A 60,948-nucleotide genomic window follows, 5' to 3' on the forward strand; every position below is an offset into this window, starting at 1 on the left:
GCTCTGGCAGCTGTCCCTGCCCTGGCACAGCTGTGCCACTGCCCTGGGCACAGCTGGAGCCAAATGTCACCAAACCCTGCACTGGTGTCCCCAGGCCCTTCCCCTTCCCGAGCCCTGCCACCATTCCTGCAGCTCCTGCTGCTCAGAGCCTTCATCCACACCCACAGGGACGTTTGGGAGCAGAGAGGGGAGAGGGGAGAGCCCAGCCAGGGGACAGCAGAGCCTGGGCTGCTCCTGTGCCCTGCTGGTGACACACTGGTGGCCACAGCCTGGGCATGCTGGACACTGTGCTGGGATCCAGCTGGGGATGGAGCAGAGGGGTCATTCCAGAGCCTGGACACTGTGCTGGGATCAGACTGACCAGAGGGGTCATTCCAGGGCCTGGACACTGTGCTGGGATCAGACTGACCAGAGGGGTCATTCCAGAGCCTGGACCCTGTGCTGGGATCAGACTGACCAGAGGGGTCATTCCCTGGACCCTGTGCTGGGATCAGACTGACCAGAGGGGTCATTCCCTGGACACTGTGCTGGGATCAGACTGACCAGAGGGGTCATTCCACAGCCCTGGACCCTGTGCTGGGATCTGACTGACCAGAGGGGTCATTCCACAGCCCTGGACACTGTGCTGGGATCAGACTGACCAGAGGGGTCATTCCAGGGCCTGGACCCTGTGCTGGGATCAGACTGACCAGAGGGGTCATTCCCTGGACACTGTGCTGGGATCAGACTGACCAGAGAGGGTCCCACAGCCAGGGCCCAGGTGGGCTCTGAGGCCACCAGGAAAAGGAAAGGATCAATGGCAGTCCTGTCAGAGTCACTCAGGTTGGAAAAGCCTCTGAGATCAGTGAGTGCAGCCACCCCCAGCACTGCCAGGGCCACCTCCGGCCATGTCCCCAGTGCCAGGGCTGGGGACTCCCCACTGCCCTGGGCAGCTGTGCCAGGGCTGGATCAACCTTTCAGTGAAGGAATTGTCCCCAGTATCCAACCTGAGCCTCCTTTCCTCCAGGCTGAGCCCCTTTCCCAGCTCCCTCTGGAGCTCTCCAGCCCCTTCCCAGCCCTGCTGCCCAAGGAACAATGGGGATGAATCCCCTGAGCCCAAAAATTCACCAAAATTTGACTCTGCTGCTCAGAGCTGAGAGCGGCATCCCTGAGTCACACAGGTGAGCGAGGCTGGAGCCACCCCCAGGTTCACCTGCAGGGAACCTCCCCCAGGGACTTCTGACCTCTGGGATGGCACTGGCAGCAATCAGGGAAACCCAGTGACCCAACACCAATGGAAAACCTGCTGGCTTCTAATTGGAATATTCCCAATGTTGGGGACAGGATGTGCCTTGGCTTGTCTGGCCCTTGGTGCTGAACCAAACAGCAGCACTGTGGTGTTTCACCCCCCAGACACTTTTGCCTGCCTGGGTGTGTGGTGTTTCACCCCACAGACACTTTTGCCTGCCTGGGTGTGTGGTGTTTCACCCACAGACACTTTTGCCTGGCTGGGTGTGTGGTGTTTCCCCCCACAGACACTTTTGGCTGCTGGGTGTGTGGTGTTTCACCCCCCAGACACTTTTGCCTGCCTGGGTGTGTGGTGTTTCACCCACAGACACTTTTGGCTGCCTGGGTGTGTGGTGTTTCACCCACAGACACTTTTGCCTGCCTGGGTGTGTGGTGTTTCACCCCACAGACACTTTTGGCTGCTGGGTGTGTGGTGTTTCACCCACAGACACTTTTGGCTGCCTGGGTGCTGCAGTTGGCACTGCAGACAAGTCCAGGCCTGCAGGAGCTCTGGTGGTGCTGGGATGGAGCTTCCCCCCATAACAGGGGCTGCTCCTGGGGTTTCCCTCTGTTGGAGAAGCTTTAAGGCCATGGTGAAGGAAAGGAGTCGGTTCTGATGGAGGGTTTGGATCCAGAGCTTTATTCTGGCCCTCAGGCCTCTGAATGCAGCACCAGCTCCAACAGAACTCCCTGAGCCCGTGGCTGCTGCTCCTTTAACCCCGGGGAGAGGGGCAGGGAAGGGGCAGGGAGGCACCAAGCAGGGACAGGAGGGGAGGGACAAAGGGACAAAGGACACCTGGATGGCCCAGGGCCCCCCAGGGGTAGAGGGCATCCTTTGGATCTGCCAATCACTCGAGGCCCTTCTGGAATGCCAGGAGTGCCAGACAGTGCTGGGAGGGGAAAGGAGAGGGGACTGACACAGCTGGGAGGGAATCCTCAGGGGAGGGACCCGGGGTTCTGAGCTAAACCCTGGAATCACACTGCAACAGGCTTTGGTACTGATAATATTTATTCCTTACTTCATCCTGGCAAACTTCTCTCCTGGAGTATTTCTGGGGGAGAGAGGAACCCGTGGCTGCGAGCAGAGTGGTGAGCATCTGGACAGCGTTTCATTAGCATGGTGATCAGATCTGAGCCCTGATAAACCCGAGCAGAGAACAGCTCCAAATGAAATCCCTGCAGCAGTTCGGGAGTGCGAGCGTTTGAGGAGAGCAAGCAGCTCCAGGCAGCACAGGCCTGGCTCTGATGAATTTAATCAGCAGTGGGAACTTTGTGTGAGACAGAAGGAACTGCCCAGAGCCAGTTGCTGGAGCATATTGTGCTGGAACATATTTTATTTATTACCGAGTGCTGTATCAGAAAGAATTTTCATCAGATCCTCCCTTTGCTCCTTGTTTTTATTTTGTTTCTCTCATCTGTTCATCTCTCCTCAATGTTTGATGCATTTTTCATCCTCTGCCTTCACTGGGCTTTGCCTCTCTCACTCTTTCCCAAAGTTTTCCTGTGTGGCTGTGGTGCCCAGAATTTGGGGTTCTCATGGGGGCTTTTTTAGGGAAAACTCCTCATCAGGGAATTCCTCCCAGAGCAGACCAGTGGGACCAGTGGGACTCTGAGGGTGCACCTGCCTTGAGCTGCATTTCCATGAGAGACCAGCTCCACCCAGCCCAGAGCTCCATGGACGCTCCAGGCATTGGTTCCATGAGGCAGAAGAAGCAGTGAAGGAGACACGAGGGGAGCTCAGCTGCAGCAGAACTCGAGCCAGGTCCAGCCATTCCTCCTCAGGACCCCAGCAGGGCAGAGGAAACATTTGGGCTTTAGGATGGGTCTTTCTAGAGTCAGTTCTGTGGCTGTGTTGGGAAACCCCCAGAAATTGTGGATATTTCCCTTCACTCCAGGCACTTCTAGGGAGCACAGGCACCTGCTGAGCCCTGTTTGTGTTTTATCCCAAGGCTGTGGAGGCCTCCTGAGCCCTGGATTTTGGAAAAGCATCTGCTCAGGTTGGGCTGCCCATGGAGAGCTGAGCACCCTGGAGAGGTTTTTCCTTCCACCATGGATGGCCAGAGATTTGGAGATGTTAAAATATCACAACAATTCAACACCAAAAAAAAAAAAAAATCTTCATGATGAAGCAGCCAAAGTCTTTATCCAAGTCACTCCAGAGCCTGTGAGAGAGTCTGTGCACAGGAAAAGTCCAGCCTGGATCTCCTGGGGAGGGTCTGGGTCTGCCCTTCCCATGCTGAGCCTGGCAGGAGCTGCACAAGCAGCACCTTTGGGTGGCCTCAGCTCTGCCCGCCCCAGGCTCCTTCCCGGGGCTCCCCAGCCTGAGGCAGCTCCAGAGCAGGTCTGTGAAGGAGCAGGGGCTGAATTAAATGGGGCTTGAGTGGGTTGGGCTTGCACTCAATTAGCACTGTTAATGAGTGTGACCAGCTCATGGCCTCCCTCCATCCCCGGGGTTTCCCTGCACAGGAGCCTCAGGTGCTGGACCAGGCACCCCTGGAGGGTTCCATGGAGCCTCTGGAGCAGGAGGTGCTCAGGCTGTGGCTGTTCCTGATCCAGCTGCAGCATTCCCAGAGCTGGGAGGGAAGCAGAGGACGCTGCAGCATTCCCAGGACTGAGAGGGAAGGAGAGGAGGGTGCAGCATTCCCAGGACTGAGAGGGAAGCAGAGGAGGGTGCAGCATTCCCAGGACTGAGAGGGAAGGAGAGGAGGGTGCAGCATTCCCAGGACTGAGAGGGAAGCAGAGGAGGGTGCAGCATTCCCCGAGCTGGTAGGAAGCAGAGGAGCCCAGCCCCAGAGCCCAGCCCCAGAGGTCACACCAGGCTGGGTCCAGCCCCTGGGGCTGACTCAGGCTCAGGGAACAAACCCCGGAGCACTGGGGATCCTGACCTGAACCCTCCTGCACAGGGCAGCTGCCTGAGGAGAGGAAGGAAGAGCAGAGGAGATTTGTTCTTGTTTTGAAAGCGTTTGTTCCGAGGGCACAGCAGCCTGCTGAGCAGCTCCTGCCCTGCTGGAGGATATAAATAGGGGCTGCTCCTCAGCTCCTGACAGGACCCAGCGCTGCCGCCTCTTCCTCCTCAGGCCCGGCCACCGCAGAGATGAGGTGACTCTGCCTGGCTTTCATCCTGTTTCTGTTTCATTTCTCTGTTCAGACATTGACTCTGCATCCACGGGGGTCCGGCTTTAGTTGCTTAAATCTTGTTTTTGGTACAGGGATGGTCCTGCATCCCCTCAAGAGTCCTTCTGATTGGATTTCTTCATCCAAGTCCTTCCCCACCCCAGATTTCCATCCCAATCCCTGCTTTCCCCCAGCCAGGGGGGAGTGAAGGTCATTTGGGTGGAATTTTAAAATCTTGGTGTGATGTGGGGAGAAATGACTGGCAGGGAATCAGCTCTGAAAGCTCAAAGTGCTTTATGGGAGCAAAGCTTGCTCTCATTAGGAAAATCCAGATTTGTTGTGGCACTGCGAGGCTGAGCTGGGATGCACACAATATTTCCTTGGGATATCTGGCAGCTGGATCAGTGTTTAATATATCCATTAAATGCTACATCGAGATGTAAGAGCAGCCAATAAAACTTGTTTATTTACCTCTGAAACCTCTGGCAGAGCAGAGCCCATCACTCCCTGGATATATTTCCCCGTTCCCATCTCCCAGCTATTGGGAATGACAGCAATAAAAGGAAGAGCCATAGATTTTCTCTCCTAGACTGCATTTACCGTGGACAAAACAAATCCTATCAAAATGCATTTATTTATTTATCTCTCCCTGGAACGCACCCAGAGTGCAACTCCTCATGTGTTTCTACAATTGCCTGGAATATCCAGGAGGGACCAATCACCCCCATCCTCACAAGTCCTTCCCTGGGATCCATCTCCAGGAAAAATGGAGCATTTTGGCTTTATTGACGTTTATGGCCGTGTTTATTGTCCCCGTGCTGGGACAGCCAAGGGTTTCCTTGGCTGGCACCTGCACAGTCCCCCACTTCCAGCACCTCCCAACTATCATTTCCCCAAAATTGCCTCCAATTCCAAACCTGTAACATTTCAAACGGGGGGGGTGGTGAATAAAACCAAGCCCTAAATCAGGCTGGTGGGTTCAGACAAGTGCACAGCCAGCAGGAAAATCTGGAATAAAAATATTTCTCTGCTTTCCCTCTTGGTGAAGGTGTTAAGAAAATTAATCCACAAACACCAGAGGTTCATGTCCAAAAAGGAGACAGAGGAGTCCTTTTACTTTATTCCAATAAAGAGAGAGGCCATGGGGCATCCCCTGGGGTCTCTCCAATTTTTGGAGGGTGCAGCCTCCTTTTTATCCCAATTTCCAGCTGCATTTCCCTTCTCTCTTTCCCCATTTCTGAGGGACTTGAGAGGTTCCGACTTCCCAGAACACCTGATGCCAAAATTTCCCTCTAATGTAGAACCCTCCCTTTTCATTTTTAATTCTTATGGAATTTAGGGGTTTTCCCCATTGTTTCTTTCATCTTTCAATGTCCAATTTCATTTCTCAGCAAACCTAAAGTTTATTTGTAAAGGCAAATATCTTTTTCCATTCACCAATCAGTGGAATCCTTCCCATTGTTTCTTTTGTCTCCCAATGCTGGTTTTATCCACCAGCAGACCCACAGCTTGTTTGGAAAGACAAATCTGACATTCCTCTCAAAGGTGACACTCTGCCAGCGCCTTGTTTCAGAGTTTTAACACCTTCTGATATTTTCCCAGTGCTGTCTCAGGCTCTGGACACAGGGAATGGGCTGTGGGTGAGGAGGAGCAGAGGGCAGCTCGACCTTGGTGTAAAATCCCCAAATCCCCACAATATGTGGGGAGCTGGATCCTGCTGGGGGCTGGCAGAGGGAATGCGGACAGGGGCTCCTGGTGATTGCCTCCATCTCTCCCAAGAATTAAAGTGCAGTAATTACAGATCCTGTGAACAGAGAGAGACATGGTTCTCCCAGGAAAATCCCAGGAAGCTGTGTGGAAGCTGTGGGAAACTTAGGTGAAAGAATTCAAACAATTATTATCTCTCTTTCTGTAACCATTGTTTGCAGCTATGGTTCTCCAGAGTGTGCTATTCATAGTCACCAACAGTGTGAGAGGTTTCTACTTTGAGACCAATCAAGTCTCACCTTAGTGAGTCACATTATAAAAAACCTGCTGCTTTCATTAAACAAAACCCTGCTACTTTCATTAAATGCCTTTGCCTTCTGATCCTCCTCAAGACTGGAGCCTTCTCTCCATCCCTGACTCAACAGCATCACCGAAGGAACACTGGGACAAGGGGATGTTTTGTCAGTTTTTTCCATGGCAGAGGGACAGGGCTGTGATCTTCCCTGGCTGATGCTGCTGATCCAGAGCCCAGCTGGGCTGAGCTGGGCCCATTCTGATCTGAACCACTGACAAAACAGATTTTATGAAGACCTGAAATGCTTCCTCCTTTATTTTCCCTGCTCCTGTTTGTTTGTGTGGCTTTACAGGGTCACTGCTCACCCAGGGAAGGAGGGGGACAGGGCAAGGTGCTGATCACCCTCCCGGTGTCTCTCCAGCTAATTAGACAGGTGTTAATTACCAGCTCAGGGCTTGGAGCTGCTAAATGTGCTTATGAAAATGAGGGCAGGGTAAACGCAGACTGGCTCTGCACAGGGGTTCTGTCAGGGGGAGGGAGGGGGATTTGGGTGGATGCAGGAGGGGTCCTGCATGTGTTTCCATTTCCATGTGTTCCCTGGGGTGCTCAGCACGGAGTTCCCAGTGTGGGAACATTTTCCATCTCACAGCTCCTGACATTGCAGGATCCATACCTGGGCAGCATTTAGCAAAGCTTTGGGATGGTTCCTGCTCTGGAATTTCCTGATGGGAATGGTGGTGGAGACAAAGGCATGGAGGGAGTGAGGCTGAGGGGACACCGAGACGAGCAAACTCCAAAGGTTTGTCCATAACCAGGCCAGGCCAGAGCCAGGGATGAGCCAATAAATCCCATGGTCAGGAGAACTGGGACATTCCTGTCCCCCTGTTCCTCTAAGTTCTTCAAAGCCTTCTGATGTTTACACTCTTGTAATGGAGTTTCTTGTCGCAGACATCTTTCATGAAAAATCCTTTCTTAGGATTTTTCCTTGTGACAACCTGCAGTTCAGCAACCAAAGTAAACAATGGTTATCTGCTGCTGTGGAATGCAACAGGTGATTGGTCTCCTGTGGGTGTTTGGATTTCTTGACCACTCATGGCAGAGCTGGCTCTTGCTCTGTCTGAGACACAGATCTTTGTTATTCATTCTTTTCTATTCTTAGCTTAGCTAGCTTCTCAAGAAACTTTTTCTTTTCTATTGCTTTTTAGTATAGTCTTAATGTAACATATATCATAAAATAATAAATCAAGCCTTCTGATCATGGAGTCAACATTCTCGTCTCTTCTTCATCCTGAAAACCCTTGTGACCATGGTCACAGTTTCTCATGCACTTTTATGTAAATAATTACTGTTTTTATTATGTAAATAACTATTGTTTTAAAATAATTATTGTTTTTTCTTTATGTAAATAATTATTGTTTTATTGTTTTTCTTCTCCTCTCTGGAGGAGAAGACATTTGATGGACTGTTGGTTTGTCCAGTGTCATTGGAGTGGCGGCACTTTCATCCTCTAATCCACTGTCACTTTTGAAAGCATATAAATATTGGAGTCAGGAAATAAACTTCCCTTCTTCTTACCTTGGAATTCCAGTGTCCCTGTTGTTTTATTTCGTGTCCTATTGTGACACATTCACTGCAGGAGCATCCATTGTTCAGGAATGGGGAATGCATTCCACCAGCCCCAGGTATTCCAGTGGTTATCCCAGGATTCTTAATCCTGCTGGAGCTGCACATCTGGACAGGGTTTGTCTCTGTGGGAGCCCTCAGATCCCACTGAGCCCCTGGAAAATCCAGCTGCTGATTGTGCTGCAGAAATAACAATTCTGGGATGGTGCCGTTTGAAGGAGAAGGATGTTCCTGACTCCTGGGCCTGACAGTGGATTTATCACCTCTCCACATCCCCTGTGAGGCCACATCCACATGGGAAAATCCTTGGGAACAATTAACCCACCCAAACCGTGCCTCCCTTCCCTGCTTCCCAGCTCACCCGGGGGTTCCTTTTCCATGTAAAACATTCCCGGTGCTGACAAGGCTTCTGTCACTGATGAGGTGGAAAATGGCCCCTACCAGCAGCAGGGAATCATCAGAGGGATGAAAAATGAGCCGTGGAGAGCAGGGCCCGGCCAGGACTGTGCTAATTGCTGTGCTAATTACAGCCACAGCACGTGGAGGTGAATTCCTGGTGGGAAGGGGGATGCTCTGAGCGTTCCTCACTGCAGGGAGGGAGGGATCAGCTCTGGCTGCTCTCCTGGAGCAGCTGGGTGAGTGAACAGGCAGGAGGAATCACCTGCCACGCTTCAACCATCACCTTCCACCCTCCCAGGAGCTCAAAGAGCTGAGAGGGGCAAACTGGAGGAAAATCCCCCTTTTGAACCACCCTGTGTCCATCCTGCTGCTGTTCCAAGGCTCGAATTCCACATGGCTCCAAGCCCTGAGGAGATGGGGGATGAGGGCAGCTCTGCTCTCTCTGTTCCTGCCCAGGTTATAAATCACTATACATATAATTAACTATATAAATATAGTTATTTGTAACTATATATAGTATATTAGTATCTATATATAGTATATATATAATTATATCAATAACTATAAATAACTATTTATGAGTCTGCGGTTTCCAAGCAGAAAGGAGAGAAAGAGGCAAAGAGAGACAACAACACATAAAAATGTGAAAAGTCCCTTTCTACCCTGGCAAAATGAACACTTGGCCTTGGTGTGGTGCAAGGGGGTTTGGCTTTGATAGTGACCAAAATTTAACTTTTCTAAAGGTTCAAAGAAACCTCAACCCTGAACTGATTCCTCTCAGTTTAAACCCAGAGTGCTCTGCTGGCTCTTGATGCTTTTCTCATCAGCACCAAACCTGGAATCGTCAAACCTGGAATTGTCAAACCTGGAACTGTCAAACCTGGAACTGTCAAACCTGGAATTGTCACACCTGGATTGTCAGACCTGGAATTGTCAAACCTGGAACTGTCAAACCTGGAATTGCCACACCTGGAATTGTCAAACCTGGATTGTCAGACCTGGAATTGTCAAACCCGGAATTGCCACACCTGGAATTGTCAAACCCGGAATTCTGGGGGTGCTTTGGGTGAGGGGAGGATTCCTCAGGGCTGACCAAGGAGCCAAACCCTTGATTGATCATTGTCACTTTTTCCAAGTGGGGTTGGCATTCATTGCACCTCCAGGGAGACTCCCAGGTTCTGCCTGTCTCCCTCCACCTCAAGGAAAAATGGAACCATTAATTCCCTTCAGAGTTAATGGTTAACCAGAATTCCCTTCAGAGGTTTTTCATGAGGATGGGAACAAGAGACAGGAATGGTTTTCCATGGGAATATGGAAAACCTCACTGAGGGCTGAAGGGTTGGGTGCATATCCAATAACAAATACCCCAAAACCCTGAATTTGACCTCATGAATGACTTTCTAGGGAGTGATAAGAGCAAAGCAGGAGGAGAGAGAGGGAAATGGTACCGAGGAGAGCTGGGGCAGATTTCCCTTCAGCTCCAGGGAACCAGACCTTCCCTCAGAGGTGTTTCCTCTGGGATGTTCACCTGGAAACGCCTCCCAGCTCGGGACATCCTGCAGGAGCAGAACCATCCCTTCCTCCTCTTCCCCCGGGATGCAGGAATGTGGCTCTGATGGAATGAGAATCTCAACTCCCACCAAAAAAAAACCCAATAAAAACCCAACCTCTCCTCAGTACACGCTCGAGCAGCTCCGGGAGCACGGCACAAACTCCTCATGAATATTCTGGCAAGCGGCAGAAGGGCGAGATTGCTGCCTCATCAGCCGGGTAATTAACGGGGGCACAGCGCTAATTGGGGGCAAATCCCGAGCACGGAGCAGAGAGGAGAGGGAGAGGTCCCTCCTGTCCCAAACTCTCCTGCCTGAGGTGTTCTCTGCTGGGCTGGAGCCAGGGACAGGGTGTGAGGGGTGGATGAGCCTCCCTCACCCAGCTATGCCCACAGAGCTCCAGGTCCCATCCCCAGGTGTGGAATGAAGACAAAACCCAGCAGGAATTCCCTGCAGACACCTGGGGTCAACCCCAGCCAGGAATCTGCAGGAATATTTGCAGTGAAAGGAAGCAGAGGTGGCCAAGCCCCTCAGGGATGGAGAGAGAAGGGCAGGACAGGGCTCCCCTCCGATGCCCCTGGGGCAGGACAGGGGTTCCAGGAAGGTTTTGGGGTCACAGTGTGGAACAGGCTCAGTGTGGGGTGGCCCTGAAGCTCTGCAGGGTTTGGAACTGAGCCATGGAACAAAGGGGTCAGAGGGCAGCGCTTTGGGCCAGTTTCCACTTTTTGTTCTTTTTCTCTTTTTCTTTTCTGCGAACATTTCAGCCCAGTTCTAAGATCTAATCAGGTGATAAAGGTAAAAACCTCGAGGAGAGTTGATCTCAGACTCCTCCAGGCTGCTCCAAGCTCTGTCCACCCTGGCCTTGAACACTCCCAGGGGTGGGATGGAATGGAATCCCATGGAATCCCATGGAATCCCCTGTGCCAGGGCCTCCCCACCCTCACAGGGAGCAGTTTGTCCCCAGTATCCCCTCCAAATTCACTTTTGGTCAGTTTAAAACCATCCCCCTCACCCTGTCACTCCATCCATTGTAAAAAGCTCAATTTTTAGCAGTTTCCAATAAAAATATGGCAGATCTGGGGGTTGTTGGTCAAACATCTGCTGGGTGCCCGTTTTTTGCCCCAGATCAGAGCTGCACAGAGCTCAGAGCTCCTTCCAAGCCTGGGGTGTAAATAAATATTTATGCTTTACATGGCAGGGCTGTGCCCTCACCCTGCCCCTCCCACAAAATCCCCCAAACCTCCCCAGAACCCCCCAGAACCCTGCAAAATCACTGTTCTACAGGCAGAGTCACAAATCCCCCCATTTATACCTTTATACATTTCCCCCCCTTTCCCCTCTTTTCCCCCATTTCTTGTGTTTTCCTTAATTTTTCCTCTTCTCTCCCTGTTTTTCCCTTCCCTCCCATTTTTCTCTCTTCTCTCTTCCCTGTTTTTCTGCTTCAGTTCAGTCTAGCAGGGAACTCTCAGGGGATGCCAGCAGGAAATTCTGAGTGATTTTGGAGACAGGAGCACCTAAAAAAGGGAATGGAGTTGTTCCCCCAGCCCTGCTCCTCCCTCTGGGCTGTCCCTGTGGGGCCCAGGCCTCGTGTCCTGTGCCACCACGGCTGCCAGGTGACAAATCTGACTCAAGCTCTTGTTGCTCCTCCAAGACAGATTTTTTTTTTTTTTTTTACTCAGGTTTTTTGTTTTATTTTGGTATTTTGGGGTTTTTTGGGTTTTGTTTTTTTTCTGGTGGAGCTGCAGCAAATCCCAGGAAACGTGGAGCAGATGTGAACATCTGGGGGCTCCCGCTGAAGGAATCCCAAACTGCTGCATCTGCATTGAAATGTCAGCCCCGTGGTGCAGAGAGGCCTGGCACCATTTGTGTTTAACAATTTTGCAAATGTGTTAGGTTGGCAATCACCATGTTCTGGGTTTAAATTCCAATTTCACCTTTTTCATTTTTTTTCCTCTTTTCCTGCCGTCTGCTGGATGCAATATTCATGTACTGTTAAATCAAACACTCCATTAACAGCAGCAGAGATAAATATTGAATTAATGGAATTATTCAGGTTGATGGGAGATTCATGGGATGATGCTGGAGAGCGTTGGGTGTGAGCTCTGCCAGCAGCTGAATCCCTGCCCTGCCTGGGCTCTGCCTGCAGGAGCCACAAAACCAGACCCAAATGCTGAGATCGAACTGGGGGAGTGTTCCAGGTTGCAAAAAAGGCAAGATGTTTTCCATTACCATCTGTATGGCAGTTGTCTTTTGTCAAGTGGGCAGTTTGCCTTTTCTCTCTCTGAGTGACCACACCCACTCCTCCCTGCAGGGACACACCTGCTGATAACAGCTATGGAATGTCCCTGCATGGCTGACAAGAACTACAGCATCCCATTGGCAGATGGGAGCCCAGAGGGAGGAGCCAAGCATTCCTACCCGGATAGAATCTGGAGATTCTGGAACACCAGCACGGCTTCTGCACTGGATTGCCCAGAGGAACAGCAGCTGCCTCTTGCCCTGGATCTGCAGAGGCAGAGACTGCACCTTTCTCCAGGATCCCTGCTCCAGCAGAACCAGCCCTGGCACTGCAGGAGGGCTGAGCCACAATTCCAATGGTTCTGCTGCCACCAGCCTGACCCACAGGGTGTCAGGCTGGGTTCTGACTCTGGCACTGTTGCTTTAGTTCACTGCATTGTTTATTTTATCCTTTCATTTTCTTCCCTATTAAAGAACTGCTGTTCCTGCTTCCTTATTTTTTCCCTGAGAGCCCCTTAGTTTAAAATTTATAGCAATTCAGAGGGAGGGGGTTTGCATTCTCCATTTGAGGGGAGGCTCCTGCCTTCCTCAGCAGACACCTGGCTTTCCAAACCAAGACAAGGAGATTTCAGCATTCACTGGGAATGCCTTGAGGGCGTGGATGTGAGCAGATGAAGACAGGACAAGCCCTGAGCATTGAATATTTGAGGCTGTCCCGTCCTTCTGAGGAGGAGCAGAATCTACTGGTTCCTGCTGTGGAACAAATTCCCATTTTCGAACCCCAAAATCCATCATCAGCTCCTCCAGCCCTTGGCCCTGCCTGCGGCTGGGCAGGGACCCTGGGCAGGCAGGGATCACTCCAAAGGAGTGGGAAGGGAAACAATCCTGGAATGGTTGGGGTTGGGACGGAATTCAGACTCCAGTTCCATGGCAGGGCCACCTCCCACTGTGCCAGGTGCTGCCAGCCCCAATGCCCAGCCTGGCCTTGGGCACTGCCAGGGCTCCAGGGGCAGCCACAGCTGCTCTGGCAATTCCAGCCCAGCCCCTGCCCACCCTGCCAGGGAACAATTCCCAGTTCCCAAGATCCCATCCAGCCCTGCCCTCTGCCACTGGCAGCCATTCCCTGCCTCCTGTCCCTCCATCCTTGGCCCCAGTCCCTCTGCAGCTCTCCTGGAGCCCCTTCAGGCCCTGCAGGGGCTCTGAGCTCTCCCTGGAGCCTTCTCCTCTCCAGGGGAGCACCCCCAGCTCTCCCAGCCTTACCCAGGACATGTTTATGAACCACCTCTGTGTCCCTAATTTTATGTTTTGACAACACTCTCCAGTCACTTTCCATATTTTTATGCCTCACTTCATGAATATTCTGAGCTGGAAACTCATCCTGAAATTGTTTCCTTTTTGTCTTCTCTTCGAGGAAACATTTGTGTGCAAAGTCTCCCTAATTTATGTAAATACGGAGGCGGCAGAGTTTTCATTTCACTGTTACAAATTAAAAGTTCCCCAACATTTCCAATTAGCTGGAGAGAAAAGCACCTCTAACAGCATCCCAAAGCCAGCGAGGCTGGAGCAAAGGGAGCGTTCCCATTGTGACACCAACGGAGGAGGCTCCAGGGGAAGGGAATGAGGATTCCTGCCAAGGGGTGGCTGAAAACTTGGGGACAAGGGCAAGGAAATTTCTGTCAGGGTTAAACCCAGCTCAGCATTGCCCCTCATAGAACCCTGGAATGTCCTGAGTAGGAAGGGACCCACAGGGATGATCAATCCCAAATCCAAATCGTGCTCAGACCCCCCGCAAGCCCAGCCTGGGCATCCCTGGAGCTCTGGCAGCCTCGGGGCCGTGCCCATTCCCTGGGCAGCCTGGGCAGTGCCCAGCACCCTCTGGGGGAAGAGCCTTGCCCTGAGCTCCAGCCTGAGCTGCCCTGGCTCCTACCCTGGCCGTCTCCAGGAATGTCCTTTTCCACTCCCTGGCTGCAGACAGCAGCAGTGCACATGTTCAGACACCCAGGGCAGCAGAACTCTTCTGACAGGGATGATTTTATTGCCTTCACACCCCAGAGCTCGGCCCTCTCCTCCCCAGGGCCAGATAAGAGCTCAGTACTACTGTTTAAGAAAAAAATCCCATTTTGGCACCGTGGCTGGCAGAAATATTGAGAGCTTCATTCCTTCCCTCCTCCCTCCCTCTCTCCCTCCTCTTTTAATCTTTGATAAAGAAAAAAGTGTTCTCCCAGAAAGGGATGCTAATTAACAATTAATTCTTTTATCTTCCAGCGCCGAGACTGGGAGACCTGAAGAAGATGTAGAATAAAATTAGTGGTAATTAGCTTTTTAGAGCATTAAATAAACAGCGACATGAACGATGGAGAATTAATGTTATGCATTTATTTTTAACAATATTTATCCAGGCGGTTTTTGAACAAGGCCCCGTGGCATTGGCTCCCTGTAACACAGGCAGCACCGAGGAATAATCACATTTTGGCTGCCTTCAGACAGCACCATGCAAATCAAAGAATAATGAAGAGGAGCCTCTTAATAGGGGCCTGGTGGCTGTGTGCTGGAATATCATATCAGGGTTTGCATTCCTCTGGAGAACTCAGGAATTGCCACTCTGCATCATTCCCAGCCACAGGCACTGCCCGGGAACCACAGCCCTGGGATGGGGGGAGCTGCCAGCACAGGAGGCTGCAGGGCTGGGGACACCATGGGGACACCATGGGGACACCCTGGGGACATCATGGGGACATCATGGGGACACCATGGGGACATCATGGGGACACCGTGGGGACACCATGGGGACACCCTGGGGACACCATGGGGACACCCTGGGGACACCCTGGGGACACCATGGGGACATCCTGGGGACATCATGGGGACACCATGGGGACATCCTGGGGACATCCTGGGGACATCCTGGGGACACCATGGGGACATCCTGGGGACACCCTGGGGACATCCTGGGGACATCCTGGGGACACCATGGGGACACCCTGGGGACATCATGGGGACACCCTGGGGACATCCTGGGACCATCCTGGGGACATCATGGGGACATCATGGGGACACCTTGGGGACACCATGGGGACACCCTGGGGACATCCTGGGGACATCATGGGGACACCCTGGGGACACCCTGGGGACACCATGGGGACATCCTGGGGACATCCTGGGGACATCCTGGGGACATCATGGGGACACCATGGGGACACCCTGGGGACACCCTGGGGACATCATGGGGACATCTTGGGGACATAATTGGGACATCATGGGGACATCATTGGGACATCATGGGGACATCTTGGGGACATCATTGGGACATCATGGGGACACCCTGGGGATACCCTGGGGCTATCCTGGGACCATCCTGGGGACATCCTGGAGATACCCTGGGAACACCCAGGGGACATCCTGGGGATATCCTGGGGACATCATGGGGACACCCTGGGGACACCCTGGGGACACTCTGGGGACACCCTGGGGCCATCCTGGGGACCCAGCCCCACAAAGTCCATCCCCAGTGGGGCAGAGATCATGGGATAGCAGAATATTCCAGGCTGGAAGGGACCCACAGGGACCATGGAATCCAGCTCCTGGCCTTGCAGGACAGGGACAACCTTGGGGACTGTGGCTGGGGGTGACACACACAGGTCATAGGATACCAGAATATTCCAGGCTGGAAAAGGAGCCACAGGGATCATCCTGTCCAGTTCCTGGCCCTGCACAGTGAGGTGGATCATCACAGAATATCAGAATATCCCAAGCTGGATTTACAGGGATCATGGAATTCAGCTCCTGGCCTTGCACACAGGACAGGGACAACCTTGGGGACTGTGGCTGGGGGTGACACACACAGGTCACAGGATATCAGAATATTCCAGGCTGGAAGGGACCACAGGCACCATGGAATCGAGCTCCTGGCCCTGCACAGTGGAGTAGAGGTCACAAGATACCAGAATATTCCAGGCTGGAAAAGGACTCACAGGGACCATGAAATCCAGCTCCTGGCCCTGCACAGTGGGGTGGAGTACCCCAGAATATCCCAAACTGGGTTTACAGGGACCATGGACTCTAATCCCTGGCCCTGCACAGAGGACCTTGGGGACTGTGGCTGAGGGTGACACACACAGGTCACAGGATATCAGAATATTCCAGGCTGGAAAAGGACCCGCAGGGATCATCCAGTCCAGCCCCTGGCCCTGCCCAGTGAGGCAGAGATCACAGCATCACAGAATGTCCTGGGACAGAAAGGGACCCTCAGGGATCCTGAGATGGAAAAGGATCCACAGGGATCATGGAATCCAACCCCTGGCCCTGCGCAGGCACCCCAAAGTCCCACCCTATCCCTGAGAGCATTTTCCAGGCATAATTCCATGTTTCTGTCTCAAATCCCTGCTGGAACACCTGAATGTTGTGCCCTGATTCCCTGCGGGGTCCTGGCTGTCCCCTGGAGGTGACGGGTGCAGAGATCACAGATTTCAGCCCCAGCACATCCATCTCTGACTGACTGCATTCCTTCTTTTCCCTGCTGCTCTGGGCTTTTGGGGCCCCTCTGGAAAGGATTTCCCAGAGTTTCTGTGCCCAGCATGTGTCCACTGCCACCCCAGCCATTCCAGGGACACTGACACCCCTGGAATGTCCCCCATCCACACACTGGGGACACTCAGGCAGGAAGGGCTGTCCCAAAATCTCTGGCTCCAGTTCAGCTGAACACACCTGGGCTCCTCCCTGTCCCACAGCCAGGCTGGAGGGGTGGGAGGTGTCACACCCTGTCTGGGGACAGTTTTACTGCTCAGGGCTGTGCTAAGTAAAAAGGAGCCTCAGCTGATGAACCTCGGACACTATTCTTAATTAAGACTCTCTGCAAAGGTGGAATCAGAGGGTATGTATTGTAAATGCATGGCAGACTCTGTGGCAGGGAAGAATGATCAATCCGACTCCGTGTTCTCAGAAGGCTAGAAGGCTCATTTATTACTTTATTATACTGTATTATATTAAAGAATACTATACTAAACTGTACTAAAGAATACAGAAAGGATGCTTACAGAATGCTAAAAAGATAACAGTGAAAACTCCTGACTCTGGAGAGAGTCCTGACACAGCTGGGCCCTGATTGGCCATTGAGTCAAAACAATTCACATGAATCCAATGGAACAATCCCCTGTGGGTAAACAATCTCCAAACACATTCCACATGAGCACAGCACAGGAGAAGCCAATGAGATAAGAATTGTTTGCCTTTTCTCTGAGGCCTGTCTCGCTGCCTTTCAGCCTCCCAGGAGGAAAACCCTGGGCAGAGGAATCATGTTCAGAAAATGTGAATGCCACAGGGCCAGAGGGGACAGGGCAGGGTCCCCCAGCCCTGCAGGGGCTCCTGCTCCACATCCAGCTCCCACCATCCTGCCTTAATTAAGGGAAACCTCATCACTGACAGGCTTCAATCAGGCACCTAACGAGGAGCTGAGGGGTGCTAATGCCATCAGCTCATTGTCACCAGCTGAGGTGACAGCAGGAGGGTGGGAACGGCCCCGATTCCCTCCCAGGGTACCACAGGGAGTGGGAAACCTTCACTGGGATTTGGGAGAAGAGCCCTGCTCTGGGTCAGGGCGAACACAAGGGCGGGCAGGGCTGTGGCCTGGGAGGGACACGGGGACAGGGACAGCCCTGGAGACTGTGGGTGACACACACAGGGCAGGGGCAGGCCTGGGGACTGCAGCTGGGGGTGACACACACAGGGACGGGGACATTGTGGCCATGAGTGACACACACAGGACAGGGACATCCCCATGGGACTGTGGCTGGGGGTGACACACACAGGGACGGGGACATTGTGGCTGTGGGAGACCCACGTGAGGCAGGGACATCCCCGTGGGACTGTGGCTGGGGGTGACCTTGATGGGACAGGTCTGAGGGACTGCAGGTGACCCTGGAGGACAGGGACAGCCCAGAATTTCCTCCTGCCAGGTCACTGCAGAGAAAGCCCTGGGAGACAGCGGCACCTCCACTTGCTTTGCATGGATTTTCCAGTTTTAGATAAAACTTTACCCCAGCCATGGACTGAGCCCACAGCAGAGCCGGGAGGGGCTCGGTCACTGCAGAAACTCAGCAAATATTTCAACATTTGGGTCCTTGGTTCCTGTTTTGGGTGGCAGGGAGGGGTGTTTGGCTGGCTCAGTAGTTATTTGTTTCATAGAGTTGATTTTTTCTCACTAAGAGAGCAGAAATTTGGGAATTCTGGGAAGAGGCATGGATAATGTGATAGGCTATTAACCCTGCAGGAGTTAATTGGCTGGGGATAAATGATGGACAGAGCAGGAGGCAGGGGAGGGCCGTGTTCCCCTCACAATATTAACCCCAACATGATTAAAGCCATTTTTATCCAATTCATGGCCCAGCTCTCTCCAAGGACAAGAGAAGTGAGGGGAATTGGCTGTGTCCTCTCTCAATCTTGAGTATTTCCATCAGACTTGTAATTCCTTCCTGTCCTGATGAAGAAAGGCCAAAGCTTTCCCACTCCCACCTGAACCCAGCCATGGGTGGCCAGAGCAGCTGGAATCCACTGGGGAATTGGGGCTTTGTGAAAAGTTACTAAAATAATTTCTCTTAGGCAACCTGTTGTTATCAAAGCACAAGTAATAGGTCACAAAATCTCATGTTACATTTAAAAAAAAAATTCTATAAAATTTTATAGAATATAAATTTAAAAATAAAGGGGTAAATAGAGGAGGGAAAAAAAAGAAAAGGCCGTTAAAACCAATCAAGCTGAGTTAAGGAGCACGGGTGAATAAAGCAGCGCCGGTGCTGTCTTACACCCGGAGCCGGCATTGAAATGCAAAATAACCCTCAGACAAACGAGCCCTCCCAGCTGCCCTGCTCGCTCAGAGAGGTCTGAGCCCTGCCCTGACATAAAAGCTGTGATTCAGTTTGCAAACAAGCTGGAAAATCGGACAGGAAAGACCAAAGGGATGGCGGGGGAAGCCAAAAGCCACCAAAGAAAGCAATGTGTCCCCTGGGGGTGAACCGTCCCTAAACGGGGCCGGGAGGGAGGCTGGGGTTCGAGAATCTGGAAAATGAGAGGATGCTCAGGATTCCCAGAGGAATCTGTGGCTGCTGGAGCGGTGGAGGGGGTGAGGGACCCCCAGGGATGCAGCAGGGCCAGCGGTCCTTTCTCCTGGTGTGATTTATGAGAGAAATCCGGGACAAATTGCTGCAAATTCGGCTGAGGGAGCTGGGCAGGGTCTGGAGCCCCAGGAGGGGCTGAGGGAGCTGGGCAGGGGCTCAGCCTGGAGCAAAGGAGGCTCAGGGGGCCCTTGTGGCTCTGCACAGCTCCTGCCAGGAGGGCACAGCCGGGAACAGGGACAGGAGCAGAGGGAACGGCCTCAGGCTGGGCCAGGGCAGGCTCAGGGTGGATTTTGGGGAAATTCCTTCACTGAAAGGTCGGTTAAGCCTTGGAAGAGGCTGTCCTGGGCAGTGGTGGAGTCATCATCCATGGGAGGGCTCTTTTCCAACCTTAATTAATTAATTAATCCCGTGGCCGTGGAATCCGGCAGCCCCGGTGTGTCAGTGCCATCCTCCAGGAGCTGCTCCTGCAAGGAAAACTCCTCCAGTCCGTGTTCTGTGAAGGGAATTTCCCTTTCCTCAGGGACAGAGAGAAGTGGCTTCCCCCCTGAGGATGTCCGGGCTGAAGTCAATCCATCCCTGCCCTGCAATATTCCAGAGTGCTGGTCCTGGAATATGTACCGGGAGTTGGGAGCAGGGCTCCAGCTCCATCTGGCTGAGCCATCACCATTTCCACAGGAGAGTGAGGGAATGTGAGTCATTCCAGAGGGAATTGGGAGTTCTACCCTGACTTGGTTTGAGCAGCCAGGTGTCTGCTGAGGAAGGCAGGAGCCTCCCTGAAATGGAAAATGCAAACCCCCTCCCTCTGAATTATTGTAATTTTGAAATTAAGGGGCTCTCAGAAAAAGATATGGGAACAGGAATAGCAGTTCTGTAACAGGGAAAATTAAAAATCCAAATGCAAGAGTACAAACCACCCCTGGCAGAGTGAGAGCAGGCCCTGGCACGCTGTGGGTCAGGGGGTGGCACAGCCCCATCCCATGGGGGCTCAGCCCTCCTGCAGTGCCAGCTGTGGCTCTGCTGGAGCAGGGATCCTGCACAAGGGGGGAGTTTTCCTCTGCAGCTCCAGGGCTGCTGGAGATGGGCCTGGGCTCCCTCTGGCCATGCAGGGCAGCAGAAGCTGCTCCTCTGGCAATGCCCTGGGCAAAGGCTGCTGTGCTGTGCCAGGCTCACATTGGATCCAGGTAGGAATGCTTGGCTCCTGCCCTGGGCGCAGCATCTCCCCATGGGATGCTGGAATTGGATCAGCCCTGCAGGGACACTCAGTGGCCATGGACAGCAGAGATCTCCTGCAGGGAGGATTGGCTGGGGGAGAGATCAAGAAAACTGCCCCAAGAACAGCAGAGAACTGCCCAGCTCTGACACACGGGGACAGGACACACAGCCCCAGCCACATTTCCAACCTCAGACACTCACCTGTGATGGGAATGGCCCCGGGGCACCAGCCCTGCTGGCCTCAGCTTCTCCCTCCACTGCCCCAATCCTTCACCCCATTTCTGTCCCACAGCTCTGGCTGCTCCCAGCTGCTCATTTCCCTCACAGTGACACCAATTGCTCTGACAGGAGCTGTTCCCTCTCCAGGCAAACCTTGTCCCCGTGGAATTGTCAGAGCATCACTCTGAGTTTCCCCGCAGTGCCTCCATCTCATCCATCCTCCTCCAGGAGAACTCCGGCCTCTGCCAGGGCTCCCTGGGCTGTCACACCTGGGATCATTCTCTGCCACATTCCCATCCCAGCAGCTCCTCAGAGGGGTCAGGGTCAGTGTAGGACCTTTTTTACAACACCTCATGCAAGAGTTTGAAGTCTCTCACCTCTCACTTGCAGTCTCCACCTTTCCCTCTCTTCCCTCTCCTTTCCCCCTGGTCTTCACAAACCGCCAGGGGTGAGGACCAGCACCAGATTCTCTGTCAAGGACCCAAGTGCAGCCAAATTTCTTTGGTTTTGTGTTTTCTTTCAGCTCCCACCAGCCAGGAATGAGCTTTGAGCCTGGAGATCCAAGCTCCAAGCACAGCCCCAGGAGCTGCTCCAGCGAATCCAAACCCTCCTGCCTGGGCTCATTTGTTCCACTTCCCTCTGAAGGCAGCAATCAGAGCGCTCCATCTTCCTCCAAATTGAAACTCAAGGGGAGATTGAAAAGGAGATGCTTGTACCACATAACCACTGACATTCCCCAGGAACTTTAATGCCTGAAACATCCTCGGATTTGTTTTGGCTCAATTCAATCTCACCTCAGCACAGGGCAATCTCTGCACCTGCAGAAGCTGCTCTGAGGCAGCCTGGCAGAGGGGCAGGCTTGATTCCACTTCTCCCTAATGGGATTGATTAAAAGCTTTGCTGCATTATCCCTGACACGGGGGCACTTTTATCCAGGGATGTGCTGGGTTTTATCCCCCTGGGGCTGCAGGTTCATCGCTGGTGCTGCTGCTGCTGGGAATCCCAGGTCCTGGCTGGCACCACAGAGCTCCACAAATCCTTTTACCCTCGAGTCCAGCTGCAAATGGCTCAGTCCTCAGCAGCAGAGTGGATGTGGTGCCTCAGTCTGAGGAGTCCTTGCAGGATGCTGGAGGGAATCTGTGCCATGCAGCCCTGGGGGGGGGGGGTTGGGGTGAGTCTGGCCTTTGCTGCAGATTTTTACCTGTAGAAGTGCTCAAACCCGCTTTCCCTGACCCTTTTTGCCTTCTTACCCTTCAGAATCAGCTCCTCCAGATGATTTGAGTGGTCCCTGGTGCTGGTCTGGGGCTCTCCTGCATCTCCGCCCTCCGAGGAGCAGCAGGACCTGAACTCCTGCTCCTAGTCCCCTCCCTGGATCCTGGGTGCTCCTGTGTCTGCTCCTGCTGCCCCCTGCAGTGCAGAAATTGCCATTCTGATCCCTGGATCGTCTCCAGCTGCCTCCTTTCTGAGGGGAAGGTTTTCCTCCCTGGCAGGCCTGGGAGAAGCTGCTGCTCTGCAGCTGAGCCCACTGGCTTGTCAAAGCAATCTCAAAAAAAAAGGAAAAAAGAGAGAAAAAATACAAAAGGGTGGGAATGATGAGGGATGGCAGCCTGGCAGTGAGCAGCAGCAGTGGAATGAGCTCAGGGCCTGGGGTCACCGCGGGGTTGTGGGGGCACACTGTCCCCAGTGCCACCTCCAGGGTCACTGGGCAGGCAGCACAGTGCAGGCTCAGGGATCCCCTGGGTCAAACCCAGCCCCAGCTCGGTGCTGATGGGTTTGGGTGGTGCCAAAGCAGCCGGGTCACCTCCTCTGTGGCTGTGACAGGGACCTTCTGACAAGGCTGTGACAAGGCTGAGACTGGTCCTTACTGGTGCCAGCTACACCGCACGAGGAGCTCCTGGTGCTCTGAGTTCCCGGGATCAGGCTGATCCCTGCCCCAGCTCTGAGAGCAGCATCGCTGCCCTCATTCCTGCACAGACATCCTCATTTTATCCATTCCCTGGCAGGGAGCTGCAGCTGCTTTCCCAGCGCTGCCAGGGAGCATTAGGAGATCTTTGATTGCTGACCTTGCCCCTGCCTGGCTGATTTGCTCTTCCCTTGTACTTCCTGACAGCTGCCTCTTTTCCAGCCTGCTCCGCCCGGGGCTGCGCGCTGCCCTCGGGCAGCTCCGCTTCGCTGGGAGCGCGGACGGCTCCGGAATCGCTGATGCTCCGAGAGCTCAGCGCTCCTCTATCCCTGTCCTGCTCACGGATCGTGGATCATCCCTGCGGGCAGCCGGGCAGAGCTCTCCAGGAGCCGCCAGAGCCCTGGCATTGCCAAAGTGAGTCCCTGGTCCCTGGGGCTGCTCCTCCAGCAGATTCCGGAGCCAGGGGAGCGGCGCCCGGCGCTTCCCGGCCCCTCCGGGCTGCAGGATGGCTGCGGAAGGGAGGGGGAATTTCATCAATAAAAGCGGCGATTTTGCCTCCCCCGCTCTCCTCCCTCACGCCTGGCGTTTGAAAGGCAGGATTGAGAGCTCGCAGCTCGGGGGCTGCTGCAGATGTGGAGCGGGGCCGCTCCCCGGGAGTGCTTCCAGCAGCAGAATTCCGATGGGAGGAAATGGGCCGGCGACACCCCGCAGACAATGCTCCATTGGAAGTCTCCTCTGCAGATGTGCTTCCTCCTCATCAGCACTCGCGATCCGCATTGAGGCTCCTTCCCTCCTGCCCCGCGCTCTAAAGGGGCTGAGATTTCATCTTGGGTTCCTTCCCAGAAGGATGAAAGAAAGGAGTGAAAGGGAAGAAAGGGAAAGCAGCCGCTCTGGGTGGGACCGGCTCCCGCTGAATGGGAATTCTGGGTCACACCGGTTCCACTGAAGGTTCGCCAGGCAGCCTCTGGAGCTCAGATGGAGCTGGGGTGGGTCTGGGCTGGATTTTGTGCTCCCAATAAAAGGACAGAGCGTTTTTTCCCTTCAGAACTTCCTGTGAGTTGGTTTTCATTGCTTTCCCAAGCTGAGAGTAGCTTTGAGAATCCCAGAATCGCTGAGGTTGGAAAAAACCTCTGGGATCATCGAGTCCAAGCTGTGCCTGATCCCCTCCTTGTCCCCAGCCCAGAGCTCTGAGTGCCACCTCCAGGAATTCCTGGGACACCTCCAGGGATGGGCACTGCAAACCTCCCTGGGCAGCCCCTGCCAAGGCCTGACTAAAAGGAAATCTCCTCCAATCCTCCTTTATCCTGGAGCAAAGGAGGCTCAGGGGGCCCTTGTGGCTCTGCACAGCTCCTGCCAGGAGGGCACAGCCGGGAACAGGGACAGGAGCAGAGGGAACGGCCTCAGGCTGGGCCAGGGCAGGCTCAGGGTGGGCACTGCAGGAATTTCCCCATGGAAAGGGGGCTCAGGCCTTGGCAGGGGCTGCCCAGGGAGGTTTGCAGTGCCCAGCCCTGGGGGTGTCCCAGGAATGCCTGGAGGTGGCACTCAGAGCTCTGGGCTGGGGACAAGGTGGGGATCAGCTGGGACTCGATGTCCTTGCAGCTCTTTTCCCACCTCAGCTCTGGCATCCTGAGCACCAGAATCCCAAAGGCTTTTCCCACAAGGGAATCTCCATCCAATGCAAGCCCCAGCAGCAGAGGTGGCCCTACCCCAGCCCCTTCTGGCAGGGAACATTTCCTGTTCCCCACAGCTCCAAACCCCACACACCAAGAACAGAAAAGGAGCCATGAAAGTCCTTAAAATCCCATTTTTGCATATTGGGGGAAAATTTCCCCATGGAAAGGGGGCTCAGGCCTTGGCAGGGGCTGCCCAGGGAGGTTTGCAGTGCCCAGCCCTGGAGGTGCCCAAGGAATTCCCGGATGTGGCACTCAGAGCTCTGGGCTGGGGACAAGGTGGGGATGGGGCACAGCCTGGACTCGATGGTCTCAGAGATCTTCTCCAGCCTCAGTGATCCCAGGATTCCATGTTCCCATGAAAGGGATGGTGCCCTGGGGCACCTCCAGCATTTTGGGACCTGCAGCAGAGCAGGGCTGGAGGCAGAGCTGGTGCAGTGGGGATGGAGCTGCACTGGAGCAGTGCTGGAATGTGGGAAATGCTGATGGGTGGGATGAGGGGAACAGAAGGAAATCAGCAATTCCCAGCTCCTGCCACAGAGACCTTCAGGGAGTAGAAATTCCCATTGCTGGTGGTGGTCCCTGTAGGGGTGTGGATGGTCTGGAGCTGTGGAAGGCAGAGCCCCAGAGCCCATCCCAGAGCTTCCCAAGGAAATGAGGCAGGAAAACCTCACCTGCCTCTGGCTGGGCCAGTTCCAGGTGAGGGGAATACTTTGTTAACCTACAGCACCTTTTTAAGGGTGAGGAACAGGGAGCTTTGGAAAACCAAACACAAGGAACTCCCTTGGCTCTTCCAACACCTTGAATGGTGCTGGTTGTTTGTTTTCACCCAAATCTGTGCATTTTGATTTTTTGTTTGAAGCAAAAAGCATTTTTTAAATGTCTCTGTGCCCTTCTTCCCCATTGTCTGCAAACCCAGCTTCTTTTTCCCAAATAACATTATTTTCAGTCCCCAAATCCCAACCAAAACATGCTACATTAATTTGAATTCTGAGTTATTTTCTGATGGTTCTTTCTGGAAACTGGTTTTTTGGTTTTTTTTTTTTTCTCTTTTGTACTGGAGTTCAAATATTTTCAGAGCAAAACAGTGGCTAAACATTTTTAATAGGGAGCTCTTTTATCCAAATCCTTCATTGAGGAAACAGCTCCGGTGTGGTTTTATTTCCCTGCATCTAATTTAATGTATTAAACCTTCTGAGCACTGGCTTTCATTTAAATGACCTTTTTTCTTTATTTGATTCAGGGAGGGTGAGTGGGGGGGGAAAAAATCCGATTCTTTTCTGATGAAACAACTGCAGGAAAAGGTTTCTGTCTTGAGCAGAATGAAAATGAGGATCTGAATGCTCTCTCCCACACTGGGACTGGTGAAGGAGCTTTAAAAAACACAAAACCAAAATAAAACAAAACAAAAAGAAGAGACGACCTCAAACAGTTGTTTCTGTTAGAAATGGTTTGGTTTGTTCTTCCCTGAAACAATCCCCAGCTTCTGAGTGCCCAGACTGCTGGGGAAATCGTGGAATGAGAGAGCAGTTATGGCTGGAAAAGCCTCCAAGAGCATCAAGGCCAAACTTTGACTGAATGCCTCTGAACCAAATCTCCAAGTGCCACATCCACTCATTTTTTGGGCACTTCCAGGGATGTGGCTCCAGCACGGCCCTGGGCAGTCCCTTCCTGTGATGAACTCCTCTTTCCATGAGGAAATTCCTGCTGATGTCCAGCCCAAAGCTCCCTGGCACAACCTGAGCCTGTTCCCCTCGTCCCACCCTCACCTTTGCAGCACACCAGGGCTGGCTCTGACTTTTGGGAGCTCCAGGGATCCAGGAAGGCCTTGGGATGCTCCATGAAGATATCCAAGTGGTCCTGAAGGGATGCAGCTACTCCAGCTCCAGGGGCTGGATGGGGGCATCCTTTGGGTGCCATCATCCCTTGGACACCACCTACCCTTGGATATTGGGTTCCCTTGGACACCTTGATCTCTTGGACACCACATTCCCTTGGATATTGGGTTCCCTTGGGTGCCACCATCCCATGGACACCACAATTGCTTGGATTTTGTGTTTCCTTGCATGTCATGATCCCTTGGACAGCAGAATCCCTTGGATTTTGTGTTTCCTTGCATGTCATGATCCCTTGGACACAACATTTCCTTGGATATTGTGTTTCCTTGGATACCACGCTTCTAGCTGGGCAGAGGCTGGGCTTTAAACAGCCTCCAGGCTCTGGCTGCACAGCCCCAGCCCTTCCCAAGGGATTTTTCCTGATTCCTCCAGAGCAGCTCCCTGCAGGAGCCCTGGGTCTCTCCTGTCACAGCAGCCACCAGGATGGACCAGCTGGGATCCCTTGATGTGGGCAGAGAATGGAAGGCAGGAAAATTGGATTTGCTTTCCCTGCCTTTTTTCTCCTCCTGGGTGCAGATTTTCAGCCAGGACCAAGCAGATGATCCCTGGGATCTGAGCTCCAGCCTCACCCTGGTGATCCCAGAGTTCCAGCAGGCACGGGGGTGACCCAGAGCTGACTCTGCTCTCATCCCACCCTGCCCAGGAGCTCTCCTTGGATCCTGTTTTCCTCCTTCTCCTGCTGCTCTGGACACAACAAAAACCAAAGCAAAACAAAAAAGAGCACACAGCTTCATTTTGCAATCTCCAGAGATGTCGGAGCAGAGGCAGCCATGGAATGAAGATCTCGCATTCCCCAGAAATAAATCAGATGTTGATTGGCAAGTGAAATCCTGCCCAGCCTGCCTGGAATCCCAGATGAGCCCACCTGCAGCACGGCTGGGGCCATTCCTGCTCTCCAAATGCATTTCTCAATCCTCTGAGCCTGCAGGACCAATCCCACTTCCCAATCCTCCTTTGAAGCACTGAGCTCCCCCTGGCACCTTGCGCTCGAGTCTGGGATTTCTGGGCAGATCAGAAGGGCCTGGGGGTTACCAGAGCCATTGGCAGCAGATATCTGCAGATATTTAATCTCTATTTTTTCCCCTCTGATGGCTGTGGGCCGTTTTCCTGTGATGTGGGAAACCATGTCATGTAGTTCCCAGACATTTTATGGGGTCAGACTTGTCACACAGCCCAAGCACCTCTGTGAGCTCCAAAGAGAGGGAGAAAGAAGCAAAATGTGCCCTGAGGACATCGAATGTGACAAAATCAGGCGCTGGAGAGGGAATAAAGCCTGAGCCCAAGGATCAGCAGCCCTAAAGACCAGGCATCCCAAAGACCAGCAACCCCAAGGAGGGCAGGAGCAGGAGGAGTATCTCCCATGGGATCATCCTCAGTTTCCCAGGAAAACTGAGCTCCCAGCCTGGAGAAATGAGAGCAGCAGCCCCAGCAGAGAAATGGGGAGTGCAAAGCCCGAGGATTGATCAGCTCCAGCCACAGTCTTCACTGTCCTCTCCTCAAGGAAATAAAGCAGTTTTAATGAGCTGGGACTTAATATCCCAGTATCAATATCCTGCTGCTGGACCCCTGAGCCCTGGAATTGTCACATCCAGGCAAAGCTGGACCCCTGAGCCCTGGAATTGTCCCATCCAGCCCTCACCTGTGCCCAGTTCATGCAGTTGGGTCCCTTTCCCTCCCAGCCTGTCCCTCTGCCCATCCTCATTCCCTGCCCCCAGGGCAGTCCCCTAACCCTGGGAATTCACATCCCTTCCTTCCCTGGCCTGCCCTGGTCACCTCAGGGTTCACGAATGCTCCAGGCACAGGAAGGGCTGTGGGAGCTGTGGTTTGGGATCATTGAGTCCCACCTGAGACCCAACACCCCCTTGTCACCAGCCCATGGCACCGAGTGCCACATCCAGGCTTTCCTCAAACACCTCCAGGCACGGGGACTCCACACCTCCCATCCCAGTGCCCAGTGTTCCCATCCCAGTGCCCAGTGTTCCCAGTGTGCCCATCCCAGTGCCCAGTGTTCCCAGTGTTCCCATCCCAATGCCCAATATTCCCATTCCCATGTTTCCCATGTTCCCATTCCAGTGCCCAGTGTTCCCATCCCAGTGCCCGGTGTTCCCAGTGTGCCCAGTGCTCCAATTCCAATGCACAGTGTTCCCATTCCAGTGCCCAGGGTTCCCAATGTTCCCATCCCAATGCCCAATATTCCCATTCCCATGTTTCCCATGTTCCCATTCCAGTTCCCAGTGTTCCCATCCCAATGCTCCCCAATCCAATGCTCAACATTCCCATTCCCATGCCAAATGTTCCCAATGTTCCCAATGTTCCCATCCCAATGCCCAGTGTTCCCATTCCAGTGCCCAGTGTTCCCAGTGTTCCAAGTGTTCCCATTCCTATATCCAGTGTTCCCAGTGTTCCCAGTACTCCCATTCCAGTGTTCCCAGTGGTCCCAGTGTTCCCATCCCAGTCCAGCCCATTTGGGCTCATTTCGGGAGGATCCAGCCCCATTTCCCAGCTCCCCGGGCAGGGCTGAGGAGGCGGCTCAGGGCAGGGCATTCCCGGGGCCCGGCAGTGCCCGGGATGGCCGGGGAGCATCCCTGGATCCCGGCAGCGCCTCCAGCCTCCCGCAGCCTCCGCCGAGCTGCCTATTTCATTATTTATTTATTTCCTTATTTATTTATTTATTTCCGTATTTATTTATTTATCTGTCCGTTCCACTTTTGTTTGCGGCGGGCTAAACGAATCAAAGCTCCGCGCTGCGGTGCCGATGAGGAGCGGCTAATTGCTGCTTTCATTAATTACCGTCAGTGTCACGGACAGGAGCCGGGCGCGGGCTTTGGGGGATGCCAGCCGTGATTCGTATTCGCGTGGGGACATCTAGTGACAGCGGCGACAAGTGCGAGCATCCCGGGAGTGGCAAGCCTGGATCGCAGCCGCTCCGGCCTCCCGCGTTCCAGCTCTGGAATCCCTGCTGCTCCCGCTCCCTGTCACCCCAGGGCAGCCTCGGGCCGTGTCCCCAGATGGGTTTGGTCTCGAGCAGGGCACCCCCAAGGCTGTGTCACCCCGCGGGAGCCCTGCCAGGCTCCAGCCAGCGGGATGTGATGGGAGCAGGGATAAGCCTGGCCCAGCTTTGGGCTCCTCTGGTACCCAGGGGCAGCCACAGGGACAGGGGACAGCCCTGCGCCCCCACTGACCACAGCGGGGGTGACACCGGGCAACAGGAGGATTCCAGTGCTCCCAGTTCAACTCCTGCAGGTCCCAGTGCCCCTCAGCTCTGGATAAATCCCAACCCCATGGCAGAGTCAGCCTGGCTCCTGCTCCTGTGGCCTCCCTCAGGGCTGAGCCTCGTCCTGTGCATGGCCTGGGCTGTGGTGTCACCTGGAGCTGGTGTCACCTGGAGCTGGGTGTCACCTGGAGCTGTGTCCCCTACAGCCAGGTGTCCCCTACAGCCAGGTATCCCCTACAGCCAGGTGTCACCTGCAGCCAGGTGTCCTGTGGGCACCTCTGACCCTGCAGCTGCTGCTCGGGGGCTCCCCCTGTCCCTGCTGTCCCAAATGTCCCCTGCTCACACAGACTCACCTGCACAGGACAAACCCAGCTCTTGTTTCATTTTTTGCTGCTCCAGGCCTGGCTCTTTTCCCCCCTGGATCTGTCACTGTCCCTGTCACTGCCCAGCTCCCTGTGCTCTGGGCATCTGCTGTTATCCCAGAATGGTTTGGGTGAGAAGGGACTTAAACCCCACCCAGTGCCACCCCAGCCATGGCAGGGCCACCTCCCACTGTGCCAGGTGCTGCCAGCCCCAATGTCCAGCCTGGCCTTGGGCACTGCCAGGGCTCCAGGGGCAGCCACAGCTGCTCTGGGAATCTGTGCCAGGGCCCAGAGAAATAGAGCAAAGTGTGCCAGGGTAAAAAATTCTTATCCCTAATAAGAAATGAGTCTTTGGCTCTTTGCAGAGCAGGCTGGTGTATGGACAACTGGAGGGTTTGGTGAAATGAATGTGCCCCATGACCCCACAGAGCAAGAGGTGGGAACAGAGCTGCCCTCCAAGCCCCAGTGCCCATCTGGAGCAGCACCTGGGGCTGTGACAAACCCATGTCCCTGTCACTGTCCCTGCCCTCTGGGAGCTCTCTCTTCACTCTCCCATTTCCAGCAGGAAAGGCTCTGTGGGCTGAGGATTTTCCATCTCTGCCCTAAGGGCTGCCCTAAGAGCTCCAAAAGCACTTCCACCGTTACCATTTTATCTCCCTGCCCCAATTTACATCCACCTTAAATTTTTTCACTTGCACCTGCTGCAATCAAGATCTCCCCCATACAGGTCTGAAATTAATCCTTTATTTCCCAAAGCAGACCTTGCTATCAGTAATTAACTTTTTTTCCAATTAGCTGCTGAGGCACAGTGGCTAATTTATGGGCACGGTGATAAAATCCCAAATCCAGGTGATTGCACTGGAGGTGCAGGAAAGGACAGGGAGTGATTTTCCCATGGGAATGATTAATTTTGTGCTGTTCTGGAAGGTCCAACAACAGAATCCCTGAGACTCCAGGGAGCCCAGGGGGAACCTCTGAGATCCCCCAGAGCTCTGAGCCAGGAGCTCCCTGTGCCACCTGAGCCCTGCCAGGCTGTGCTGAGGTGCCAAATTCCCTGTTCCCAGCTTGTGAAGAATGTGGAGTTCTGAGTTTCCAGCCCTGACAGCAGCTGGCTCTGGAAGGCAGGAGCAGCTTTTGCCCTGCTTTACACTCTCCAGAGTGGGAACTGCTTCACCAGAGTAAGGTCACACCAGGGGGCACAGGGAGGGGGGCACAGGGAGGGGGACATCCCTGCTGTCACCTCAGGGACATTCCTGCCACCTTAGGGACATCCCTGCTGTCACCTCAGGGGCATTCCTGCCACCTTAGGGACATCCTAGCTGTGACCCTAGGGCCACCCTGTGACCTCAGGGCCATCCCTGCCACCTCAGGGCCACCCTGTGACCTCAGGGCCATCCCAGCTGTGACCCCAGGACCATCCCTGCCACCCCAGGCCGTGCCAAGAGCTGCTGCTGGGGTCATGTTCAGGTCTCAGCAGGCAGGATGGGGAACCAGAGGGTGCTCAGGAGCTGCCTCAGGACAGCCCTTGGTCCCCAGGGCAGGAATTCCTCGTTCCTGCCCATCCCTACAGCCCTTTGAGGATGCTCCCAGCACTTTCCCACACACTTGGAATTCTTGGGATTCACTTCCTCCAGCCAGGATGGGGGAAAGCAACCTGATCCTGCCCAGGAAGCCCTGAGGGCAGGGAACTGCTCCTGTTTATTGGGATCCCAGCCTGATCCCTGCAGGATGGTGGGAGCTGCCAAACACGACAACCACTGCAAACCCCACTGAACAGCTCCTGCCCTGAGCAGTGACTAAAACACCCATAAATCCCAGAGACTGCTTGCAGTACAGAGCCACTTCCAATCTCTGGCCAGAGCTCTGATCCTTGGGAGGTTCCTCACTGCAGGAATTCCAGGGACTGTTCTCAGACCCGGTGAAGCTTCTTGCTGAGTGAGAAATAATAATTTGCACATGGCTTGGGTTGGAAATGCAAGATGTGTCTGGGGCTGTGTGTCCTGTCCCCATGTGTCAGAGCTGGGCAGTTCTCTGCTGTTCTTGGGGCAGTTTTCTTGATCTCTCCCCCAGCCAATCCTCCCTGCAGGAGATCTCTGCTGTCCATGGCCACTGAGTGTCCCTGCAGGGCTGATCCAATTCCAGCATCCCATGGGGAGATGCTGCGCCCAGGGCAGGAGCCAAGCATTCCTACCTGGATCCAATGTGAGCCTGGCACAGCACAGCAGCCTTTGCCCAGGGCATTGCCAGAGGAGCAGCTTCTGCTGCCCTGCATGGCCAGAGGGAGCCCAGGCCCATCTCCAGCAGCCCTGGAGCTGCAGAGGAAAACTCCCCCCTTGTGCAGGATCCCTGCTCCAGCAGAGCCACAGCTGGCACTGCAGGAGGGCTGAGCCCCCATGGGATGGGGCTGTGCCACCCCCTGACCCACAGCGTGCCAGGGCCTGCTCTCACTCTGCCAGGGGTGGTTTGTACTCTTGCATTTGGATTTTTAATTTTCCCTGTTACAGAACTGTTATTCCTGCTCCCATATCTTTTCCTGAGAGCTTTTTAATTTCAAGATTACAATAATTCAGAGGGAGGGGGTTTGCATTTTCCATTTCAGGGGAGGCTCCTGCCCTCCTCAGCAGACACCTGGCTGTTCAAACCAGGACAGCACAACATAAATCCAGCAGCACCTTCAGCTGCATGATCACTGAATTACCTCGCAGGAGTGGGGAGAGGAGCTTCACTGCTGTTCCCAAAGAACAGGAATTCACTGCTGTTCCCAAAGAACAGGAAATTCCTCCAGCCTCAGACAGATTCCAGGCCCTGGAGAAAAACCTGGGTGCTCCCAGCACTTCCTGATGCTCTGAATTCTTGGGGTTCACTTCCTCCACCCAGGAAAGGGGAAAACCAACCTGATCCTCCCCAGGAACCCTTGGGAACAGGGAGCTGCTCCATTTATTGGGATCCCCGCCTGATTCCAGGGCCTGGGGGAAAGCCACAACAGTGCCTGGTGCTCCCTGCCCGTTCATTAGCAGCAATTACAGGGTGTGAGTGTTACAAATTGCTGCTGAAAGATGCCAGCGAGCTCCCAGCCCTGGGTTTAATTGAAAGCACTTTTTAATTTGATTACTAATGGCCCTGTGTTATGATATCAGTGCCCTGCAGGAGGAAATGGCTTCTCCAGAGGGAAAAGAGCTTCCCTGTGCCTTGGGGACCTTCAGGCTTCCTGTGGCTTCAGCACCAATGGGAGGCAAGGGAAAAGCAGCCAAAGACTTTTCTTCCGTGCCCGAAGGACAATAATTTATAAATTATTTTTCCTGAAGACCGAAAGGAACTTGGGACTTTTGGTGGGACAACATTTTATAAATCATTTGGCCATGAGATCTAAAGGAGCTTGGGATTTTGGGGACAATATTTTATAAATCATTTGGCCATGAGATCTAAAGGAGCTTGGGATTCTGGGAACAACATTTCATGAATCATTTGGCCTGAAAATCTAAAGGAACTTGGACATGGTGGAAAAGTGAAAAGAAGGAGTGGGACATGTGTAAGATCATGAAGTTATGGAATGGTTTGGATTGGAAAGGGCTTTTAAAGGACATCTGGTCAGTGAGCAGGGACATCCTCAAGGAGTTCAGTTTGCTTCCAACGCCACCCAAACTGGCCTGGAATATTTCCAGGAATGTGGCATCAGCCACATTTTTCTCTGGAAAATCTCCTTTAGGAATGAGGCAGGAAAGGGAAGGGAAAGGAGTTCCCTGTGTGCAGTGGGATCATCTCACTCTCCTGCACCCAGACCTCTCCCAGCCCATCCCATTGGGCTCTTGTAGGTACACATTATAATATTGGCTTTTCACAAATATTGAAGTGGATTTTATCTGTGTGGTGTTAAAATAACTTTGTTCTAAAGACAGAGATTTTGTTTCTGTTGTTCGTTAAGCTCAGTGCAGTGGCTGATATCAGTGTGCTGTGTTAAAATGCCTGCTGGGATGGGATCACACCCAGTGCACACAGGATGAGCACACCTGGACAGATCTGCCAACCATCAGCACTCACCGGCTGAAGGCAGGGAGGGCCAGGGCCCAGAACTGCAGGGGATGAGAATGGACTGAAACCACAGCCAAGGAATTCACAGGCTCTAAAAAGGCAGATCCGAGGAGGAGCCAGGCTAAACAATTCTTGGAACATGTAAATTAATTTGGGGAAAAGTTTACCATGAATAATTGTTTATGAATATGGAACAGGCTGATGCAATAGAAATGGTAAATAAAGGGTTTCCAAAATAGCAGGGGGGCTCCTGGCTGAGTGCCAAGATGCACCCAACTGTAATCTTTGCTTTATTGTCTTTGTCTCCTATTGCACTTTATTAAACTTTTAAACTTTCTTTTACTTATTTTAGTTTTAACTTAAAAACTTTTAAAACTTCTAAATGTTAAACTTTGTAAATTTTCACAGGACAGTGAAGGTGTTTTCCACAGGGACATCAGGTTGTGTTTGGCTGTGCAGGATCCTTTGTTTCCCAGATCAGCCACACTGAGCTGAGGATTCTCCTCTGCCAGCTCCATCCCGCTGCCCTGGGCAATCCATTAATGACGCTAATTAGGACATCAGAACCCGGTGACTAATTGACTTCTAGGCTGGCTTTTGTTGTTTTAAGGGGATGGGAGAAGGGAGGAAGAAGGATTGTTAATTAGTTTAGTTCTGCTTTATCTGAACCACAATATCCTCACAGAAACTGTTCTGGGCCTGACAATGGATCTTGGCCCTGGAGCACTGGGAGGAAAATTCGTTTGGTTTTTGTTATTTATGGCCAGTTCTGAGGTTGGGCTCCTTGAGGGGGATTTTCCTGGGGGAGGGGTGATCCAGAGTTTAGCTGGGATTGGGGTTTTAATGAGTAATAACCAGGGAAATCTGGAGATTGCTCCCTGATTGATGGAGGGGATGGATGGGCAGAGAAACTCTGGGGAAAATGCAGAGCAAAACATGGATAGAAGGGTCTTCTCTCTGTAAAAAACCACAGGGAAGAAGATCTGCTGTGTCTGCACTCTTGAAACAAGGAACTGCAGGATTTAGGGAGGATCCAATGCCCCAGGTCCTGCCTGGAGGTGCCTTGAAGGAACAAAGCTCAGGATCAGGCCGAGAATTGGGATTGCAACCCCTGCCCCCAGGAATGGCCCTGCCTGGCTCAGCCTCCCCAGAAAGGGCTGGAAATTGTTTTCTTTCCCCAAAAAATGAGTTTCATGGAAGTGTTTGGGTTCAAAGTGGGCTGAGTGCTGGAGGCAAAGATCCAGCCAGGAATTTTTCCCATTTCCCAAAAAATCAGGGAAAAGGCTTCAGCTGCAGGATGGGAACAGTGAAACCCTCTAATGTGGGCACTTCCATGGTGCCAAGGCAAGAACTAAAATCAAATCCATCTTCCAGATCCTGAGGACGTTAAATTTTTACTTTTAGGGCATTTAAAGAATAAATAAATAAGCACATAAGGAAATTACTCACAGGAGCTCATTTCCACGATGGACAAAGGGGTAATAGCTGAAATTAAAAGAAAATTAATCAATGATTAACCTCATCAGGTGGGGATGAATTCTGATCAGCTGATTGAAGAGAGAGGAAAATGGAAGAGGAGAAAAACAGAGTGAAGGATAAGAAAAAAGCTGAGAGCCAGAACATGCAGAAACAACTCCTACTGTCCTGCAGGGGTTTTTCTGCTCCCGTTTTAAATATATTTAAGATGGAAAGTGATTCCACATGAGGAAAAGGATTCCTTGGGTGGCAGCAGGGGTGACTGGCTCCCGTGGGAGAGGGGTTCAGGAGGCACCTGCACATCTGAATTTGTTCTAATTTATCAAGAGCAGAGGCTCAGGGGCTCCCAAAGGTGCACTTGGAATAATCCCACAAATGATCACAACAGGATCTGCTCCTGTCAAGACACAAATGTGAAACATCTGCAATTCACGTGGAAAAATAGACAAGAACTCATCCCAAGGAGTTCAGGAGCTGGAGGGTTACCCTGGATCTGGGATATTCAGGATTTGCCTGCCAGGATGAGGTTTGGCCATCAGGAGCTGCCTGCAGCCCTTGACTTAGGGCCTGACTCATCCCCGCATCTCCAGGAGTGAAAGAAATGATTTTTATTGTAGAAGAGGCTCTGTTGGGAGAGATAGGGCGTCACCCTGTTCTTCTAGAGTTCTTCTAAGCCTTCTGATGTTTACATTTTTGCAATGGAGTTTCTCACGCACTTTTCATGTAAATAATGATTGTTTTGCATTCCTTTCTGGAGGAGGAGAGAATTGATGGACTGTTGGTTTGACCAGTGTGGTTGGAGAGATGGAAATTTCATCCTCCAATCCATGGTCACTTCTGGAATTCTATAAACATCGAGATTCAGAATAAACTGCCCCTTTTTTACCTCGAGCATCTCAGAGTGTGAGTGTCATTCCTTTCATGATGTATTGCAACAGAAGGGTCTGGACCCTTCTCTCTGGACCCATTTCTTCCCTTTCACAGAGAGAAGAGGAAGAGGATGTGACATGAGATGATTCCCTCCTGCTAATGTGTTGCAGTGTGATTTCAGGGTTTAGCTCAGAACCCCGGGTTCCTCCCCTGAGGATTCCCTCCCAGCTGTGTCAGTCACCTCTCCTTTCCCCTCCCAGCACTGTCTGGCACTCCTGGCATTCCAGAAGGGCCTCGAGTGATTGGCAGATCCAAAGGATGCCCTCTACCCCTGGGGGGCCCTGGGCCATCCAGGCGTCCTTTGTCCCTTTGTCCCTCCCCTCCTGTCCCTGCTTGGTGCCTCCCTGCCCCTTCCCTGCCCCTCTCCCCGGGGTTAAAGGAGCAGCAACCACGGGCTCAGGGAGTTCTGTTGGAGCTGGTGCTGCATTCAGAGGCCTGAGGGCCAGAATAAAGCTCTGGATCCACACCCTCCATCAGAACCGACTCCTTTCCTTCACCATCCCCTTAAAGCTTCTCTGCCAGAGGGAAACCCCAGGAGCAGCCCCTGTTATGGGGGGAAGCTCCATCCCAGCACCACCAGAGCTCCTGCAGGCCTGGACTTGTCCCCACGTGCCAACTGCAGCACCCAGGCAGGCAAAAGTGTCTGTGGGGTGAAACACCACACACCCAGCCAGGCAAAAGTGTCTGTGGGGTGAAACACCACACACCCAGCCAGGCAAAAGTGTCCCTGGGGTGAAACACCACAGTGCTGCTGTTTGGTTCAGCAGCAGGGCCAGACAAGCCAAGGCACGTCCCGTCCCCAATATTGGTAAAATTATCAATACTAATGAGCCTTTGGGGAGGTGCTGTTGTGAGGCAACCTCCTCAGCACTCACACAAAGGATGACACTGGCTTCCCAAATTTCCAGCAAACTTTTAATATTCCCCCAAACCCAAAACACATCTGCTCTGGTGACACTTCAACAGGCCAAGTCACCCCAAAAAGCTTTTCTCACATAGTCTTAAGTATAAATATTTTGATACAAAAAATAAAACCCCATAAAGAAACCCATAAACCCCATAAACCTCCCCCAAGGCATCCGTGGGGATCCATGGCCAGGTACAGCTGCAGGGACAGGCAGCCTGAGGTGCTCCCAGCCCACATTGCCAGGGAATCCAGGAGCAGCAGAGTCTGCAGGGTCTGGGCTGAGCCTGGGAGGGTGCAGGGACCGAGGCTCTAATGCCAGGGCAGCTCCAGCAGCATTCCCGGGCTGGGGAATGGCTTGGAGCTCCAGCTGAGGGTGTGGGGACACAGCAGGGCACATCTGGCTGGTGGCAGAGTCACACAGGGTCCCTGAGCCTTGTCAGGGTCACCCAGAGCAGGGGAATCTCCTGGCTGGTGGCACTCAGGGCCACAGAGGGTCCCCTGCACGTCACCCAGAGCAGGCTCAGCCCAGGCACTGGGACACTGCCACCATTCCCTGCTGGGAAGGCTTTTCCCATTGCAGTTCCACAGCTCAGGAGGAGCCCAGGCAGGAGCAGCCTGGCCCAGCCTGCCTGCAGAGCACGCTCAGGGTCAGGACTAAACCTCACCTAATTACTGACAACCACCAGGAGCTCAGCCTTGGCCTTTACACCCGGCAGCTGAGGGTGAGTCTAAGTCACTCTGACTTTTAAATTAAATTATCTCATGCATAGAAACAAAAGCTGCAGCAGAGGATTCACAGAACTCATCATCAAGTACTCAGTAACACACTGTATATATATTAAGCTTTAAATAAAAAATCTTTCAAGGTTTTTTTTCTTTGAATATATGCACTCTATAGGATGCAGCAAACTCGAGCCTGGTCTAACTCTCAGTCACATCCTGTGCTCTGCCCTTTATACAAAGTCTGCTCTACTGTAATAATTCTTCCTTTTAAACAAATGCAGGTAGCCTAGACCTTAATAAAAGCTGCCCAGAGCCCTGGGGCTGAGCTGCCCTCCCTGAAAAATGGAGCAGTTCTGGTTCTGTTACTTTGGGAAGGAGGTGAAAAACTGCTGGAGTGGGGTTTTAGATGATCTTGTTCTCCAGGGCTTCAATTCTTTTGGCCACAGCTTCCAGTGAGGAGGAGTTAAGGAGGAAAAGCAGCAATTTTTCTGGGATTGTTGGTAGGGAGACTTTTTATGTGGGCACAGAGTGATGGGCCAAGGTTTGAACTAAAAGAGGAGAGATTTAGATGGGATTTGGGGGAGGAATTGTTCCCTGGCAGGGTGGGCAGGGGCTGGGCTGGAATTGCCAGAGCAGCTGGGGCTGCCCCTGGAGCCCTGGCAGTGCCCAAGGCCAGGCTGGACATTGGGGCTGGCAGCACCTGGCACAGTGGGAGGTGGCCCTGGCGGGGCAGGGGTGGGATGGGAGGAATTTTAAGGCCCTTTCCACCCAAACCACTCAATAATTCCCCAGTCCCAGGCTGGGGTAAGGATGGGATCTGTGCCCGTCCCCTCTGGCGCTCCCAGAGCTCTCAGGCTGGTGGAGCTCCCTGCAGGAGGAGCTGCCTGTGCTCACACATCCTCCCACTGCCACGGGCTCACTCCCAGAGGAGGAGGGAAAGGAGGGGCTGACAGAGCCCCTGACCCTGAGGAGAGGAGCAGGAGCTTTTCCTGGCGTGCCAAAGCAATTTTCTGCTCTTCTCACTAATTCCTGTTGATGATGTGCCTGGGAGAGCCACCCACCAGGTGGGAGCTGTGACTTCCCCTGACCTCTGCACCACACAGGTCACAGATCTCACCCGGATCTCACTGCTGGGAGGGGGAACAGAGCTGCGCCACAGCAGGGCCCAGAAATGTGGGAAGAAATCAGAATGTTCCTTTTAAAATTAGATCCTCTCCTGATCCTCAGTGGTGAGACATCTCCCCTGCCCTTGTGAGCCACCCTGAGGCTCCATGAGTTCTGTTTTTCAAAAGTTTTAATCCTACTCACAAGTTTTTGGTGGATTTTTTTCTCTTTCTGCCACTTAGGGAAAGGCCCAGCATGGCAGAACTCAGTCCCACCAGGTGGGATCTGATGGGATCCAGCTCACCTGGCTGGAGCTGCTTCCAGGGAACAGTCCCATCAGGATTTATCTCCCAGCACTGAGTTTTGGCCAGCTGGGACAACCTGGGATGGGTGTATGTGTCCCTCTGGATTATCCACACCACCCTCCTACAGTCTGAGGTGTTCTGATGTCCCTCTGTCCCTGCAGACCATGAAGAATTTGGGCAGTGTTGGATGTTTGCTCTAAAGGAACCCCCTGCCTCCCATTCCAGCTGCCTCAGGACCCATCTCCCCACAATCCCAGAATCCCAGAGCTTGGAAAAGCTTGGAAAAGCCCTCCAGGGCCATCAAATCCAACTTTCAACCATCCCCTACCTTGTCACCAGCCTGGAGCTCTCAGTGCCACATTTGACCCCCAGGTGCCTCATTCCCACCTTCCTGAAGCTTCCCCGTGGTCCCTCTGGATTGCCAGCCCAATCCACCCAGTCCTGGCCAAGCTTCCAAAGGATATGTTTCTGCTGCAAGGAATTGATGAGCTCTTCTACTTTGGTCTGGAACTTCACGATGGACTTGCACTCACACGGATCTTCCTCTGTGGGTCACAACAGCAAGAGGATGAGTGGCACAAAAAAAAAATGGATTTAATCAAAATCCCTGCGTCCAGTGAAACAGCACAATTCTTGTTTTCTATGTCAGAAACGGGAAGGAAATCAAAATATAATTATTTCGAATTATCTGATTGATCTCTTCTGGCTTTAACCTCAGATGAACAGAGAATGTCACATTTTTCTGTTATTCCAGCCATGGGAAGCCTTTCCTGGGTTTCCATCTCTCTGGAAACCCACTGAGCTCTGCTCCTGATGCTTCACGTTTGCCCTAAAATTGGAGTCTGACCAAATAAAACCAACCTCTGTCTCCCCAACAAGATCCAGTAAAAACTGGAGGCACTGCTGCCATCAAGAGTGGTTTGAGCTTTGCTTCAGTAACTCCACTCCTTGAGGGGGTGGAACCATGAGCGTTAATCACTTTGCTAATTTATGTCACTAATTTACATCTGTTCTTCAAGGAAAATTAACTCAGACTGGAACAGGAGGAAAAAAATGCCTGGGAAAGAAAGGGAGGGGTTACAAGGCCACTCTGAGCTGAGCAAAAGAGGAGTAAATAAAAGACAGAATTTTTAAAGGAAATTAATCACTTATACCAAAACTCAACAGGTTTAAACCAGCCAGGTGTAACCTAAAGCTGGAGATTAACAGAAGATTTTAAGGCAGCTGTTGAGAAATACAAGCTGGTACTGGGAATGAAAAAAAATGCAACTATCTCCTAGCCTTCGTTTTATTTCTAATACTCAAATGTAAACATATTTACCCAAATTGATATTTTACAAACAAACAGTTTTTCTGAAATTTGCTTCTTTTTTTTGAAGGCTGAAGCTTAAGTGTATTTGAACGATTTTAAAGTACAATTTGTTGGGGGTTTCATATTGATCCCATCCTTTGTTCTTGGATTGATCCTAATTTCTTGATGAGACTTGTCAAAGAGTCTCTGCCTTGCAATCCTGGCTCTGCAGACACAGGGATTATCCCCCTCCAACTTCTCCAGGAGGAAAGGAAATCCCATCTTAAGGAACCTGGAGACAAATTCATCATTTCTGAAGAAAAAGAAGGGCAGAAAGGTGCAGGAGAAAGGAAGGAGCAGGGGATTTGGGAGAGGGGGATGTGGCTGAGGTGTGGCGATTGCTTTGCCTCAGGTAACCACCCAAAATATCAATGTCTCCTGATGCTCCCGTGTGTTCTGCCAGCTCCACACACTGGGAACAGGAGATTTTTATCACATCCACCTAAAAGGGCATCACAACAAATGCTGTGACTGAACCCCTCCATCCCCAATCCCCCTCCCACCAGCACAGAACTTCAGCTGCAGCTTCTCCAGGGGCATTTCCACCCCTCCAGTCCAGCCTTGAACACTGACTGAACCCCTCCATCCCAGCTGTGACAGATGAGCAATGCCATGGCTGACTCTCACAATTAAAGGCAAATATCCTGGATCTCTGTCAGGAGCAGTTTTATAGATTTATAGTTGTGTTTTACCCCCCTGTGCTGTTCTCAGGGGTGCCCTGGGTTTGGGACATTTGGGAGGGTCACTCGTTACCATGGCAACAGCTGCCCCCCACTCCAGGTGTCAGGCAGGGATCTCCACCCTGGGCAGGGAAGGAGGAGTCCATGGACAGAACTTTGGGGAGCAAAGGGTTAAAAGGTGAAATCTCCATGGTGTGGGTGAGCACATGGTGGGAACATCCTCTGCTCCTGGTGCTGTGATGTTTTCTCTATTCAGTCTGCTGTTGATGTTCAGTCTGCTGTCTCTATTCAGTCTTGCTGATGGTCCTGTGTTTCTGATAAGGTTTTAATAAACCTTTTACATTTTTGGAAGTGAGGATCATTTTTCACACCAGTCCTCTCTCACCAGCACAGATCGAGGATCTGCAGCTTCTCCAAGGCCATTTCCATCCCTCCACTCCAGCCTTGACTGAACCCCTCCATCCCCAATGCCTCTCACCAGCACAGATCTCCATCTGCAGTTTCTCCAAGGGCATTTTCATCCCTCTGCTCCATCCCAATCCCCTCTCACCAACACAGACTGATGATCTGCAGCTTCCCCAAGGGCGTTTTCACCTCTCCACTCCAGCCTTCAAACACTGGGACCAAACCCCTCCATCCCAGTCCCCTCCCACAGCACAGATCTTCACCTGGGGTTTCTGGAGGGGCATTTTCCCCCCTCTGCTCCACCCTTCAGATGCTGTGGCTGAACCCCAGTCCCCTCTCACCAACACAGATCTTCATCTGCAGCTTCTTCCCAATCTTGCTGATGGTCCTGAAGTCGGCAGTGTAGAAATAATGCTCAGCCACGGGTTCTGAGGCGATCTCCCTCAGCTCATCCTCCACAGCATTGCCCACTCCCACGGCAAACATCCGAAATCCTGCCAGGAACGGGACCCTGTGAGCACCACGGAGCTGGCACGGGGCCACCCTGCCAGGCTGGGCATCCCCTGAGGCCCCAGACCCTACACAGCTCCAGATCCTCACTGAGAATCACCCCCTCCACCCCCACCATTGCAGACTTCTTTCAGCCAGGTTAAACAGGCCAAAAATAATTTCACAGGCAGAGATTTTATTAAAATTTACCAGACCATGGGCACTGAGGCCACAAGAACAAGGTTTTGGAGTTGCTCCTTTCATCCAGGTCAAACAGGGGCCAAAATATTTTTGCAGGCAGAGTTTAAGTAGAATTTCCCAGCCAATGACAACAAGAGCGAGGTTTGGGAGATGCAAGAAAGGGCAGGTGATGGTAACATCATCCCATTGCTGTGGAAGTGATAATGTAGCAAAAGGGACCTGTGGGAGTTTCCAGAACAGCTCAGCCACTGTTAATCAACCCCTGTTAAGGAGCCCCTGAGTGGCACAGTCCCCCTGCAGTGGAGCTGATCTGAGCTGAGTCTCTGTCCAAAACTGCAGCCCCCACTGGGAGTTCACAACTTGTCCTGCTCTGTCAGGAGATTGATCTGCTTTAAACCTTTTTCTATTGAACTGAAATGCAATTTTCCCATTTTGGGAGGTATTAATTAGCCCTGATTTGAAATACTTGTCTCTACTTGTCCATGCCCAGGCACTGGAAATGTTTCCCTGCTCCCCTTTGTGCTTTTCTTTCTCTGGATATATCCAATATGTGTTGTTTTTCCGAGGCTCAGCTCACTGAACAATTTTGCAGTCTCATTTTAAGCACTTGTTTATCCCACAGCAATAACTCATGGACAGATAAGAGATTTCCTTGCAGGGACAAGAGAGGAGAGAGAGAGACAAGGCACAAAGTTTTATCACCAGGGAGGAATAAATTCTATAAATACACTTTATAAGAACCTTTTGTTTTATAAGAGCTGAACAGCCCCATAAGATGTCAGAGTGCCTTGTAAACATTGGTTTTTCACGAGCTCCCTGACCTTTCTGGTTATGTGCTGGCCCCGAGTCCCATCTAGTGGTGGAGAGTGAAGTTAAAAGGAAGGGAAAGATTCAGCAATTCCTGAGTGAATTCCCAGGGGCTGGATCCATTTAACACAGGGGTGTCAGAGCCTGGGAACGTGCTCAGCAGCTCAGCAGAAGGGCAGCTCTCGAGGCATTAATATTTCGTGGGGCTCAGGCACAGGAATCCATCAGTGTGTGGCCACTGAGTGTTTTTCCTACAACAGCAGCTGAGGAAAGTTCCTTGTTAATGTGCCTGGGGTTTCTTCTTAACCCGTGTCTGGGCTTTGTTATTGTTTTGTTGCTTTTTCTCTGCCTTTTCCAGGCCTTGAGGCTGACGCAGCCAAGCCCCACTTGGCCCTACAAATCCTGGGGTTGGTTGTGTTTGCCCCCGTGTGCCTCTGGTGCTGGGCTGGGCTTCCTGACCAACCCCAGACAAATCCCAGAGTGGATAAGGGCCAGGTTAGGAGGGGCCTTAAACTCCTCTTGCTCCACCATCTTCCACCATCCCAGGTTGCTCCAAGCCCTGTCCAACCCTAAAGGTGCTGAAACCTCCTAATTCCAAATTCCCCCTGCAGCTTCCTTCCACATTTGTGTGGAGCAATTAGACCTGGGTGCATCCCATTCCACAGGGTAAAACTCCACCCTGTCCATCCCATTCCAGGGAGTAGAATTTTACCCTGTCCATCCCATCCCATCCCATCCCATCCCATCCCATCCCATCCCATCCCATCCCATCCCATCCCAAGGGAAGGAACTCCACCCTGTCCATCCCATCCCAAGGGGATGTCCATCCTGTCCATCCCAAACTCCACCCTGGCCAGCAGAAACTCCTCTAAAGACACAGAGGGGAATTAAAACCAGCTCTTGGCAAATCAAGGTGCACCTGACACCCAGACTGAGGTGTTCCAGGCTGTCTGTGAGCAAGGATAGCCAGGGAATATCTCCCCAGAGTTACTCAGTATAACCTGTGTACATCCTAAGAGACAGATCCAGGGAAAAAGTCCAGCCTGGGCCAAGGGAGAAAGAAGCCCAGGGAGTTGAGGAGCCCTACCTGAGTCCTTGGCTTTCTTGGCAGCATCTGAGATATAATCCTGTGAGCGCCCATCGGTGAAGACAATCCCCACCTTGGGGACGGCGGGCCGGGCTCCGTTGATGACAGAGAAGGAGCTGTCAACGAGGTACTTGAGAGCCTGGCCTGTCATGGTCCCCTTCTCCATGTAGGACATTTTCTTCACTGCTGCTTTGATGTCCTTCTTGCTCTTGAACTGCCCCAGGGGGAACTCCTGCCGGACGGAGCTGGAGTACTGCACCAGCCCCACCTGGGCCTGTTTGTCCGACACCTCCAGCGAATCCACGATCTGGTTGATGAATTTCTTCACCAGCTCAAAGTTCTCAGGCCTCACACTCTTGGAACCATCGATGAGGAACACAAGATCCAGAGCAGACCCCAAGCCACCATTGCAAGCTGAGGGAAAAGACAAGAAGAGGGCAGAAGAAAACAGCAGCAAAGACCTAAATAAATCATGTAGGAAAATAGAACCCTAATGCCATTTATTGCTGAGGAAATGGGGTTAATCAATGAAAACCCAACAGGAGAGCACAACAATGGTTTAAAAGTGATTCTGGCTTCTAAGAGAAGGGTTTCCCTTTCTGCCTTCCCTGAGCAGAACATCCCAGCGCTGTCACCACAGTCCCCTCAGGGACCCCTCACGTACCGGTGCAGGTCTTGCCGTCGCCGTTGAGGCTGAAGCCATCCCTGCAGGCACACCTGTAGGCCCCGGGGGTGCTGACACACACCTGCTCACAGTCGTGGTCCCCCGTGGCACACAGGTCAGACACCACTGCAAGGAGAGGAGGGGGTGGCTTCAAGCAGGGGCCTCCCCACCCACACCCAGCTCTGCACAGCCCCACATTTGCCCCATAACTAAATCTGCTTGGCAGTGGGACACAGCTCATTGAGCCTGGACAGTGCCTGAGGCAGAGTCTGAGGCTGGAAATGGGGCTGTGTGTCCTGTCCCCATGTGTCAGAGCTGGGCAGTTCTCTGCTGTTCTTGGGGCAGTTTTCTTGATCTCTCCCCCAGCCAATCCTCCCTGCAGGAGATCTCTGCTGTCCATGGCCACTGAGTGTCCCTGCAGGGCTGATCCAATTCCAGCATCCCATGGGGAGATGCTGCGCCCAGGGCAGGAGCCAAGCATTCCTACCTGGATCCAATGTGAGCCTGGCACAGCACAGCAGCCTTTGCCCAGGGCATTGCCAGAGGAGCAGCTTCTGCTGCCCTGCATGGCCAGAGGGAGCCCAGGCCCATCTGCAGCAGCCCTGGAGCTGCAGAGGAAAACTCCCCCCTTGTGCAGGATCCCTGCTCCAGCAGAGCCACAGCTGGCACTGCAGGAGGGCTGAGCCCCCATGGGATGGGGCTGTGCCACCCCCTGACCCACAGCGTGCCAGGGCCTGCTCTCACTCTGCCACGGTTGGTTTGTATTACTGCATTTGTATTTTATTTTATTTTTTTCCTAGTACAGAACTGTTATTCCTATTCCCATATCTCTGCCTGAGAGCCCCTTAATTTCAAATTTATAATAATTCAGAAGGATGGGGTTTGCATTTTCCATTTCAGGGGAGGCTCCTGCCTTCCTCAGCAGACACCTGGCTGTTCAAACCAAGACAGGCACAAAGACAAGGAAGAAATATCCATGAGTCTCCCTGCTCCAAGGCACAGCCAGGACTGGAAATCTTCCCTGAGGGCAAACCCAGCTGGGTGTGGGGCAAATCACAGCACACCTCACTCTGCAAAGCTCCTGGGTGAGGTTTGGGTGCCAGCTGCCCTCCAGGCTGGCCAGTGCCCAATTTTTGCAGCTCTGCAGTGCAATCCTGAGCAGGGAGCTCAGCTGCCCTTCCTGGCCAGCATTCTTGTGTGAACACACCTGGGATTCACCTCAGAGCTCTCCCTGCATGTGCAGCTCTCAGATCCCTGCTCTCCAAACCCTCCTGCTGCCCCTCCTGGCCTGGCTGTGGCTCCTGGGATGCTGAGCAAGCAGCCCTGAGTGGCAGCACCGGGAGCCAGCGGCGCTGGGGGTGACAGCGCTGTCACACCGAGGATGGCAAACAAACTCCAGAGCAAACAGGGCTGGGGAGGCAAATTCAGCTACAAATGCCAGGGAAAATGTGCAGAAATCCAGGCCCTGGGCTGGAGTGAACGGATGGGAGGTGGAGTGAGTCTTTCTGAGTTCAGGTTTGTTATTTTGAGCCATTTGTGTTCTGCTCTACTCATATTCTGTACATTTTTTTGGCCTTTCCACTTCCCGTGGCTGTGCCAGCACTGGTAGATTGTTCCAGCCCAGATCATTGGGAATTTCAGTGCCCCTGGAGCTGCCTGTGGTTCAGTGCCCTGGTGAATCTCAGCACAGGCTGGAGCACCAAGGGTTCCCCGTTTCCCCATGGGTTTGCTGGGCACTGTGGGAAGCACTTTTCCCCGCAGTCAGTCCCACAGATCCTGTGCTGTGCCCGAGCAGGGGGTCTGGGTCCATCCCTGGGGTGGTTTAGGGCAGCTGCACATGCAGAGCAGGGCAACAGGGACTTGGGCATTCCCCAGGGCTGTCCTCTGCTCCCTGCAGCAGCCCCGAGGGCTTCCCTCACTCCCAGGGCTTTCCCATGGGCAGAGCTTTGCCATCTGCACAGGGAGGCACAGAAAGGATTTTTCCCCACAATTTCAAATCATGGGGTGAGGCCTTGGCACCGCTGCTGCCTCCCAATCCCAGGGCAGCCAATACAAACTCCACAAATATTCATGGCCTGGATTCCACTCCTCAAATTCTGTCTCTCTCCCTCCCTTTGTCTGAGGTGTTTGTTCCCTCTGCCATGAGCTGCTGCTGCAGTGACACCTGATAATACCTGACTCATTCTGTGCTATCACCTGAGGATAATCCACAGCTCACTCTGTAGCTGAAATTTCCCTCCTTTCCACAGAGGAGCCAAATTTCCATGACAAAAAGCTGCTCCCCTTCATCACTTTCAGCCTGGGAGCTGGACCAGGAGATTTTACACCTGTCAGAAACTGGGAGATCTCCAGGCCCAGGCGAGTGTGTTTGGAGTTCCAGGTGGATCACACCTTTCAGGAAGTGTTGCCACGGGTTTTTCCTTCCAGGGAAAGGCCCCTGGGCCTCTCCTGCTGACAGAAAATGGGAATTTATGGCCCATTCCTGCTGCCTTGTGGCACATTTGGAAGCAATAAAGCATTCCCTGTCCTTCAGCAGCTCCTGTAGGAGCAAAGCTGCATTTGTAGGGTGGTGTTTGCAGGGTGGTGTTTGTAGGGTGGTGTTTGGAGGATGCTGTTTTGTAGGATGGAGTTTGAAGGATTGGGTTTGGAGGATGGTGGTTTTATAAGATGGTGTTTTTATAGGGTGCTGTTTGGAGGATGCTGTTTTTATAGGATGCTGTTTGTAGGATGCTGTTTTCATAGGATGGTGGTTTTAGGATGCTGTTTTTATAGGATGATGGTTTTAGGATGGTGTTTTCATAGGATGGTGGTTTTAGGATGGTGTTTTTAGGATGCTCAAGCTCCTTTGATGTGCTGTGCAGACAGGAATCAGATCCTGCTCCAGCCAGGAGAGATTCCTGCCCCACAAGGCTCCCAACCCCAAAAGCAGCATCAGGCAAAGGCAGCTCAGCCTCTGACAGGACCTGGGACCATCCCAGCTGAACTGGGAATTCTGGAGGCAATGCTGGCGGGGGGAATTACAAAACAATTTCTCTCCACTGCCCCAAAAGGGGTAGGATTAGAGTGTGCTGAAATCCTCTTTTCCAAGTTGCTTTCCAGTGCCTCCAGGAGTGTGTGGACCGTGTTTACAAACTCTCCAGTGCCAGTGAAATCTGGAGATTTCTTTAACCAAAACCTGAAATCCCCTGGACAAAACCCTGCAGTTCTGGAAAGGCAACTTCAAAGAGCCCCTGATTCCCACAGGGCTCTGAACATGCAGGGCTTGGAGCAAGGAAGCAGAGGGGTGAAGGGTGGCCACAGGTACAGCTTCCATGGGAAAGGCTGGAGGAGGACTTTGGAAAAGGGTCTGGAGGGACAGGAGCCAGGGAATGGCTGCCAGTGGCAGAGGGCAGGGTCAGATGGGATACTGGGAAGGAATCCATCCCTGTGAGGGTGGGCAGGCCCTGGCACAGGGAGAAGGCTCCAGGGAGAGCTCAGAGCCCTTGCAGGGCTTGAAGGGGCTCCAGGAGAGCTGCAGAGGGACTGGGGCCAAGGATGGAGGGACAGGAGGCAGGGAATGGCTGCCAGTGGCAGAGGGCAGGGCTGGATGGGATCTTGGGAATTGTTCCCTGGCAGGGTGGGCAGGGGCTGGGCTGGAATTGCCAGAGCAGCTGTGGCTGCCCCTGGAGCCCTGGCAGTGCCCAAGGCCAGGCTGGACATTGGGGCTGGCAGCACCTGGCACAGTGGGAGGTGGCCCTGGGCTGCAATGAGCTGGCATTGAAGATCCCTTCCCACCCAAACCACTCTGGCATTCCCATTCCTCAATCCAGGATGGAAACCAGCACCAAAAACCATTGCAGCAAATGGAGAAAGGAAAGGAAAGAATGATTTCCTGCATGGTTCCAGGTGCCCCCAGTGCCATTTGCCACAGGGGGTTTGTAGCCTGGCAAGGCCTGGTTGGAGAGGTTTGGGCTGCCATGGCAGGGATGGGATGAGCTTTCCAATCCCTTCCTGCCCAAAGCATTCCAGGATTCTCTGCAGAGCTTTAAGGTCCTTCCCACCCAAACCATTCCCAGCTCCTGGCTGGCAGACCCACAGCCCCAGGCTGGGCACAGCAGCACTCACCACAGAAAGCCTCCTGGAACTTGTGGGTCAGCTTCTCGATGACGCTGTAGCTCTCCACATAGTCCACGTGCTCGTCCAGGGGCTCGCTGGCCATCTGCCTCAGCGTGCCCATGTCCACCCTGCCCACGCCGATGGCGAAGATCTCGATGCCCGCAGCCCTGGCCCGGGCGGACACGTCCTGCACCCCGTCCTGGGGCCGGCCGTCCGTCACCACGATGGCCACCTGCAGGGGGAGGGATGGGACGGCCTGCCTGGGCACTGGGATCCTGGTTTGTGTTCCCAGAATGTTGGTGGGACAGGCCGGGGTAGGAGGGGAGGGTTTGCATTTCTAAAATTAAGGGAAAAGGGAATCCCAGCAGCTTTTCCCATTCTTTGGAGATCACACCAACCATAGTTTTTTGAAGTGGAATTAGTTTCTTTCTGAGCTTGAAAAGTTAAACTGCCAAGGATTGATGGTTTCACTAAGGGACAGGTGCCAAGGATCAATGGCTTCACCAAGGGAACAATGCCAGCGATTGATGGTTTCACTAAGGGACAAGTGCCAGGGATCAATGGCTTCACCAAGGGACAATGCCAAGGATTGATGGTTTCACCAAGGGACAATGCCAAGGATTCGTGGTTTCACCAAGGGAACAATGCCAGGGAGTGATGGCTTCACCAATGGACAACTGGTGCATCCCCCTCTAAGGAGACTGAATTAAAATTTATGTTGTTCATAGCCAAACTTGAGATCAAGCCAAACTAAAGATCTTCAGAGACACTCAGGACAAGCCCAGCTGAGTGTGGGGCTTCACAGCATCTCAGGAATGCCATGGAAACATGGAACCCTTTATAGGATGGAACTGGAACCATGGGGAGAGAGGGAAGAGGCCTGAGGTCATGCTGCGTGTCAGGGCCTGCCAGGATTTGTGATTCTCTGTTCCAAATAAGCAGCAGGGATTAAACCCCAACCCTGCTAACCCCAGCATTAAAGTGGCAGCTGGTTTAAGTGGGAACTGGATTTCAGCTTGGATTAAACGGCGCCCTGAACCAGCTAAAAGCCTCCCAAAGTCCTGCTCCTGGTTTGTTCCTTTTCCTCTTTATTTTTCTTCTGAAAGAGACTTTGTCACAAGACCTGAATTCTTGCTCTTTGCCAATTCTTCTGCCCCTGCCACTTTTCCTTACAACTGATTTATTGTGACACCACTGCTGACTCCAAAGGAATGGCTTGGGCTGGAATGCAGAATGGGGAAAGAGCTTCCCCTCTGTAAAAAACAGGAGAAACAAGAAAAATGTGGAGCTTTGCAGTCTAATTTCAGCTGTTTATTTGCACTTCCTAAGGGCTGCACAATTAAAATTTCCCAGGAGCATCATAATTCCGCAACTGGTGCTTCCATGGGGGAAAAAACTAAACAAATTCAAACCTTGCTTTTCTAGCGTGGCAAAAAAAAAAAAAAAAAAAAAAAAAAAAAAAAAAAAAAAAAGAAAAAAGAAAAAAAGAAAAAAAAGAAAAAAAAAAAAGGCAAAGCAGCCCCTGTGGCAGGTGTGGGGGGTGGATGTGCCCAAGAGCGCCGGGGTTTTCCTGGGGCGGGAGTGGATCCATGCGTGCAGTGGAGCCTTTTGCCAGGAGAGAGAGCCCTCGGCTCAGCCTCAGCTCCAGCCGGGCTGCTCCGCCTGAGCAGCGCCAGCAGCACCGCCCGGGGCTGCAGGGAGAGGAGGAGGGAGCCCAGAGCACGGCTGGCAGGAGCAGGGAGCCGTCACATCAGGGATCACAAGAGATAGCCATCAAATCAGGGATCACAGGAGATATCACATCAGGGATCACAGGAGATATCACATCAGGGGCCACAGGAGCCATCACATCAGGGAATGAGGAGATATCAAATCAGGGATCAGAGGAGATATCACATCAGGGATCAGAGGAGATATCACATCAGGGATCAGAGGAGATATCACATCAGGGATCACAGGAGCCATCACATCAGGGATCAGAGGGGTTATCAAATCAGGGATCACAGGAGATATCACATCAGGGATCACAGGAGATATCACATCAGGGATCACAGGAGCCATCACATCAGGGATCACAGGAGATATCAAATCAGGGATCAGAGGAGATATCACATCAGGGAATGAGGAGATATCACATCAGGGAATGAGGAGATATCAAATCAGGGATCAGAGGAGATATCACATCAGGGATCACAGGAGCCATCAAATCAGGGATCAGAGGGGTTATCAAATCAGGGAATGAGAGGAGATATCAAATCAGGGATCAGAGGAGTCATCAAATCAGGGATCAGAGGAGATACCAAATCAGGGAATGAGGGGAGTTATCAAATCAGGAATCAGAGGCATTATCAAACCAGGGAATAAGGAGTTATCAAACCAGGGAATAAGGCATTATCAAATCAGGGATCAGAGACATTATCAAATCAGGAATCAGAGGCATTATCAAATCAGGGAGCAGAGGCATTATCAAATCAGGGAATAAGGAGTTATCAAATCAGGGATCAGAGGTGTTATCAAATCAGGGAACAAGGCATTATCAAATCAGGGAGCAGAGGCATTATCAAATCAGGAATCAGAGGCATTATCAAATCAGGGAGCAGAGGCATTATCAAATCAGGAATCAGAGGCATTATCAAATCAGGGAACAAGGCATTATCAAATCAGGGAATAAGGAGTTATCAAATCAGGGATCAGAGGTGTTATCAAATCAGGGAGCAGAGGCATTATCAAATCAGGGAGCAGAGGCATTATCAAATCAGGGAATAAGGAGTTATCAAATCAGGGATCAGAGGTGTTATCAAATCAGGGACCAAACCCTGCTGGCAGGTCCTGTCAGCAGCCATGTGTCCTCCTGCAATTCTCTTCCTAAATCAAGAAATTCTCCAGGTTTTATCAGCTCCTCTCCATCTTCAGCTAAGTCCAAGGCCAGCTAAACCTAAGCCCAGATAAGCCTGAGCCCAGATAAACCCCAGATAGTGTGGGGCTGCAGTGTCCACCACTGGATGTTACTAAGATCCTCATAATGCTTCTGTGTGGAAATCTGCCATAAAGGACTCAAAATTCACAATGCTTTCTGCTCTGCTGTTGGAGAAAACAAAACTTCTAGATACAGAGTTGGGATTGGGAATTAATCAGAGAACCCACAGAGAAAATGAATGTAACAGTGAGAGGAAGCCAGGGCACCTGTCTGTTACAGCCTGACAGAAAGAGTGTAAAAATATCTCTTAATATCACATTTGGTTAACCCAATCATCAGGAATTCCTGGTTTTTTCCTAGGATTCCTACCATAGATATTTTCCCTGCATCCAGCCTGAGTCAATGTGAAAAAATGTCCCTTTTTTACTCTTATTATTTTCAAACCTACCTCCAAATTATTTGCAGTCTGAGGATCTCCATAATTCCCTGCCATTGAAAAAGCTGAGTCCTGGTTTGGGAAAGGCTTGGAGGGAAGGAGCAGCCTCTGGATCCTGGGGAGGCTGGCACTGCTCAGCCATGTGAGGGGAATTATGAAAAGGTGAAGCTTCTTCTGCCTCCAACAGCTGGATTTTGCCCTGATCCTCAGTTTTACCCTGGGAAAATTCAGAAATTTTTCTTTTCAAGGTCAAACCTTTTGCTCATTTAACCAGCAGCTTTCCCTGTGAATTCCTGACATTCTGGATCCCTCATCCTTCTGTCAGACAGAAATCCCACGTGGTCTGATACAATTTATTCCTGGTTATCTCAGACACCCGAGCATTCCTGAGCATTACCGGGCACTCCCAGCTATCCCCAGCCCAGGCTGGCATTTCCCAGCTAATGAGGGAGTGATGGCTCATTATGCCCTGGGAACGTGATGTTCCAGCAGCACTCCAAGGAGAATCAGGCAGGAAGCTGCATAAAGCCCTGGATTTGCTCAGCAATTTGCCAATTTATTTGTTGTTCTTCCCTAAAAAATAAGGTGGAAGTAATTGGGCTCCCCGCGGGTTGTGAGGAAGGTGGGAGCAGGTTTTTCTCGGAGCTCCTCCAGAAACAAATTGTGCTTTTCCCTGCCCCGGGGTGACATTTGCTGTACAAAGCAAGAGCAAAGCACCGTGTGATGTTTTGGGATGTTGACAACCAGATTTGCACGAGGATTTGTTGGATTTCTGCTGTGGGAAGGAGCAAAGACCGTGTCCGATGTTTCTAGAAGCTTCACCTCCCTAAATCCCTGTACGATCTGTTCCTCCTCCCAGGCAGGGGATGGGGTCACCCTGAGCAGAAGGGAAAAGTGAAAAAATAACCAGGGAACCAAGAACACAAAGGGTTGTGGAGTTTTCCACCTTGCAGACATTGAAAAACCCCCCGGGCATGGTCCTGGGCAGCCCCACTGGAGCTCAGGGTCAGCTCCAGAGACCCCTCCCCACCTCTTCCTGTGATTCTGCCTCTTGGATCAGCTCCAGAGGGGAAGGAAGGAGGGAAAAGCAAGAAGTTATTTCCTTTTTTCCCCTTTTTTTTAAATGCCTCAGATAAATCATTCCAAAGCTCACTGCTCCCAGCTCCTCCAGCTGTCGAGGAAAGGAGGTGTCAGGCAGACCCTGGAAATCCAGGAGAGTTTGTTCCCCACAACCAGAGGTGACAGGGAACAGCAGGGCTTGGGGGAGCTGTCTGGCAGCAGGAAAAGAGGGCACGAGGAGAGGGATGTTGAATGGTGTGGAAGAGATTCCAGAGATGAGGACCCAGCACTTTCATGCACAGCTCAGTGGAAATGTCTCTCCAATCTGCAGGAGTGGCCAATGCTGTGTGCAATTGTCAGACTGCATTTAGAACAAAAACTGAGACTAAGACTGACTATCTTATAATGAGTTTTGTATTTTCTTTCACTAAGCCCCAAAGATGAGCTTCAAGAAGAATTAAGATGTTTAAACCTCCCACAGATTTTTCAAGAACTGAGAGATTTGAAGCTCCCAGAAGTTTTCAGGAATTTAGAAGTTTGAACTTCCCAGAGGATTCCAAGCAGAATTGAGAGGTTTGAACCTCTTGAAGGTTTCCAAGAATTGAGAGGTTTGAACTTCCCAGAGGCTTCCAAGAATTGAGAGGTTTCAACCTCCCAGATATTTCCAAGAAGAGTTGAGATGTTTGAACCACCCAAAGGTCTTCAAGAATTGAGAGGTTTGAACCCCTCAGAGGTTTCCAAGAATTGAGGGATTTGCACCTCCCAGAGGTTTCCAAGAAGAATTGAGAGATGTGAATGTCCTGGAGATTTTTAAACCCCCCGTTTGCACCTCGCAGAAGTTTCCAAGAAGAATTGAGAGGTGTGAACTTCCTGGAGGTTTTCAAACCTCCCGTTTGCACCCCCCAGAGGTTTCCAAGAAGAATTGAGAGGTTTTCAAACCTTCCTGGAGGTTTTCAAACCTCCTGTTTGCACCTCCCAGAGGTTTCCCACCTGCAACAATCAACCCTCAGGTGTTACACACAACCAAAGCCCAGAAAAAGACACCTTTCTGCTTTTCCCAACCACTCCAGGACGAGTCCCAAGCAAGGAGCTGGAGGAACCAGCCCCTTTTTACCTTTTTGAAGTTGGGCGCGCTGCCCCTGGCGCCCTCGGCAGTGCTGAAGGCGTGGCTGATGGCGAACTGGATGGCCAGGCCGGTCATGGTGCCCGTGGAGAGGGGCTGGATCCTGCGCACGGCCTGCAGCAGGGCTGCCTTGCTCTGGGGGCCCTGCAGGGACAGCTCGCTGCGCACGGCGCTGGCGTAGTTGATGATGCCCACGCGGGTGGCGTTGGGGCCCACGTCCAGCGCCTCGATGACGCGCGACACGAACACCTTGATCTTCTCGAACTCGTGCGGCCGCACGCTGCGCGAGCTGTCGATGATGAACACCAGGTCCGTGGGCTTGGTCCTGCACAGGGTGCCTGGGGATGCCAGGGACAGAGGGGAAATCAAAGGGAAAGTGTCAAAGGAAAATTGTCCCAAGAGGGGGAGATCAGTGCTGGTAAAGCAGCACCGGGCAGAGAGGAGCCACAGGTTGTGGTCCTTTCTCTGTTTTACGGCTTTAACAGAATATTTTAAATGCTCTTAATGTTTTTGTAGGGAAGCACCTTTAGGAAAGCAGAGTTCCTGGGGACTGACACCGACTTGTGGTGGGTAGGGTGTCCCTTGTCACCTCAGGACAAGTGTGTCCCTTGTAGCTGAGGAAATATCATCCCCCAAGGACAGCACAAAGAGAAGGAGGGATAAATGTGCGGAATGCCAGCACAGAGAGAGGGAAGGAGGGAAAAACAGAGGGAGGGAGGGAGGGAGGGAGGGAGGGAGGGAGGGAGGGAGGGAGGGAGGGAGGAAGGAAGGAAGGAAGGAAGGAAGGAAGGAAGGAAGGAAGGAAGGAAGGAAGGAAGGAAGGAAGGAAGGAAGGAAGGAAGGAAGGAAGGAAGGAAGGAAGGAAGGAAGGAAGGAAGGAAGGAAGGAAGGAAGGAAGGAAGGAAGGAAGGAAGGAAGGAAGGAAGGAAGGAAGGAAGGAAGGAAGGAAGGAAGGAAGGAAGGAAGGAAGGAAGGAAGGAAGGAAGGAAGGAAGGAAGGAAGGAAGGAAGGAAGGAAGGAAGGAAGGAAGGAAGGAAGGAAGGAAGGAAGGAAGGAAGGAAGGAAGGAAGGAAGGAAGGAAGGAAGGAAGGAAGGAAGGAAGGAAGGAAGGAAGGAAGGAAGGAAGGAAGGAAGGAAGGAAGGAAGGAAGGAAGGAAGGAAGGAAGGAAGGAAGGAAGGAAGGAAGGAAGGAAGGATAAAGCTGTGGACTGAAACCTGAGCTGCATTTCTGCATCCAAAAACGTCTGGAAAGGGATTACTGCACCTCAGACCTGGATAACCAATCCCTATCGGTATCAGTCAAAGGGAATGGGACCAGAACCAGGCACAAGACTCAGCAATCCCAAACCTGGGATTGGGAACAACATTCCCAGGTTAAGGGATAACATTCCCAGCCCAGCAGGAATCAGAGCCCTGTTCCACAGTGATGGCACCAATAATAGACCCCCGTAACAGCACAGAGCTGGTTCACATCTGTCAGGGTGAAACAACAGAGAAATCTGCAACCCAGAATTGATAATTCATAATAGATAATTAATCTCTACAGCCCCGTGAATACCCACAGTGAAAAGGAGAGGCTATCAGGAGGCATCAGCAATGCAACAAACTGAATAAATTGTTTTTATTATTTTTTATTTATTATTATTATTTTAATTATAATAATATTTATTATTATTATTTTAATTTCTTGCTTTCATGCCATTTTCCATCTTCATTTTCAGCTGTGACAAGACATAGAAAAAAAGCCTGATTTTTTTTATGATTTCCTAAATGAATGGCCCCATTTCCCCCAGCAGATCTATGGCATCCTGTTCTTTTTAATTTTTTTCTTCTCATTTAGCCTGTCTCTGTCAAGTGCTCTGTTAATATTTGATTTCTGCAGGGCCCAGGGAGTTCCTGTCATAAAGGAGATTTCTGTGGACAGATTTTTAAATGGGAGCTTTTGGGCCAACAAATCTGCTCCAAATGATGGCATAAATATTACAGCTGGTCCTCAGTGTGAGATCTAATGGGGCTTTCAGTCTTTGAGGCAGATAAAAATAAATGCTCAGTGATGGATCTGTAAATGAAATAATCAGGTTTGTTTCCTGAGGGACATCGAGGCTGAATCTGCCCCAGAAAGGTCTGGGAAGGTGGGAGCAAAGCAGGCAGTGGTCACTTTGTCAGGAGCTCTAATTCCCACTACAATCCAATCTAACATTTCCCCATATGGAAGAATTTCATTTTTCCCCCATAATTCATTGCAGAGGAAGGAAAACTCCCAGGAAGATCCATCTGCAACATTGGAAATCCCTGTTCCAGGGGTGCCCAGTTTACAGGTGAGAAATGAAGGTCCAGGGAAAGGCTCAGTTAATTCCTCCAGGAATAAAACACAACTCCCCCTTTGTGCTGATGAATCATCCCTGGGTTTAGTGACAAACCAAGCAGGAAAGGTTATTTTATTTCCCTAAGAACAGCTGGAGCCAATAGAAATTTTGAAGTCTATCTATTTTATTTATTTCTGCTCTGTGATTTGGCCCTAAATAACATTTTCAAGCTCTTTTTATGAGAGTGGAGTTTATTTCAGAGAAGAGAAGAGTAAAGGAGGGATATCAGGTGGGAGATTTTTGGGATTTCAGCCTCAGTCAGGGTCTGCAGGACAGGCCCATTCTCTCCAGGGGGTGACAGTCACTTGCTCTGATTGACACCTTGACCCAGCATAGTTTAGTTCAAACTGGAATTAAACCAGAAATAAAAGCTTACCCTATATTTACAAATATCCACACTAGGAATCATTCAGGAATAGCTGAATTAATGCCCTGACTTAGCAGAAAATTCCTCTCAGGGCATCTTTGCCATATCCATTAAAGCACTGGGAGAAGAGCACAGTAACCCAGAAGTAAAAGGGTTTATTTTAGAGAGCTGACTGCTCACAGCAGGGCTGAGCTCAGTCACTGCTCTGTTTCTCTTTGCACAGCAAATAGAACCCTCCTTTCCCAAATTCCTGTGGAGAAAGAGCTCAGTTTATCTGAAATCCCCCTCCCTCAGCCCCAGGTGCCTCTGCAGTCACTGTCACACCTGCACAGCTCAGGCTGCCCATGGCTGTGGCTCAGCCATCATCATCACACGGTCCAAACATTTTGAATTCTCACAAGTCTGTCTTTGCAGCTGAGTTTGCATCTCCTGCAGTGATTTCTGGAGAAATCCAGGAATCCCTGGGCTGCCTGGAGCCCGGGGAAGAGCAGAGATTCTCCTGAAGACCAGACCCTCCCTTCCCTGGGTGTCCATCCCTTCCCCAGGTGTCCATCCCTGCCCTGAGTGTCCACCCCTGCCCTGAGTGTCCATGCCTGCCCTGAGTGTCCATGCCCACCCTGGGTGTCCATCCCTTCCCTGGGTGTCCATCCCTGTCCCGGGTGTCCATCCCTGCCCTGAGTGTCCATCCCTGCCCTGGGTGTCCATCCCTGCCCTGGGTATCCATCCCTGCCCTGAGTGTCCATCCCTGTCCTGGGTGTCCATCCCTTCCCTGAGTGTCCATCCCTGTCCCAGGTGTCCATCCCTGTCCCGGGTGTCCATCCCTGTCCCAGGTGTCCATCCCTTCCCTGAGTGTCCATCCCTGTCCAGGGTGTCCATCCCTGTCCCAGGTGTCCATCCCTGCCCTGAGTGTCCATCCCTGCCCTGGGTGTCCATCCCTGTCCTGGGTGTCCAGCCCTTGCTGGCACTCATTCCAGGCTGGGGTTTGGAGCCCGTGCAAGCTGCAGAGCAGGCAGCTCCCCTGCTCCTGGCTGCCCATCTGGGAAGCCAAACAGAGCAGGACTCGCTCAGGATCGGATGAAGGAAGTCCAGGGAAAGTCCCGTTCCCAGCAGCCCGACCCAGACCTCGTGCTCGGGAGGTGACCCCGGTGCCCGGCCAGCTCCTGCTCCACCTGTGGAGCTGGAGAGGGGAGGGACGGCAGCGCCCTTGTCCCACCTGGGCCTCCTCCAGCGCCAAGGGGTGACCCGGGGCCACCCGTGCTGTCCCCACGGGAGCCATCCCAGCCCCAGGTCCCGCTGCCTTGGGGACACAGCGGACACAGCTCCTGCCCTTCCCTGGCTCTTGCTGGGCATTCCCTCCCCTTCCCCGTCCCCAGCGTTAGGCCGGAGGCACAGAGGGACCCCCAGCGCCCCCAGCCCCCCAGCCCCCGGTCCACACTCACCGCGGGGCTGCGGCGGGGCCCCGCAGGCGGCCGGGCTGTGCAGGAGCAGCAGCAGCGAGAGCAGCAGGGCACAGCAAATCCTGGCCATGGCTGAGCCGGGCTGCGAGTGCGGGGCAGAGCGCTGGCCCCGAGTATTAACCTGCCCTTCTGCGGAGGCTCCGAGCCAGCCCCTGACACGGCGGGGCCGGGGGGGGCAGCGAGGGGAGAGGGGCAGGAAGAAGGAGCAGGAGGAGATGCTGCTGCAGGGTGGGGAGGGGGCGATGCCCAGCCCTGCCCTGCCCCCTGGGCCCCAGCCCCCCACAATGGCTCCATTGCTGCCGAGGGCACGGGGAGCTCTGGGGAGCGGGAGAAGGTGGGGAATGCGGGGCTGGAACAGTGGCAGCACTGAGAGCAGCCCTGGGAGGGGCTGTCCGCCGGCAGGGCAGGGGAACAGGGCCGGGGGGACAGCGAGGGGACAGCGGCGGCGTCACACGGTCCCCTGTCAACCCCCGCTGTGCCAAGGGCAGGACAGCATCCTGCGGGACCAGGGGCTCTGCTCAGAGCAGCAGCGGAGAGAGGCACAGCAAAGCAGAGGGCTCAGGGTGCCAGGCTCGTGTCCTTCCCCTGGCAGAGCCCAGGGAGGGGACAGTGCCAGTGTCACACGGTCCCCTCTCAGTCCCCGCTGTGCCAAGGGCAGGACAGCATCCTGCGGGACCAGGGGCTCTGCTCAGAGCAGCAGCAGAGAGAGGCGCAGAAGGGCTCGGGGTGCCAGGCTCATGTCCTTCCCCTGCCAGAGCCCAGCGAGGGGACAGCAGCAGTGTCACACTGGTCCCCTCTCAGCCCCACCTGTGCCAAGGGCAGGGCTGGAGATCCCTTTGGGATCCCTGCCTTGGGGGAAGGCTCAGAGCAGCAGCGGAGAGAGGCACAGCAAAGCAGAGGGCTCAGGGTGCCAGGCTCGTGTCCTTCCTCCTGCCGAGCCCAGGGAGGGGACAGTGCCAGTGTCACACGGTCCTCTCTCAGTCCCACCCGTGCCAAGCCCAGGGCAGCATCCTGCGGGACCAGGGGCTTGGCTCAGAGCAGCAGAGGACAGGGGCTCAGGAAAGCAGAAGGATGGGGGTGCCAGGCTCGTGTCCTCCCTCCTGCAGAGCCCAGCGAGGGGACAGCGGCAGCGTCACACGGTCCCCTCTCAGTCCCCCTGTGCCAAGCCCAGGGCAGCATCCTGTGGGACCAAGGGCTTTGCTGCCCTCAGAGCAGCAGAGGAGAGGCTCAGGAAGGCAGAGGAGGGTTTGGGAGCACGGTGACAATCCGCGATGCAGAAGAATTTTCCTGCAGGGAACAGGCGCTGCTCTGTGTGGCTGAGCCCCTGTGAGCAGAGAGGGCTCCACAGCCCACAGCAGATAAACAGGAGAGGCTGGGGACGGACAGACAGACAGCTGCGGGCTTTGACTGAGCCGGCAGTGCAGCGTTCAGCTCTGCACACACGAGGGAGATGCAGCTCCTGACAGAAACCCAACAGTCTCGATCAGCCTCCAAGGCTGAGGGTGCTGCAAATGAGGCGAAATTTCCTTTGTGGAGGAGCAGCAGGGAGATTTGGGAGCGGGGGAAGAGAGATCTAATGATGGATTTGTCACAAAGCAGTGCATCTTTTCCTGTTTTTTTGACGACTGTTTTACACTGCTGTCACTTGATTAAAGCCCTGCTCCTCGCATGGATTGGGTTCTGCTCACCTTTTCCAGCAGCACATCCTTGGATCCCTCATCCATTTAATCTGCATTGTGTGAGTGCAGGGCCATGCAAAGTACCTTTACCTCAAAGCACACTTTCTCTTCCCTTATCCAGAGTCTTTCTTCCAAAAGCTCTTCAGCAGCCTGGGAGCTCCCTGGGAGAAAGGCTCTTTGATGAGGGGAAAGAAGGACTTGTCCTCACTGAAGCTCCCAGGCCCCTCTTAATTCTTTAACATTAAACATTTTAATTAAAATATCAAAATCTGGCAATGTTCTCATGTAAAATCAGCATGGAATTGCCCCACTGTCTCCCACAGCATCAGTCCCAGGCTTTCAGCCAGCTCTGGAGCTGACAGATTTTCAGCCAGGAGGAGGAAATGCTGCAGGTGAGGATGGAGCAGCTGTGCCATGAGGAGGGGGTGGCAGGATTGGGGTTGCTCAGCCTGGAGAGGAGAAGGTTTGTGGTGACCTCATTGGGACCTTCTGGTGCCTGAAGGAGCAGCAGG

General features: G+C 52.6%; 1 protein-coding gene across 1 annotated transcript; it reads right to left on the minus strand.

The window, feature by feature from the left end:
• Nucleotides 1-38,246: 38,246 nt before the first annotated feature.
• MATN1 (matrilin 1) lies at nucleotides 38,247-58,827 on the minus strand. Its single transcript, XM_036397180.1, has 8 exons — nucleotides 58,740-58,827; nucleotides 54,559-54,905; nucleotides 49,042-49,264; nucleotides 44,938-45,063; nucleotides 44,274-44,687; nucleotides 42,031-42,183; nucleotides 39,718-39,798; nucleotides 38,247-38,296 (listed from the first exon to the last, which is right to left on the minus strand). The coding sequence occupies exons 1-8, from the start codon at nucleotides 58,825-58,827 to the stop codon at nucleotides 38,247-38,249; spliced, it is 1,482 nt and encodes a 493-aa protein (XP_036253073.1).
• Between the last annotated feature and the right edge of the window lie 2,121 nt (nucleotides 58,828-60,948).

The sequence above is a fragment of the Molothrus ater genome, chromosome 24, assembly GCF_012460135.2.
Source record: "Molothrus ater isolate BHLD 08-10-18 breed brown headed cowbird chromosome 24, BPBGC_Mater_1.1, whole genome shotgun sequence".
Taxonomy (NCBI): Eukaryota; Metazoa; Chordata; class Aves; order Passeriformes; family Icteridae; genus Molothrus; species Molothrus ater.

Coding starts and splice junctions, on each gene's coding strand:
- MATN1 (XM_036397180.1), bottom strand. CDS start 58,827: ATGGCCAGGATTTGCTGTGCCCTGCTGCTCTCGCTGCTGCTGCTCCTG. Junction 49,265..54,558: donor GCGCGCCCAACTTCAAAAAG/GTAAAAAGGGGC, acceptor CTCCCCCTGCAG/GTGGCCATCGTGGTGACGGA. Junction 39,799..42,030: donor GCAGATGAAGATCTGTGTTG/GTGAGAGGGGAC, acceptor TGTGACCCACAG/AGGAAGATCCGTGTGAGTGC.